Source organism: Epinephelus fuscoguttatus, linkage group LG4 (assembly GCF_011397635.1).
Source record: "Epinephelus fuscoguttatus linkage group LG4, E.fuscoguttatus.final_Chr_v1".
Classification (NCBI taxonomy): domain Eukaryota; kingdom Metazoa; phylum Chordata; class Actinopteri; order Perciformes; family Serranidae; genus Epinephelus; species Epinephelus fuscoguttatus.
This window is the reverse complement of record NC_064755.1, coordinates 31191650-31263029: the sequence shown is the minus strand read 5'-3', so window position 1 is coordinate 31263029 and position 71380 is coordinate 31191650. Positions and strand designations below refer to the sequence as shown.

Genomic DNA, 71380 nt, shown 5'->3' with positions numbered 1-71380 from the left:
TTCTAGAAATGAGTGATTTAGCTTTTCAGAATTGTAATTTAAAGTTTGTTGATGTGTCTGTGATCCTCTTAGAGTCTTTGATGAGATATTAGATTAAAGACTGGCACAAAATCAGTCATCAAATCTTGACTAAAATGTTTTCAGAAAAGCGCTGCACTTGGTTTGAGTGATTTGAGCACAGAAAGAGGAGCACTCAGCAGGTTCCATTTATGCAGAGAAGTTTTATTATTTTTTAAAGCAGGTTTCTTATTAGTTTTTTGGTTGCCTGTGTGTGTGTGTGTGTGTGTGTGTGTGTGTGTGTGTGTGTGTGTGTGTGTGTGTGTTTTCAGCTCTGTAAAGAGCGAAGTAATTAGCATTAAACCAAAAAATCTCAACAAATGTATTGTGCCATAATAAGGTAAATCAAAGTTCTAAAGATGGAAATTGACTTACAGGACACAGAACTTCTCATTAAGTGAAAGTAATTACATCTGAAGGAGGCGGTTCCTTTTTTAAGCAGGTGTGTTTGATTTATCCTCCCTGCCACAGGAGACATCATGTGAGTCACTTATGTGCACAAATGCAGTGAAGTGGTGGGGGAAAAAAGACAACAAACAGTCCCCAGCTCTGGAATTTGGGTGCTAGTTTCTAAATGTGGCCCCAAAAGAGGGGGAAGGGCAGTGGGAATTTGTCCCAACTAACTGGAGCAAAGAAAATCCTCACAATGGCTGAATTGGACTTGAGCCTTGTAGTGACAGAGAACACACTGCAGGGTGTGATGCAACTGGGGAGCCTGTTGGATTTTGTTCTTCAGAGGCAGAGGTAATGTTGTTCAGGTTTGATTTTGACAGGGTCTTTGTGTGGGAAGACTGGTCTACAAAATTTAAGTTAGATGCACTGTATATATAGGAAATGTTTCTGAGGCTACAGGGGGGGAATTTAGGAATGAAACCAAGTCCCTATAGTAGTGTGTGGAGGTGTTTCTATCTGCAGAGACTCTGCTCTCCGCCTGTATTTTCTTATTTTCCTCTTATTGTCTGTGTTTGGAATATTTATGGGCGGTCAGGTCATGAGGTCAGGGCTTTGAACAAGGTAGTGACCAGTGCCGAAAGAAGACCACAGCCTTTGGTAAGCTGGGCTGCAGCAGTTATAGAGACTTGAATGGCTCATGTTGGCAGAAGAGAATTTGCTGACGTGTTAAAACCTTTTCATGTTTTCAGGGTTTTCCTTAAAGTCTGGGCAGAATGAGGATGCTGAAGAGAGCGTCTGCACTCATCCTGAGGAGAGGAATCACAACCTATCAGAGCAGACTGGTCAAAAGTGGTAAATGCATCCTCTCATTAGAACTCTAATATTTATAAGTATAATGTGCACACAGTTCATAACAGATAGTAGTAATGATGATCTATGGCTGTAAGTGTCACCTCCTCTTTTAGACAGCCTCTTCAGAGTTCATCCATCTGTATCTCAGGCACTGGCAGAAAACAAACCAGTGGTTGCACTTGAGAGCACCATAATCACACATGGCATGCCTTATCCACACAACTTGAGGTACCCTTCTAAAAGTGTTGGTAAATTCTGATACCAGCAGCTGGGAGTTTTTTTAATCATTGATAATGAAATCCATTAATGCAGCACGGCGAAGGAGGTGGAGGCCATCGTGCGAGCTGAAGGAGCCACTCCAGCCACCGTCGGAGTGATCGATGGTGAAGTGCATGTTGGTTTATCCTCAGAGGAGCTCGACCACCTCGCCCGCTCCAAGAGCTCCCTGAAGGTGTCCCATCGTGATCTGCCCTACGTCATCAGCAAAGTGAGACCGCAACACACTTGACTCGAAGGCCAACCTGGTGCCATCCACTGTGATTACCTGAGTCTGTCACTTATGGTGGTGTTTGGTTTGCTGTCGTGTGTTCTTCTCTTAGGGGCTCTCTGGGGGAACGACAGTGTCAGCCACTATGATTGCAGCACGCCGAGCTGGCATCCCTGTGTTTGTCACAGGAGGCATCGGAGGAGTTCACAGAGACGGAGAGAACAGTAAGAAGACTTATAAACAGCTGACACAAACTGACACCAACTTATTACTCTTAACGAACCATGAAAACAGACTCACTCACTGACTCACTGGTTTTGGCCTCCTTTCACATGGACCATGAACAGTCCTGTCATCAGGTCAATCTGGATATTTTGACAAAGACTATGAACAGAGATGAGGGTGCAAATGTGGTCCAGATTTGATACGAAGGCTTGGTGACAGGACAGTTCACTCTGAGTAAGGCCTCCATTTGTGAGGACACCAAAACTGTCAGGAAGAATAAGTTCATATCACCAGTTAGTCATCAATGAGTAACCAGTGATTATTCCTCCAGCTCTGGACATCAGTGCAGATCTGACAGAGCTCGGCAGGACTCCCATCGCAGTCATCTCTGCTGGTGTAAAGTCTATTCTGGACATCGGTCGCACCCTGGAGTTCCTTGTAAGCATACTCAGATAATCTTGTGCCTGTACAATGAAACTGACACTGTGTTTCCCAATTTGAGTGTGTACTTTAGTTATCCAGATATTTATTAGCAGTCTTTTCCATTTCTTATTGGCTTGTAGTGACTTTTGAGATTTTACATAGATGGGGATGCTTATATCATGACTTCAAGACTTAGATGTAGGGCACTAGCATTAGCATTGTTGCCTCACAGCAAGAGGGTTCCTGGTTCGAACCTCGGGGTGGTTCTTCTGTGCAGAGTTTGCAAGTTCTTTCTGTGTCATCGTGAGTTTTCTCCAGGTACTCCCACTTCCTCCCACAGTCCAATGACATGCAGGTTAATTGGTGACTCTAAATTGGCTGTAGGTGTGAATGTGAATGTGAATGGTTGTCTGTCTCTATGTGTCAGATAGTCTGGAAACATGTCCAGCAGGGACCCCGCCTCTCGCCCAGTGTCAGCTGGGATAGGCTCCAGCCCCCCTGCGACCCCTAACAGGATAGGTGGTTACAGAAAATTAATGAATAGGGCACAAGTGCGAGGTAGGGTGATGCGTAAAACAGACCAGCACTGTGTCATTGCCAAGGCGACGTCCCATCAGCAGAGAAACCGGAGAATGCTGAAAAGCTGTTGTGTAGTGGGTTCACCAAGGCTTTCACACTGAGATTTGGGGCACATGAGATACTGAATATTCACTGTCAGTGAGGTAAATCTCTAAATGGTGCTGGTGACAGTTACTACTGATGAATAGCTGACGTCAGCTTGAGTGGGAGGCTGCAGTACAGTCAGAGTAGAGCAGCATCAGACTGTTCTCTCCAAATAAATCACAGCCTTTAGATCAAACAGTTGGTTATGAAGTGGTTGATTATTGACAGACAACACCTAAAATGATGATACCTGCTGATTCAGTCTAATATTGGGCTACTATGTTGAGTGACTGATCCACTCAGATGGAGGAAGACTGATGGGATGGTGATCAGGCTTCATTTATTTCAGTATCATGTACAGTCAGGCTCAGGCAAAGTCTCAAAACAAATGTGTGTTCAATGATAAATAAATCCATACAGACTTGTAAGAAAAATTGTAATCCAAACACACGTCAGATCTCATTGACATCTATAGGATTTGTGGTTACCTATCCCCAGAAAGGGGCGTGGCCTTGACATTTTGAGAGGTACCTGTATATGCCGGTCTGGTGAGATGTATAGATTGGAACATGCATCAGTTAGTAGTGGGAACATATAGTGAGCGGGTAAAGTTAGCAAGTGCAATAATGTATGGCTGTATCGCTATACAAGTCGACCCATCATTTTAAACTACTTAAATAAAGTCATCAAAATGGGGTAAAATATTACAGAAAAATTATGGTAAAGTTTTGAAAATTCATTGGTAAAAATGTGTGGGATCTTTTCTGAATAGAAGAAAATGTTTTGTCAGGAAAAATTGGATGAATTAATCAATTAAAACACGCATACAGATGTTGGGCAGAGCTGTGTTTAAAGTGGACTCTGGAGACTGTGATGTATTTCTTTTCTTTATATTTGTATCTCTTATTAGGAGACACAGGGTGTCTGTGTGGCCACTTATGGAGGGTCGAGGAATTTTCCAGCCTTCTTCTCTCCACAAAGCGGTTTCAGTTCTCCATACCAAGTCTGCAACCCTGAGGAGGCAGCAAAACTCATCGGTACGTCAACATTTCGTATCTTTGCTGTTAACACACAGGTGTAAAGATTCAACACTTAAACACTTTATGAATGTGATTTTTTTTTTTCATTGTTCAGTGAGCACTCTGTCACTGGGTCTCCAAAGTGGTGTCCTGTTAGCGGTGCCCATCCCAGAGGAGCATGCAGCAGCAGGCCAGATGATTGAGGAAGCCATACAGGCTGCAGTAACGGAGGCAAGGTACAGAGAGTCTCTGCAGCTTTTAATGTGCTGTCCTGTTAATTACTCAGCACTGGAGATACTGGTTCAGTAACATCGCAGGAAGATTTCTGTCTTTGATCTCTTTTAGGCTTTTCACACTGCATTCTCTTCGTTCAGCCTTTAGCTAACTTCGCCCCTTTTCACACATACATTCTTAACCCAGCATTAACCTAAGCCCAGGGCTGTACATTTCAGACTGCACTTCTACTAGCCCTGGGTTAAATGTCAGTTTGAACACCTAACTCACCTTAACATTCTCAAATTATATTGTTTACTTCGCCCTGTTTATTAATGGCAACTTTTAGCCCAGAGTTAAGTCCATTTTCAGGAGATAGCCTTGCAGACTCAAGGCTAACCTTGCTCAAGAGCAGGGTCAACAAGCCTTAGGCTAAAGTTTGGGTTAGCCCACTTTGAATATGTCAGGATTTTCCATCCACATATCCAGGGCCAGGTCGCAGGGGCAGCAGGCTGAGCAAGGCACAACCAGGTGTCCCTCTCCCCAGCAACACTTTCCAGCTCCTCCTGGGGGATCCTAAGGCACCCAGGAGGCATCCTGATCAGATGCCCAAACCACCTCAAACAAACAGGATTGTGCTAGTGTAGCCTGGCCTACTTATGGTCGTATGGTCGACGCTTATCTCTGCTAGAAAAATGATCTCTTTCTGTTCTCTTTTTCATTTACTCAGTGATAAAGGTGTAACAGGAAGAGATGTGACACCATTCATTCTTCAGAAGGTCAGTGAGCTGACTGCAGGAAAGTCCCTTCAGGCCAGTATCCTTTGAAAGTGTGAATCATTGAAGTCAAGAAAACATGATCATATCAAATTCTTTGGAAAGGGAAAACCACAGAGACTGATAAAGTTGTTTCCTTATAGGGCAGACAATGTCACAGTGCAGTGTATTACAACTAAAATATCCTTAACCTGTGATGTTCCGAGACATTGCTCTAATTCATAACAATGCTAAAGTTGGCAGTCAGATAGCCTGCGCACTGTCAAAACAAACGACCGAGAGAAAGACTCGTCGTCATGGACAACACTCATCAGACTCAGAGTCAGATATTGTGAGTATAAACACATATAAGGGACTTGTTTAGTTACATACTGGCACAATACAGAACCCACAGTGCTGTTCTTTTACAGGTCGTCATAGGAGGAATAAATGTTGATTTTATTGCAAAAGGAAGAACCAAAACACTTCATGTAAGTATAGTTTAAAACATATTTATCCACACTACTACAGATCATATAAGGTCATATTATGTAGGTTGCTTCTAAGAAAACTTGTCATCTCTTTCAGTTTGGACAGACAAACCCAGGAAGTGTCTGTCAATCGTTTGGTGGTGTAGGACGGAACATCGCTGGTGTGTTTTTATCTGATTATGTATGTGCATGTTTGCATGAGTACTTCTAATCTGATTGTCTCATACTTCTTTGGTGCTTTTCCTTCCAGACTCTCTGAGTCGATTAGGCCATAAACCCCTGTTCATCTCAGCTACAGGAGCTGATTCTCACAGTGAAGCAGTGTTAAAGTATTGTGAACATATGGTATGTGAACATTAACAGCTGTTTACTACATAAGCATGATTATAATCCCTTTTATTTGAATATGTAAATGTTAAGTTCTTGCCTTTTTTTCTTATTTCTGTAAGAACACAAGTGGTGTGGCCCGACTAGAAGAGCAGCGCACAGCAACTTACTGTGCCGTTATCACTGAGAGTGGAGAGCTGGGTCTTGGACTGGGAGATATGGATGTTCATCAGCAGATCACAGAGCAGTATGTGAGTAAGACTGATGGAGTTATTAATTTTAAGCAAAATTAGCCCACAATTTGTAACTAGCTGTAATCCTTTAAATTTCCATCACATCAAACCCAAATCTTGCAACTATTTATGGTTGGCATTTGTTCTGTTATAGCCAATGAATATATGTTTACACTTATTTCTTATCTCTCAGTATAGTAACTTGCAATGCCACCATTCCCATGCTGGAATGGACAGGAAACCACAAATGAATGTATGGGAGGGAATTTTAAAGATAAGAGCTGCTGCATGCAGACGTCACAGATAATTTGTGGGCATGCTCATATGTATAATGACGTAATGCCTTATGATGATCACGTTCCAGGGGGATCATGCTTTTAGTGTTTTAGCTCCAATGATGTCCAACCCAAAAACATTTTTAAAGTAAAAATACCAAACATTTTCCAGGTGCAGTTCTTAAATGTCAATTTTTCCATTTTTCTTTCACTTCCAAAGATAGTAAACTGGATGTCTCTGGGATTTGCACTGTTGGGCTGACAAAACAAGATATTTGCAGATGACAATTGGGGCTTTTTAATAGTGGGAAATTTTGAAATTTTATAAACCAGAAATGATTAAACAAGAATTAAAAGCCTCAGATTATTTGATAACCAGTATTTATTAGTTGCAGCCCTAATTTATGTCATATTTACCAGACCTAACAACATTGAGATGGCTGTATTGTTTTCACCTTGTAAGTCTGTGTGTGTGTGTGTCTCGCCATGCCAAAATATGGTCCTGATGACACCTATTGTGGCGGGAACCACCACAGAAGCTGTGTCTGTCTGTGGACAGATTTTTGTCAAAGTGATAATTTTGCAACTGTGCAAGATGCAGTCATGAAATTTTAGGTGTGTAGTTGAGACCAAAATGAAGGCCGAGTGTGGTCCACACAAGGGGGGCGGAAGTACGGAGGGGGCCCCTAGCCCCTGACTTTACGCCCCTGGTTACGACACTTTACAAGTGTGTAGATGAGATCACAGTGAAGGCTGAGTTTGAAGATGGGTGTGGTCTAAACAACTGGAAGAAGGGGGATAGGAAGTAGGAAAGGGATTATTGGCCTCCCAACTTTGCACCCCGAGGTCGCGGATCACTGTATTGCAGCTAAAATGGTCCCATAGCATAACAGTCTTTAGTATTTTTCTATATTTGAGCATCCCCTGACATCCTTGTTGCTCTTCTTGTTTTGACAGGTGCTATGAAAATAAAGTTTACTCACTATCCCCTCCCATATTCTGTCTTTGAATATGTTTTAATAGGTGTCACGGTTTGAGAAGCAGCTATCATCAGCCACTCTTGTATGTCTCGACGGAAACATCCCCATCTCCACCATCAACTATGTTTGCTCCATTGCCAGAAAACACAACATCAATGGTAAACATGGGAGATGGTCACTATATGATATTAAATGTTCATGGTCATGAGCTTTCATTCATTTTAATACAGTATAATCAATGTGTGTCACAGTTTGGTATGAGCCAACAGATTCAGATAAGGCTTGTAAGCCTTTCCTGTCAGACGCCTGGAAGTCTCTGTCGTATTCATCTCCAAACCTGGCAGAGTTGTGCACCATGAACAAAACACTGGGCATCCCAACACCTGAAGGTAAACTGTATTACTTAACGGGTGTTTATTAGTTAACCCCCTTTTTTTTTTTACTTCCTCGTGCTCTCAAACATGTTCTGATGTACATTTGTTGCTGTTGTGGTTCCTGTGAAAAATGCAAATAGTGTGACTGAGGATGTGGTTTTGTCTTGTGGGGTGGTAGTGCTGCCGAACTCTCTGGAGGAGGTGCTGAGTGTTGCTGTGGCTCTCTCACGCCCCCTACTGGAGCATCTCCACTGTCTGGTGGTGACTCTGGGAGCGAGTGGAGTGCTGCTGTGCGGAGAGCATGATGCAGGCTCGGTCAACCTGCAGCCAAGAAAACAGAAGAGGGTAAGGCCAACTTATATTCAAGCTGATTGTGATGATGATGACAACAGTGAAAGTGAAGATGGTTACTGCGCTGTGTGTTTGCAGAGGAGGAAGCTCTGTGCTGTTCACTACCCAGCACTGACTGTGACAGCAGAGGAGACAATGAATGTGTCAGGAGCCGGAGATAGGTGCTAAAAATTTACTTGACCTACTTTCTCTTCCCTTTTCTTATTTTAATTCCAAACGGCTTCAGTTTTGTCCACTTTTCATTTCCCATGACCTCTTTCTCTTCCTGTCCCTGTCACACTTTCTCTCATTGTGACACAACAACATTCAAGCAAAAAGAAACTCATCCCCACTCTGTCTGCTCTCTGTTTGCAGTCTCGCAGGTGCTTTAATAACTGGTATCCTTCAGCGGCGAGACACAGACAGCTGTGTTCGGATGGGGCTCCTGGCTGCACGGCTGTCGTTGGCATCACCGCACCCCATCGCCCCCACGCTCACCTTAGACTCTGTGGATCCCAACAAAGCCCAGACTCAGTGCTGGCCCAAACCCAGCTTCATGTGGATAGATTAATTATATTTTCCCAAAAAAATGTTGAGGCATTACTGAAGAAATTTGTGAAGATTGGGTCTATCGTGCCTTAGTCTGTTTGTCATTTTTAGCCTTAAAGAGGAACACCACCTACATTAAGAACTCTGATATGTTATTTCTGTAGTCTAGGGAAGTTCAGTCAATATTTGTGAACATGAGAAGTAAGTCTCAAACTTGTGGTGTCATAGGGTATTAAGTCCGGAGCTGCTCAATAGACAATGAATAGGAGTCTGATTTTATGGACCCACAGAATGTTTTGGGGTTTTTTTTATATCCAAATTAGCTTTATTCTGTTGCGGTGATCTCAGCTCTGACACAGAAAAAGTACACATATACTCAGAACATCCCAGTGGGTGCTGTCAGTGTCATCTAAAACATCTTTACCAATTCATTGTTTAAGGAGCAGCTCCAGACTTTATACCCTATGACATCACTAATTTGAGTTTACTCTATTACTCTAGTTTTTGGATTTGGGAGACAGTTGTTCATGTTTACTAATATTTTTGGACTGTCTTAGACCATAGGAATAACATGTCCGAATTTTGAAAATGGGTGTTGTTCTCCTTTAAAATATGTGATTGGATTCTTGAGAAATCAGAATGTAAGATAGTAACTTGAGTAAATGAATGTAAGAAGATGACACGTTTTACTAAAATCATTGAATCTAAATTGTTTTTAATGTTTCATGTTGTTCTTCTATTCTTCAAAATCAAATAAATAAACCTATTTTTCCTAAACTTTGTTTGAATTCATGATTATAAATACTTTTATAACCATTATAACAATGTATTCTGGTGTTTTTATTCCTCTAGTTTATTTTATACTTTTATTTTATCTTTATTTTTTGTTATTTTATCTTTGATTATTATTTATTGTTTTTTTTTTATCTATTTCATTTATATTTTTATCTCATTTTATCTTCATCTTATTTTACCTTTACTGCTGCCTGTGCTTTTATTGCTGAGCTGACCCGTTCTCTTGTCTAATGCATTTCATTGGATGGTTGACCCTGTGTTAAAATACAAATGACTAACAAAGTAAAACTGAAACGAAACTGAAACGAAACTATATGGGAGAAATAAAATATTTAGTATTGTCGAACTTCCTCTTCAACAACACCACCAAGAGGTTGTCACTTGATATTGTTCGTTTTAGCGGCAGAAAGATATTTAGGGACTTTTATTTTTTTTTTTTAATCTATTTAATTTTTACTTTTATCCTATTTCAATTCTTTTTTTAATCTAATTTTATCTTTATTTTTTCTTATTTTATCTTTGTTTTTTATTTATTTTATATTTTTTAAATCTCATTTTATTTTTATTTTTAGCTATTTTATCTTTATTTATTTTTATCTCTGTTATCTTTATTTTATTTTATCTTATTTATATTTTTAGATTTTATCTTTAGATTTTATCTTATTTTATCTTTATTTTTAGCTATCTTAAATTTATTTTTAGCTATTAAATCTTTACTTTTATTGCATCTGTGTAAACTTACAAAACTGATACAGTAAAAAATTGAAAGTTGAAACTTCTCACGTATGCAAAAACGTAGCAGAACTACAGTGGCCAAAGCAACAATGCGAATGACCCCATCTGGAACGAGCTTCGGTTTGTACGTTCTGGACTACTGTAGAAAAATAATGGCTAGCTCTGTGGAAAAGGATCTGCCATGGATGTATAAAGACAACTGGATACAGTGTTGGAGGCGGGCCCCATTTATTCGAATAAAAGTTGCTCATTGAAACATGACGCAAAACTGCTGCATATTAAATTACCAGAATGATCAGCACTGTTTCCACATTGTGTGACCCACAGAGTAGGCGCACTAGAGACCTCCAGCGGCCGAAAACGTCTTAGTTAAGCACTCTGCTAACTTGAAAGGGTATGAAATGATTTGATCTTGCAGCACATCCAGACTTTCCAAATGCTATTGGATAAAATGGATCAAATCCTGATGGTGAAGTGAGTCATTTTGAGGGGGTTTGATTTTCAGTTATCTCTTTCGGAATGTTATCCAGTGGGAAAATGTCTCTTGGGGCCATTGGACATCACATGAAGGTGTAATTACACTGTTTGGCCACAACAATAATTGGCTACAAAGCCTTGTGCACGTCCTAGCAGCCGAGGACTTGCTCCATATGTGGATATAAATGGCTCATCAGCTCAGGTAACAAAAACACAACAGTTCTTAGTTTCAGGTGATTATACACTAGTTAAAACATAGTTATGAATAGTTACATTTATGCCAATAGATTCCCCAAAATCTTACTCACTGGACCTTTAATGCCAGAGGTGGAGGAAGTACGCAGGTCCTTTTCTAATGTAAAATACTCCTAGTAAAAAAAAGAGAGAGAGAGAGAGAGAAAAAGTGATGAACATGTGTTGAAAATTTTATAATGTTGCTGCTGGTCAAGCTGGAGCTCATTTTAACTACTTATTGTACTGTTGTGTAGTTTAACTACTAACAAAACTTTGCATTTTGTAACTTTTTAATAACTGAGTTAGTGACTAATAACTAAAGCTCTTAATGAATACATTAGCTAGAGTTAAAAAAAAAAAAAAAAGATACACTACTTCCCTCTTAAATGCTGTGGAGCTGAACTAATATAGAAAATAAATTGGCAAATGTCTGTACAGTTAATGATGTGTCCCTTCCGATTTTAAGTCGTCGAAACTTCATTTCCCACGAAGCATTCGTCCATCTGCGCAGACTCAGTCGCACTGAACACTTGCCCCACTCCCTCCTCCCTACTTTAATGCTAGCTAAGATGGTGGTTTGAGCGTAAATTGTCTCCACAATACCAAGAAAAGAAAGGGGCAAAACATCTTTGTAGCCTTTTAATCACAACAGAACAACACAACTACGGTTATCTTAAGTGACCGGCTATAGAAATTTTGACATTTCAGACACATTGGCTCGCAGTCCCCGCCCAATTTGGTGTGACTCCCTTGGAGAGGAATCCTAAGCTAAATACGGACAGGGTAAGTAACGCTAACGTTAGCAGAGCTGCTAGTCGGGCTAGCCAGCTTCCATTCTCCCTTTATAAATAAAGGACAGCTGTGTCTGTCACGATTTTACAGACTGACACCAGAGTATTTTGGAGCTCATTGGATCACTGACCAGGTAATCTTAGTGTCGTGAGAGCAATGTCAGTTGTTTATAGTGCCAACAACTTGCTCCCAGTCCAGCGTTAGCTTGTGTAGGCCGCGTCGTTAGCTTGTCTCCAAGCCCCGTACATTTTGATGATAATGTAGCATGCTAGCTACGCCGATGCTAGCGGTTAGCATAAAGCAAGCTGTCAGTTAATATGTAGGAGAAGGCGTACCGTGGTGTCATACGTATTTTAAAACGGTTAATGGCAGGCATATCAAGTCAATATTCACCCCTGTGTGTTTTAGTTTTGTGATTGGCTTTACTATTGCTCCTAGATACTTGATACTAGTCAGACCGGCTTCTTTTACCAATTCGCGGCTAATGTTAGCTTAGCCTAACGTTAGTCGAATAACATCTGTCATAATGTACGATCCAGAAGACAGAGCAGCTAAAGTTACCAGCCTGGCTAACTAACCATGTATTCCAGCTTCATACACGACTTTACCATTCAGCTGATATGTTGGAGCGAAGCAGCAAAACTGTGACACCCCTGTACATGTACATTTACCATCAAAATGCTGCCAAGAATATGAAACGTTGGCGTTTCTCTGTTATCGTGTTATTCAAGTTTACACTGTCATGTATTATCAATCTGTGTTTGTCATGAGCTCGCCTGCTGGCAGCAGTGTTGTCACGTAGAAACCAGGCTGGTGTCTTACTGCTAACATCATAAAGTTTCATTTGTATGTCAGTCCACTTCGTTGCGTTTCCCTCTAACGTCCATCATGACGATGTGTCTGCTGCTGTCATCCACTGTCAGATACCACAACATCCGCATTATCAAGTTAATGTGATGACAGCTGTTTTTGACGTGTTTTCCAAGATGCTCAGTGAGTTGTCTTTAATTAGGCACATCTGTGATACAGTGTAATACAGTCCTGCAATAACTCAAGCCTTTATGGAGGTTATAATGGTTCCTTTCTATTGAAACTGTTCCAGAGAGGTGTTGATTTGACTTCATGATCATTTTTGGAGGCTGTAGTTTGTGACCTGTTGCAGTTTCCCAAAGCCCAAGGTGACTTCTTCAGATTTCATGTTTTGTTTGAGAATTTGAAAGATATTCAGTTTAATATCAAACAGGACCAAATATTCACATTTAGGAATGTCATTTTTTGGTTTAAAATGACTCATAAATTGATTGTCAACATACTCTCTGTTGATCATCCCATTGTTTCACCTCTGAAATGTATTGACAGCAATTTACAATATTTATTCTACCCTCAGTGGTCTAAATGTAGCACCCACACCATTACAAACATCTCTGCCTACAGCTAGAGCTGGGTATTGATACCTTTCATCTATCAACCGAAATAACCCAGTACCAAGGAGTTTCGAAGCATCTCCAGTCAAATAGTACCTGCGCTCAATCCTTTCTGTATGCAGATCTGGAAATAATGACTATTTGCACAGTATGGTTTTGCTTGCAGTTAATCACCGCAAGCGTTTTAATGGGATGTATAATTGGCCCACTACTGCAGCAGCCATGACCCATACTTTCTGTTGTGTAATGAAATTGAGCGCTGTGTATTGACAGAGTTGGCAGTTAAGCGTGTTGAGATGCCATTTAAACGTTAAAAAGTATGTCTCATCTTCACGCCTGTGTTGTCTGAAGGCAAACTGAATGCTTCCAATCAAATGAAGTATGCAGTCAAAAAAAAGTACTCTATTGGTGTCACTTTAAGGGTACCACTATTTTTAAAGAATGCCCAGCCCTACCTATAGCACAGTGCAGTTCACCAGCATCACAAACTACAGCCTCCAGAGGGACCATACATTTGAATCAAGACCTCCCTGAAGACTCTCATCAAAGAACTAAACATTAAATCCATCATTAATGTAAGATGCATTGCATTAGACTGCAGTAGGTTAGCTGCATCGACCTTATAACCTGGCATCTCAGTATTGTGTTTCATTTGCTGTTGAAAAGAATGGCATAAATACATTCTGGTGTGTTTGGTCTCGGTTTCAGAAGCTGTAAGTGCGGGGACAAGTTCAGTTGATAAAATTTGTAATCATGTCGTGATGGAGCTTTTAAACTAAGCCTCTGTATGTTTTCTTAGCCCTGTGCTCTGTGACAAGCTTAAACACTCACCCTCGCCGCGCCATAGGATGTCCCACAGCCCTGAAATGAAGGACGACCCCATGGAGTGCCCTCTGTGCATGGAGCCGCTGGAGATTGACGACGTCAACTTCTTCCCTTGCACCTGCGGCTATCAGATCTGCCGCTTCTGTTGGCATCGCATCCGCACAGACGAGAACGGTCTCTGCCCCGCCTGCAGAAAGGTGAGGAGATGCCGAGATGGACACAATAGCAGAGGAACTCCTCAAAACTGAGGGGTGATTTGTCTGCTGTGACATAGGAGGGATGATGACATTGAGTGTCCAACACTCAAAGGAGGGAGATAAACTTTTGATCCCACCGCTAAAGTAGCTTGTTCCTCATTTGCTATTTACATCCTCAGCGGTTTGGCTAGCGATGCCTGTTGAACTACCATGTTGACAGCAAAAGGGCTCAGTTACCCACGATCCTTTACAAAGCCACATCATTTAAACTAGGAGCGTATTTGCAAATGTTGGATCATAATTTTTTTTGTGTTTTTGTGTAGCCGTACCCAGAGGACCCCGCCGTGTACAAGCCTCTGTCACAGGAGGAGATCCAAAGGATAAAGAACGAAAAGAAGCAGAAACAGAACGAGAAAAAGCAGAAGGTGACAGAAAACCGAAAGCATCTGGCCAGCGTCAGAGTGGTCCAGAGAAACCTGGTGTTTGTGGTGGGGCTCTCACAGCGACTCGCCGACCCGGAGGTGAGTACAGTTTCACCAGCAGAAATCTCAGTGACTCTTGGAATCTATGACATTGGAGCATGGGAACTGTTTTAGCTTGATGTGAATAAGGCTGTGACACAGATTTATTTTGAAGTTTTCTGTCAGAAAAACATAAATACTTTTGATAGGGAATTATTGTAGTGCAAATTTTAAATCTCTGTCAGTAAAACCTCCCTCTGAAGCCTCAAGTGTAATGTTTGTGTTGAGTATTGTGTATAAGAGTTCACAGTGTACCCAAAACTTTGTGATAAGTCATATATGTTATTTGCTTTGTGCCCACAGGTCCTAAAACGACCAGAGTATTTTGGGAGGTTTGGGAAAATCCATAAAGTGGTCATCAACAATAGCACATCCTACGCAGGTTCACAGGTGAGAGGATCAAATAGACAGGATATACTTGAAATTAATACAGTTATAAACAGTATCATAAATTAATTGATATTTTTTGGAATAGAGAAATTATTTGTCTTCTACCAAGCATACATTTGAAACCCTTGAAATACCAAGATTTGTTGTCTTTTCAGTTACATGTTATTTGGTTGTTTTTCCCCCACTACATATATTATTTTCTTAGTCATCACACTTGCAATGTAAGCAGTAACTAATGCAAATGATTTTTCATTGCTGCCCTGGAACAACACTGTTAACAGAATTAAACTGCCACAGTAGATGTGTTTGACTTGTGTGTTTACTCTAATGTTCTGGTTTTTCAGGGGCCCAGTGCCAGCGCTTATGTCACTTACATCCGCTCTGAAGACGCTCTAAGAGCAATACAGTGTGTGAACAATGTGGTTGTTGATGGCAGAACACTCAAGGTGAGACGTGAACAACTGCTGATCTCATATATGGCTATGCTAATACGTTTTATTTGCATAAAAGCCACATGATAGCATTACTGTATATTTTCTTTCTATCCTTTTATTAAACAACCCGCAGTGTCAGCCACTGCATTTAGACTAAAAGTGCTTGATGTAAGATTCCTAAACTTTGATTTACTTTCATTTACAGATGTTGTTGTCTCATTTCTCCTCTTTCCGTCTCTCTGTTACAGGCTTCTTTAGGCACAACAAAGTACTGCAGTTACTTTCTTAAAAGTATGCAGTGTCCCAAACCTGATTGTATGTATCTACATGAGCTGGGGGATGAAGCAGCTAGCTTTACTAAAGAGGAGATGCAGGTAAAATAGTTGTTTCTCCTTCTGAAATGTAAATTAAACACTCACTCTTTGCTTTGTGTGCTGATTGTGGTTCGTGCTTATAACAAAAAGATAAATGTTGACTCATGTCATCTGTTTTTAGGCGGGAAAACATCAAGAGTATGAGCAGAAACTCCTCCAAGACCTCTATAAAATTAACCCTAGCTTTCTACAACCTCCAGCATGTGGAACAGAGAAGTCAAAGAGTAAATCCAACTCCACACAGAGGTTGGTTTGTTATTTATTTTCCTCTGTGTGCTTCCTTTTATTTCTTCCACTTGTGCTAAGCTTTATGTATTTTTCTGCTGCTTTGCAACAGAACCAACAGTAGCAATGGTAAAGATGGGTGGCCGACGCTGTCAGGACACAACAAACTGGCCAACGGGCTTTCAGAGGACCGCAAGTCCCCTCCGCTGCTAGACTATCTAGACCAAGAAGTTATTACTTCAGATGGGCTAGAAACAGACCTGGGTCCTGGTCAGCGTACAGCCCTGTCGCCCTTCTCCTCTAACTGTGACAGTAACAGGTAATATAATTTACTCCTCAACAATATGTGTCCTTAAAGAAAATTATTTTATTTATTTCTTAATAAGCATATTTTTGTCTTTTTAGTCATCATTTTATTACTACATTTATTGGTATTAATATACAGTATATTTTTTAAAATTATTATTATTATTATGCATTTATTTCTACTTGTTTTCATATTTATAACAACATTACTAATGTACTTAATTTATTTTGTTTGTATCAGTTTTTTATTTTGTTTACTGCCATTTTTACAAATTAAAGAAAACATTGTTCAAAAATAGTTCACTTGTTTATCTGCAGTCCCAGCGACAAACCTCCAGAGTCAATCGGTATGGTGAATGGAGAGACTTTACAACAGGTAAGAAGCCTCAACACTCGTTACATGTAAATGAAGGTGAATCAGGTGTGACAATGACAGTCTCATGAGTGTTTGCCCCTCCCTCTCTCTGTCTCCAGATACCCACCAGTGACTCCCCCTCTCCTCCCCCGGGTTTAACCAAGCCCAGCCTGGTGGTGCCCATCAGCGTGTCAGACCTCACAGCCCGTTCACCCTTTGAGGGAGCGGCAGCTGAGTCCCAGTCACTCTTCTCAGACAACAGTAACTTCAGACATCCTAACCCTCTCCCCGCTGGCCTGCCCCCCTTCCCCAGCTCCCCCCGTGGCAACTCTGACTGGCCCATGACCCCTGAACCACAGAGCCTCTTCACATCAGGTACAGTGGAGATTTAATCAGTTTGTGCTTGAGTGCTTGTGTTTGTGACCCACTGTGTTTTCATGATATCATGACCATCAGAAATATTGACTGTTACAGTGGTGTCTTGGTAATTTAGGTATTTTCTGCTGTTTCAAGTCATCAGTTATTACTAAGTGGTGCATCTCTGGCATCTATGTGGCATTGACAGCTATGTGTTTATGAGCTTTGGATTTCAAAAGATCCTTTTGCATCATAGCATTCATCAGAGGAAGCACAGTGTTGTCAGAGAGACGGTTTGAGTGTTCATTTAAATCAATAATATGATAAACTTTTATTGCATAGCACTTGTCTTGGCAGAGCTACAAAGTGCCTGACATAAGAAAGAATAAAACAATATTAAATCACAAGAATAGAAAGGTAAAACCATAAGAAATTAAGTATTTACAAATGCTTTCATAGTGAATAATGATTGAAAGGATGTCACAGATATAGCCTGTCTGATCTCAATGAATGAAGTGTTTTAAAGGCCCTTTGTCACCAGCTAATCACCTGACCAATTAGTCAAAGAAATCCTACGGCTACTCGACGAAGGCCTCGCCCACAGGAACACGGGTGTTTTTGGAAAAAGGAATTTCCCCTCTTTCATTCTCAAGAAAAATCCTGTTTACAAAAGCACCCATAGAAAAAATCTCTGTCACGACACAACTAAAATGCTGTCAAGAGCACGCCAAACCGACAGAGGGCAATATAACCGTAACCCTAAAGCCACGCAAAGAAGAATGTTGGCCAATCAGAAGCGTGAAACAAGCTATAGCGGAAGGCTACCTGGAGCAGTGACCTCTTTATGCCTCTGTTCCTAAATGTAGTGGAAGATTTACTGTACAATTGTGTGTAAACATGACAAAAGTCCTGTTGGATATGTTAGAAGCAGCACTATTTTGGCCACGTCCACCATTGCACAAAATGTCGGATCATTTGCGATGCCTCACAAAAGCAGATAAGGACATGCACACTGATATTACGAGGCAAAAACTCAGTTTTATCTGTCTACACATCAACATGGCGTGGGTATGAAGGGTCAAAACGCATAGAAAAAGCTACATTTTCAAATATAGACGTGACCATGACAACAAGGCCGAAGAGTTGCTCAGATTGACGACAGCTGCATTAACTTGTCTCTCTTCTTTCCTCACAGACACAATACCAGTGTCTTCCTCCACAGATTGGCAGGCGGCCTTTGGCTTCGGCTCGTCCAGCAAACAACAGGACGACGACCTCGGCTTCGATCCTTTCGACGTCACTCGCAAGGCCTTGGCCGACCTGATAGAGAAGGAGCTGTCGGTGCAGGATCAGAGCCCCTTGTCCCCGGGGCTCTTCCCCCACGGTGGGAGCAATCACGGTCCCAGCCTGCCTCCTCTCAACCCAAACCCCGGCGCCTCACACCACTTCCCCAGCGGCTTACCACGCCTCCCCCAGCTCCACCACAGAGCCGTCTACAGCTCCTTCAGTTTCCCCGGCAGTCAGAACAGCCAGGCCAGTCAGCAGCAGCAGCCAGCCGCAGCCAGACACCCCTGGATGGGCGTCCCGACACGAAATAACCTCACACACTTGAACCACTCAGCCAGTGCTGCCTCACACAGTAATTTCCTGGACCTGAATCTGCCCCCTCAGCACAACACAGGGCTGGGAGGGATCCCCATCTCAGGTACCAGACACCTGGGTCACTGTGGCACCTTTCTGTGTCCTATAGAAGCAGCGCATGTTAACACAGAGATGTGTTGCATAATGAAGTTATTTAATATCACACCATATGTACACAGTCACGCAGCATATTGATATGTGTTTTAATTAGCTTTTATTGACCCTACAGAGGGAACGCAGGTAGATGCAGTTCTGCTACTGACCACTAGTGTGTGATCAAAACACCTGATGAGCTGACATGCCTGCTCTCCTCTCCTCTCCTGCAGAAAACAGTGGCTCTATAGACGGCTTAAATGTGAAAGAGTGGCAGGACGGACTGAGAGCTCTCCTGCCCAACATCAATATCAACTTCGGGGGCCTCCCAAACTCCTCTTCCTCTTCATCCTCCTCATCCTCCAACAGTGTTAACCACATCGGTGGGCCGGCGGGGCCTGCGGGCATCTCACACAGCCTGAGCTGGGACGGCACAGCCAGTTGGATGGACCCTGCTATCATCACAGGTAGAAATTGTTAGTTAATTTCATAATTATTGTTTCTCAGTCACCTTATTGATCTCTTAAGTTGTTGATAAAGCAATAATGCCAAACACTTACTAGTTCCAGCGACTGTTTTATAACATTTTAAAAAGAATAAGAGCTGAAACTAGTTTTTGTTTTCCCTGTTTATTGCCTTGGTTTTTAAAAATGGAAGACAGAAGTCAAAAATGGCCACAGTTTCTTAAAGGGCTTCAAATCTGGACAAATGGAAACTAATTCTCACACTGGAGAAGCATCAAATGTTTTGCATCTGTGAGGAATGACTTAAACATTTGTCATTTATTTAAAATAGTCATCAATTAATCAACTTGTCCTTTCAGCTGTGAATATAATTTGTGTTTTGGATTTGATCTGACAAGACAAATAATTTAAAAAGATGTCACTGTGGCCTGGGTGTAGTTGTGATGGATTATATTTCTTTCTTTTTTTCCTGACCCTTTTTATTGACTTGTAAAGAACAATAAATCTCAATAATGAACAGCAGTGGAATCACTGCTAAAAATATTTATTAGTTGCAGCCTCATTTACATGACAAGAGTGAGTTATTTATTCATGAGGATATTAGAGACAGTGAAAGTGAAACTTAACCGTTCATTAATTGATACAGAAATAGAACAGTGGATTTCTCTTAAAACAGCAGCGCTCTCATTTTAGTGATGATCATTTTTCCGACCCGCTTTAGAGTCCAGCGTTAGGTGTAAAGGTTTGCTTGCACACACCTTTACAGAGGCTGCTCCTCTAATCCATCGATCTGATCTGATCAGCTGAGAGATAAAAAAAACTTATGAAGAGTTAGGGGCCGTACACATGCTGCGTCTTTAACCGCCTGGAAAACGCCTTTTGAGCCAGAATTCAAGAGCACTAAGCAACATTAACAAGCACCGCATCAAAATCTATTTACCTGAAATCCTGAGTGCAGAGCTGATCCTCTAGTTGCTGTTTATAAGTGTGTCAGTCAGTTGTTTATGCATTAGTTGACATAAAGTAACTTACAGTACCAGGTATCCTCACAGTGTCTGTATTGTGTTGTTGTGTTGAAACATGTTTATTTGTCTCCCCCCTGTGTTTGTTATCACTCATGTGTTCTGTGACCTCTCTCTGCCCCCCCCCCCTCAGGCATCCCGGCCTCAGCAGGCAACAGTTTAGACTGTCTCCAGGACGACAACCCACCACACTGGCTCAAGTCCCTGCAGGCGCTCACAGAGATGGACGGTCCGGCCAGCTCAGCAGTGCCCACTCCCCCCCAGCCCCTCCACAGCGGCCTCCTGGACGCCCACCTCCCCCTCCACCACAGAGCCGCCGGCGGCTGGGCTCCTTACCTGCCCCCTCCCACAGCCAACCCTGCCAGCCAGTTCCACTCCCCTCCCCCCGGCTTCCAGACCGCCTTCAGACCCCCGGGACAGCCCGCCACAGAGCTGCTACAGAGTGCCGCTGTGGACCGCCACTGAACACAGACTACAGCAGACACCCATCCATTCCCCCACTACCACTTTATACCCACTCATCCTGTACCCCGCTCCCCCCTCCCCCCCAACGCAATACACACCAATCTGCAGAGTATGAAAAATTATTAACAAAGTAACAAACATGCTTTCTTCTTTTTCTCTTCCTCCTTCCTTTTTGTCTACTCCGAAGGCCTATTTGTTTTTTGTTTGTGGCACACAGGTTATCAGTACCCTTTATCTGCTACCATCACCACTCCTTAGACCTAGTTCTGGGCGCCACGCGGGATTCATTGTGTAGCTCGTTGTTAACGGAGAGCACAAGAAACAGTCTAGCATCGAGCGCCCAGTGGTGACACAAGAGTTAACTCCACAAACTGGCGACGAAACAAATTAGCTGAAGGGAGATCTTTTTTAAGAGTAACTAATGATTAAGCATGAACAACATTTGTGTTTTTTGAAAGTTGAAGTCACGATTAGTTTTCGAGGAATGAAGCAAGCTGTGAATCTGCTCATGAAGCTTTGCCCCAAAGACCCTCATCCTCCCCACTTTAACAGGAGACTGTGAAGCGGTTAACCCTTACAGCTAAGTTGTGAATACGGCGAGGTGAGAGAGAGAGAGAAAAGGGGTTGGCACTTAGCTTTTTTTGAGAGTGGTTTTTAAAAAAAATGTTAAAAAAAAAAAAGAAGCTGAGATTTGGTGATTAGAGAGTGAATGCAGATGACACAGGGGAGTTGAGGGCACAGGCTATGCATGGGCTCCCTGTTAGGTAGGGACACAGATGGCCTGCTTGAGAGGCCACTTGGCCCACATTCCCTTTAGTGGAGAACTCCCACTGGCCCCGTCCTGCTGGAGGGAAAAATTTTGCTGAACCTCTGTATCAGAGGATAGAGCACTGCCTAACCGCAGGGCGCCAGGGCTTTGGGAGATCGTGGCACACATCCTGAGCACTAGGGTTAGACTCTTACTCACAGTGCCACTGTGTGGTACCTACAGTAGCTAGCCCTAACATGGACAGCCACCAAGCTGATAGAACAATGACTGGATGGATGAGGATACGTCAGAAATACTAAAGAGGGTAGCACAGGGTTAACAGGTCCCTTTGTTCGACCCACGAGGGCTTAAACGAGGCCTTAACATGGACAGATGAGAGAAAGGAGCTCGAGTGATTGGAGGGGGGAGTCTAGCGTCAGTATGCAATATTGTATGTGACTTCAGCAGCTGTATGTGAGTGTGTGTCCCCAAAGGAGGGTGCTGCAAGACAATACCAAGTACTGTAGTAGTGATTTAAGGAGCTCTCAGCCTTTTAGGATTTGAGATCCACCTCTCCGACCACCGCCTTTTTTCTTTTTTGAAGTCTTAATTCTGATCCATGTTCGCTCTGTCTCTTTCTCTCTCTCTTACCCACCCACCCCATCCCCAACCCCGCCCCCCCCCCTCCTGCTGTTACCTATTTAACAGTATTCACAAAAATGAACAAACTCATCCAGGAGGAACCAACACAGAGTCATACCGTGGGTTTTAACGTGATGTTGCGCGAGAAAAAAAAAAAAAGAAAACTAAATTGAGGCGCTTAAAAGGAAGTGAACTGTCCTCTGCAGGTCTGGAAAAATGAACCTTAAATAAAACTGAAAACTCAGAGCTGGTGTTTGTCTGCTGTTGTGTTCTCGGCACCCTGATTCAAACATGTGCACTTATAAATATTTAAGCTTTGAAGAACTCACCATCACACTGTGTAGATCTCATTAGGAAGGTCACTATAAATTACTCCTACCTGTTGTTCCAATGTCGTCCACTAGGGGGCAGAACACTTTCTGTCAGTGATGAAGCTCTGCAGTCAAACTTCAGTCGAGCACACACACAAGGTTACACAGAAAGACTCATACTACTGTTATTTAAAATACACCATCTTTATTCTCCACAGGCAATTTAAACATTTCTAAGTGACTTTTAGGGAAAGTAAAAGATCAAAGTATGATGCAGAGGTATTAATCACATTCTTCAGTGCTATATATATCTATATGTCTTCAGTGTGAGCAGAGCATGCGTGCATAGCGCAGCCCTTCAGTTTGCAGCTCTGCACTCTCCCTGGCCAATGCAGCAGTAGATACCTGCAGCAGAGACTGCTTCTTTTTTGTCCTGTGTGTCTTCTGACAGACACAGGGAGGAGCACAGTCGATACTCAGCGGCTTCACCATCTGTATCGCTAGATACCTGAATCAGATAACCAACTATACACCTGATCTGAAAACTAATTAGTCTGGTTGTTGCAGTGCCCAGGAAGCCCATCCAAAGTAAATCCTGGTCAGAGCTTCATTACTGATTAATGTGAAGGGTTTTTTTCTGATTAATTATTTTGTCAGACTTGACAATGTGCTCCACCAAATACAGTTCCCATGATTTTGGGGGCATGGGGGTGTAAACAGTAAGTGCAATGTTGCCATGGAGTCAGTTAATTAGCTGCAGACTGTATTTATTTACATTCTGATAAATTGGCACCATTAAAAGTACACAGGATCACTTCCTATTTGCAGTACCCCCATCCTATTTAGCATCTATAAGCAGTATAAATACAAATGTAGTTGTAGGTAGTAGCTATATGCAGAGATAAGGACATACATTTCTATTGTTTGTTAATATACAATGTTTGACAACAATCTTAACTTCTCCATTGAAGACTCATTTTATATTATTGCTTGTCACAACAAGATAATATCTGTTCACACATCAGCCTCCACCCATGGGTGTTGACAGAAGGTGTTACAACTTTTGAGAAATACATTTATAAACATATCTGCTGAACTGTAAACCATTTATTAACAGTTACACCAGTTATAAATGCTAAATAAGAGGGCCTAAGGTCCAGTTAACCAGCAATCAAAATATGAAACAGAGATAAGACGCACATCCTCACACTGGAGAAACTGAACCTGATATTTAGGGCAATTTCTAAAACTATTTTTGCTTATTAAGGGACTGAAACAATTATTCAGTTATCAAAAAAGATGAAAAAATAGTTCATTATTTCGTCTGTCAATCGACTTAATTAGTTAATTGGGGTATTTTACCGCTGGAAAATTTGTCTTTTCATAAAACTGGGCTTTCTATGTAGAAGAAAAACGCACATACTTTTAAAACTGGTGCAACATGACCAGAGAAACAGAGGAAAACAGCTGTGGCATTTGCTTTTGCTCAAGAGGTGGAAAACCTACAACTACCAGAATGCACTGCTGGACCAATAAACACTCCCTCTGGTGGGTGACATAGTATACGAAACAAATATTTAAAAGTTGCCACTAAAAAATTAGAAGTAAATATGATAGTAAAGTGTAGTAAGGCTGAAGTTAAAAGTATTATTAAATCTGAAATGATCAAGAAATGGGAGGAAGAATGAAACAGGGAAACTAAGGTAGGCATTACTACAGTATCTAAATGAAAGAAGAAGAAATGAGAAAAACTAGCAGAACAAAAGAAGAAGATATAATTTCGAGGAGACAATATTTACACGTATGGAAAAGACAGGGATAAGCAGAAGAATATAATGAAGGCATGAGACCGTCACGATCCATACTCTATGTCACGAGGTGGCGGTAGTGCGCCTAAAAGCTGTTTGCCAACCGCCATTAAACATCCTTAGAAGAAGAAGAGCCTGATACCAACTGACAGAAAACAATATGGCGGCCGGCCGGTAACAAACGTTTTGGAAGTACAGTTAAACGGTAAGTTTTAATGTGTTTCTGTAAACATTTTAGGGAGAAATAGGCAGCACAGTGACAGAATATTGGTTTATATTTGATTAGCGCTGCTTAGTTTTACAGTTTAATTGGAGTTTGGCCTGAGTTTTAGAGACAGAGAGGTGCGAGTCTTTCTCTCAATCTGTTTCTGTACTTTGTCGATGATGGCGGCCATATGAAATGTGGAAGTACAATCTGTAGTTGGAGCAGCAGCCCCAGAGCCAGATACAATTTGAGCCTAAAGATGAGCAGGGGGATCTGGGCCCTGCTAAAATGGAGGGATGTTTAACACAGTTCATTTCAACACACTAGTACCAACACTGTTCTGATACAAGGCTAGTTGAAAACCAGAAGAGTATCCATGGTTATGGTTTCAGGTCTAGTTCTAGTGTGGTGTAACTGGGCATGTGGGATGGCTAGAGTTGCTCCCTCTGGTCTCAGCCCCTCAAGTTTCAGACCCTTCTGGTTTTAGGCCCTCTTGTCTTACCCCCTCAGGTTTCAGGCCCCTGGTTTTAGCCTCTCTAGTTTCAGCCACATCTAGTTTTGGCCCCTCTGATTCCAGGCCCCCTGGTCTCAGACACTTCAGGTTTTAGGCCCTCTCATCTGAGCCCCTCTGGTTTCACCCCCCTCTGGTCTCAGGCCTGTCCAGTCTAAGCCCCTCTGGTTTCACCCCCTCTGGTCTCAGACTCTTCAGGTTTTAGTCCCTCTGCTCTCAAACTCTTCAGGTTTTAGTCCCTCTGGCCTCAAACTCTTTGGGTTTCAGGCCCTCTCGTCTGAGCCCCCTGGTTTCAGCCCCATCTAGTTTCAGGCCCTTCTGGTTTCAGGCCCCTCTGGTTTCAGGCCCCTCTGGTTTCAGTCCCTCTGGTTTCAGGTCCTCTGTTTTCAGCCCTTCTGTTACCGGCCACATCTAGTTTCAGGCCCCTCTAGTTTCAGGCCCCTCTGGTTTCTGCCCCTCTGGTTTCTGCCCCTCTAGTTTCAGCCCCTCTAGTTTCAGCCCCTCTGGTTTCAGACCCCTCTAGTTTCAGGCCCCCTTGGTTTCAGCCGCCCTGGTCTCAGCCCCTCTGGTCTCAGCTCATCTGGTCTCAGCTCCTCCGGTTTCAGCCCCTCTGGTCTCAGCCCCTCTAGTTTCAGCCACATCTAGTTTCAGCCCCTCTGGTTTCAGCCCCCCTATTTTCAGCCACATCTGGTTTCAGCCCCTCTGGTTTCAGCCACATCTAGTTTCAGCCTCTCTGGTCTCAGCCCCTCTAGTTTCAGCTCCTCTGGTCTCAGCCCCCCTATTTTCAGCCACATCTAGTTTCAGCCCCTCTGGTCTCAGCCCCCGTATTTTCAGCCACATCTAGTTTCAGCCCCTCTGGTTTCAGCCCCATCTAGTTTCAGCCCCTCTAGTTTCAGCCTCTCTGGTCTCAGCCCCTCTGGTCTCAGCCCCTCTAGTTTCAGCCTCTCTGGTCTCAGCCCCTCTGGTCTCAGCCCCTCTAGTTTCAGCCTCTCTGGTCTCAGCCCCTCTGGTTTCAGGCTCTGGGTGCTGAGGAGGCTCGAGCAGAGGAAGGTGAGTGTGTGTGAATAATGCAGGCAGGCAGCAGATTCAGGAGCTGTGACAATGAGTCAGCAGCAGTAGCACAGATGGGGGGGAAGCTCTGCTGAGAGTGTTCCCGGACCAACACACACTCATGCAGGCTCGGCACTGAAACATAATGGAGGGATCGTGGTGATGATGCATACCTGACAAGAATAGCATCTGTTTATTTTCTACAGCTATAGAACATAAACCCAGTGTTTGGGGCCTTTTTTACTGCTGTAGTGGAGAAAACACTGGCACAGAATTTGCCTAAAAGCATGCCGGACTTAATTATTAAGTGCTCTGTGACAGACAGTGTTGCCTAAAACGAATGATTAGTTTATTGATTTGCTTGCTTTGCTGAAACTGCATATTCATGCTCATTATCATCAGGGTGAGAGGAGGACTGGGGAGTGAGGATGAATGATGAAGCAAAAGAGGTTAGGGGTAATTCACTGAGACAAATGTCCTTTTAGTCAAATATAAGCAGTGAATTATTCTTTTTTTAATTTTAAAGCACTAAAATTGGGATTTGTACTGCATTAGGATTTAAATTCCTTCCTGTAAATGTCTAGATGAACAATGCTGAGTATTTGCAAATAAATGTCCGCAAACAGCATTTAACCACGGCCAGGTGTTTCATCAGGACAAGCAGAAAAAGCCCTGATATTTCACTCTGTCCTCTGCGGGGGTTCAGGCTGTTAAACTGCTGAAATCTCGCTTTCCTTGAGGACTGCAGCTTTGAGGGCATGTGGAGAGGGCACAGTAGCTGCAGTGGCTGCCATAAAGAGTCAGCTGCTTGTGCTGAGAGGCATGGATAAATCACAAATAATATACAATAATGTGACGTTTTGCCGTTGAACCAGAACTCTCAGGTGTGTGGCTGTATTTAATTCACAGTGGCTCCCTGCCACTACAGATCCACACCGACATTCCTCTGCACACATATTATACTAAATACTGCAGCACAGGTTACCGTGTCTTCTTAGGGGAGTGTGTGAAAATTATTGGTTTGAGGAAGGGGGTGGAAAAAGCAAGCCATCCACATAAAAAAAACTGCCGATACAGCAGCATCGATATCTCCATCAATTACTTTAATTAATTTGACAAGGCCTGACCTGGTGTGCCTCCAAACCCTGTTTTGTATTTGTTTGTTTTAAAGTCCAGTGTCTAGGATTTAAAGGGGCACACTAGCAGAAATTGAATATGATTAGTATGTTTTCTTTAGTGTATAATTACCTGAAAGTAAGAGTGGTTGTGTTTTGTTACCTTAGAATGAGCTGTTTATATCTGCAAAGGGAGCGGACCTTGTCCATGGAGTTTGCCATGTTGCACTGCCATGTTTCTACAGTAGCCCAGAATGGACAAACTAAACGCTGGCTCTAGATATGACCATTCACTTTTTCCGGTCAGCAACCATGATGCACAGCTTCAGAATAATACAGATGTATTAACATGATGAATCTGCTTAATTCTGTGTTTTTAACCTGTGTGAATCACCTGGGCAGTATGTTTTGGAGAGGCAGAGACCTCTGTGGATAATTTGCTCGCTCCCTGTAAAAACTCCTTGAACCTTGGAATTATGACCGGGAGTTTACGCTTGGCCTGACTGCTAGATGCCACTAAATCCTGCACACAGTTACTTTTAAGATATAGACTGTTTAAGGACTTTCCATCTTTCTTATGAATATGGTAAGTGATGCTAGCAACTCTTTAAAGCTCTACAAACAGCGGTGCTATGAGCTAATGCTAACATCAGCATGCTTACACGCTAACAGTGGCAATGCTAATATGCTGATGATAAGCAGATATAATGCTTTCCAGTTTAATTTAGCATGTTAGCATGCTAACATTTGTTCATTTAAACTAAACACAAAGAACAGCGGAGAAGGTAAAGCATCATCAAAGTATTACAGTGTATCCTGAGGCAAACATGAATCTAACTGTCATGGCAATCCAGTTGTTGTTGAGACATTTCACTTATAACTGTAATTGTCAGTCTACTGGTGGCACTAGAGGAAAAGTCAGGGCATCACAAAACTCAAAATGATTCATCCTCTGGGGACCATGAATGTCTGAACAATTTTATGCACCCAAAAATTGTTGAGCTATTTAAAAGCACAGTATGTAATTTTTGGTCTCTTAATCAAAACAGTCACAAAAGAAAGACTTTAAAGATGTCGTGAAGTAGCATAGGATCATTGGAGTAGTTTTAATTGTTAAACAACCACCGCTGCAGATCACAGATGAGAAAATGTATTGAAGTTTTACTCACATCACATTAAGTCACATTTTGTCATTTCTAATAAAATAGCTGCAGGAAACATTTGCTAGCTAAATGTTAACTTGCTAACTTATCATTAGCATTAGACAAGACCACATTACGTCAGTATTGGCCTCCCTCCTCTGGCTTCTTGTACGTTTCAGGATTAATTTTAAGATTTTAATGCTTGTTTTTAAGGTCTAAAATGGTCTGGCGCCACCACGAGCCTCTTGTCATTGTAAGCTCAATCGACATTGAAACATCATGTCAAAAAATTATGTCTCTACTGGATTTTTATTGCAAAATGCCATGCAGTTACTGAAAATTATGGTGCTTTATGCGTTTCCGTGGAAGTTGTAGCAAAAGAAGGGGTAAAGATTAGGATACAAATACTATTCACAGGCGACTGAATGAAATGCAGTTTTAAAAAAAAATAAATTACAGATTTCTCTGTGTTTGAACATTGTTTGAAACATCTGGGAAAACGTAAGTACACAGCTCAACAGCATATATAGCCTAACCCAGGTCTATTCGTTTTTAGATATTTTAATGTGGAAATGTTACCATACCTTTAAGTGTGGACCAATATGGTGGACTGACCGACCGACCGACCGACCGACCGACTGACCAGTGTTGCGTCCTTGGAGCCAGACCACTATCATGCCTCAGTACTTTCAACTGTGCTCTGAGACTTTACAACAAGTAATGTTGAACACTCACTGAACAGGGTCAGTCACCCTGACCTCTGGGGCCCCTGGGCCTGTGCCCGTTCAGTATTTCATCCATGAGGAGCTGTGCAGCTTTTATTCTTTATCTTACCCAAACTGGCAGTTTTTTAGGCATATAAGCAACCCCGTGGTTTCACACCAGACTGTCATGTGTGTCACAATCTGAGCTCACACTCTGAGGTTATGTGGTTTTCATATGACAACATTATGATGGTCGATGATATATATAATTTCCTGGCCCTGGCCTGGCTGCCTGCATGGGAACCTGTAGGGACGGCTCTCAGCAGAAAGCACTCTCTCCATTTGTCAGCCTCTGACAGGCTGTCTCACCAGGGGAGCTGCATGCACTGCAAGAAATTACCATTTTGACAAGTTATGTTGTCTCATGTTCACATATTAAGAAAACAGGTGAAACGATTGATCACTCAGTTGATTAACTGGTCAACAGAAAATTTATCTGCATCTCTTTCTGCCATTTTTCGAGTCATTTTAAAAGCAAAAGCTGAGATTATTCTCTGGTTTCAGCTTCTACAGAGAGAGAATGCGTTTCCTTTGACACTCTTGAGCTCTTTTTCACTTTTTTTTATGTTTTATAAACCCAAATATGAATTGATTAATAGTCAGTAGCTTGATAAATAATTAGAATATGTAAGTAAGATCATTAAAACATCGACAACACTAACTGGAAAATGCTGATAAGACTAAATAATTCAACTTCTCTCAAGCTTTACATTTACTTTTTTGACAATAGAGAAACAATAAAGAAAAAGGAAGATTCTTAAGTTAATTGACACTCAAACTGTATTAAATTATTTCACCTTATTTTTCACCTTATTTGTCTTTTTTTTTTTGCTTTCCAAACAATACAGTACATATTTAGAAAGACTCACTCCAAGATTAAATGACTGAGTAAGGTGGATATTTCTTGCAGTGTGCACACGAGCCTTTACAGTAAACTCCACCAGCAGTCCAGTTAATGTGTCCTGGCCAGGAAAACTGACATGCTCCTTCATCATCGTACATTATGTAATGGCGCTGATGTATGGAATCTGTATGAAGTGCAACATGGACAGCGGGTTATGTCCAACGATATTTCTGTGTCCTGACCTATAAAAGTCACATCCAGTGCATGTTTTATTTTCATCTTTGTTTCTGCAGAAGACATAACAGCTATTTATAGGTCATCAATATTTAACCTGAACATGAAAAATGCCTCACTGAGACATATCAGTTTTAGGATCTGTTTTCTAAGGCACTGTGATGTAGAAAAGGATTTTAGGCGTGATAACAAATCGATAGAGCTCAGTAATGTGCTGCAGGAGACAAATGACTTTGAAGCTGTAGGTGAGATGTCCAGTTAAATAAAGGAGGGTAGGTAAGGTAGTGGAGGGATCTGGGCCCAGTGACTTTTAGGTGTAGTTTGACATTTTGGGAAGTTAGAGTAGAAGATCTTTACCAGTCTGTACTTTATAAGTATAAAGCTGGTGTCTGCAGCCAGTTAGCTTAGCTTAGCTTAAAGACTGGAAACATCAGGAAACAGCTAGCCCAGCTTAGATAACACAATCAGCCGAACAGCACCTCCACAGCTCACTAATGAACACATTGTTTATTGTTTCTTTAATCCACGCAAAGACTGTGTAAAGTGTGAAAATGTTTATGCGATTGTTAATTAGTGTTATTTAGATTGTAGACCGAGCAGTCTAGCTGTTATCCTCTGTTTCCAGTCTTTGTGCTAAGCTAGACTAACCAGCCGCTAGCTTTAGCTTCATATTTCACATACACACATACAATATGTTAACTCTACGAAAGTCAAGAACTGCCATAGTTGCATTCTTTAATGCTGTTATCTTGAGATCACAGGTTAATCATTTCATTATCCCCAAAAAACAAGCTTTTTTTGGTACCTTAATACTTACAAAAACCCTTTCTACACAGAGATCCCATGACAGGGTCGCAATGAAGACCTTTCATGATGCTAACTTTGCATATTTTATACACAATCAAACAACACTCACAATGGTGACCCTGTGTGTGATTTTAGACAGCATGCCAGCATTTCGAAAGCTAAAGAGGCATGACGAGCATGACATGTAAACACAGCAACTTTGGCCTCGTGGATGACCTATAACATACGCTTCAGGCAGCGCTTTCCTAACAACAACAATGGCATGACATGGTAATCAAGAAAGGATGGCAGAGGAGATACCTGCACACCAATGTAACTGATCCACTTTGAGCACCTTTTTTGTGCACAGATGTCTTGTGGACCTTTTTGTGGCTCTCTAGCCTGGTTACAGCGGTGTGCGGGAATCTCCTCTGCCATCCTTTCTTGTTTGTCTATTGTTTATTGTTTATTATATGGTCTATTTGCCCCAAGTAGCTGTAGTTTTACAGCAGCTCTAAGACTTTGATAACATGGCAATAACAATCATTTACCGTCCCTGTTATATGGCAGTTGATCTCATCCTCTGCTCGGAGGGTGAGGAGCTCCCAGACCTCAAGTTTGCCAACATTTTCAGCTGCTGTTCTTCTTTAGATTAGCTGCTAACTGCTGCAAGCTCTTTTTTAAACCTCTGATGGTGATGATGTGTTATCGCAGACATAACACATCATCAAAACATCACACCTGTCCCATCCTGCTACACAGCCATTACCTCTGCTGCTTAAAGTTGAGTCAACTCCCCCTCATTCTGCAATCTTAAGTAATAACGATGCAACATTCCGCCTTGAAATGGCAGTGTAAAAGGAACTAGTGTTTATCAGAGATCAGGAATGTCACCAGTATGCATGGATGGCGTCTTGATAACTGTAGCAGCTGATTTAAACTGAAAATACCAGATCAAGGAGTACCCATTAGTGATCAATGAATCAGACTGTACTTTAGTCAAGGTCTAATGCAGGGTGAAATTGAATTGTGTCTTTCTGTCAGAAGTAACACTCAGACCAGTACTTGTCATTTAAGGAGAAGACTGCACTTTCTAAGTTCTCACAGATGGTCATGACAGTGATCTTCGAGGCTGAAATCAAGTGTGAACAAAAACAGACACTCATTTTCAAGTTGTCCATAATTATTCCATAGTCTTGACAAAACAAAAGTAGTTTTCTTGTAATGAATTATCTTGGTATCGCAACAAATCAGCCTTTTGTTTTCTTGGGACTCATAAATTAACTCATTATCACGACAAAACAAGCTTTGTTATCTTGAAATAACGAAATAATAACTTGTGAACTCAAGATAATGGCATTTAAAAATAAATAAATATTAAGTGTGACCGTTCACAGCTGCTGTGTAACTCAAATAACTCTTGGCAAGAAAACAAATCTACCAAAATGTTGAACTATTCCTTTAAAAGACCACTTCCCTCCCCACCGGCGATCCTGAAGGTCTAAACTAATAAACGCTCTTTCCGGCATTGCAGTGACCTTTGTTGGAGGTTCAGACTCTAGTCAGCATGTGTATCCCAGCACGGCCCTCTTGCCTCATGGTGATATCCTTTTGTGGTTTTGTATTTGCCAACCTCCTTGAGCGCTGTGCCGTGATGTAATTGAAGCGGGAAGGTCACAAAGCTGTTTTTCGTTGATGTAAAGTTTTGTATTTTTCTCCCCCAGACAAGCACGCTGACACTGCACACTGGGCAGGAGGAGCATGTAAAGTGAGATCCACATCGCCTGATACCACAAGGACACATCCAGACTGGGAGCATCAATAACAGATTTTACCTCGGCTGGAGAGATGGTACTTGAATCTTAAATTAACCAAACAAATCTACTATTAAGCTGGGCATATACTGAACGATGTGAGCCTATTTTAGAAATGTTGTTGTTTGATTCCAACTCCCACTGTACGAGTAATTCTTCAGCAATGTAAGGGCAAAGCTTACAATCTATGTGCTCACACTGTGCGCTCCGATCATCAAGCCACGACCTGAGTTCTTACAATAGACATGTAAAGTACACAATAAAATAGTCCGTCGACCCCTGCTGACTGTGCTGGCTACGACAATTGTCAATAAAGAATCATTTGAAAGCTCCAGGGCTGCAGGCAGGAGGAAGTTAGTTTGCTAGCGGAGGTACACTTGCACCATTAAAATTGCTGGGAGTCTTTAATACAATGTGCGGATCTCCTGTTTGATTCAACCACTAGCTGCTAAACATCAGCAAGTTAGTTAACATTGTCATTGTGAACATGTTAGCATGCTGATATTAGCATTTAGCATGAAGTCTGAGAATGGAGTTTTGAAGCAGTGAAGATGATCTTGTGGTCCTCTCACCTCTCCAAAGTTGAAAAATGAATCCAGAGCAAGAAGAGTTTTACCTGCTGATAAAGGAGCTGCAGAATTAATTGTGATTAAGTGACTTTTGTGACATCAGTGGTCCAGTTTGGTACACTGCTAGTAATATGGGAATCTCATATGTACAAAAGAAGAACACCAACTTTCATGATCCAGGTGATCCTGAACAGCAGCTGGCAGAATGTCAAGTATAGACACACACGCACGCATAGAGACTGATGTAGGAAAAAAAGCAGAAAATCGAACCAGTTCTGAAAACTTTAATGACAGATTAAAGTTTCAGAGTTAGTGTGTAAGTGTGATTGACACAGCGTGAGGTTGTATCTCTTTTTAAACTTGCAACAATTTAAGACGAAAAATACATACTTGATGTCAGGCCCCTATGAGTGCCACTAGGCACTGCAGCCATTTTTTCCTAATGGCCACTCGCAGTATTGCAGCAAAAAACCTCTTGAGCCCAAAAAAGCATTGTCCCATAGACCACCATTATAAAAGAGACATCTGTAAAACTGTTGACAGGACACCTCTGACTGCAAACAGAGATATGCCTCTTTGTATTCTGAATTTTTGATCCATGGTGGTTTTATATTTGTAAAACTTTCCTTGAGCCGATAAAAGCTATTTTAAAAATCTGTGACATCATCACAATGTAAAGTCTATGAGCCGAGTGGGAACTCATGGGTGGGGCCAGCGCGAGAACCACTATTGCGCATATTCAGTGGGCTGCGTACCACGGAAGTAAACTTGGAACTTGCTATGAACTTTTTTTGTGTGTGTATGTGCCAGGTGAGCAACTCCATTGGAATGAATAGTCGCCATCTTGGCATCCAGTATCTAGGTGTTACTGTAAGTCTATGCTTGGTGTACAAAGGCATGAATCGGTGAAAGCATTCTGGGGTGCAGCCAAAACAACAACAAAAACAAACATTGTATTTTTTGTTGCTTTAGTAAAATATAGCCTGATGAATTATGGAAAAAAACACCCTCTCCTGAAAACAGTATGAATCTGTTTTTTTTGTTTTTTTGTTTGTTTGTTTTTTGTGCACAGTTGTGCAAAAAAGCTCTGGATCTTGTCAGGTGTCCAGTCTTTTCTGTGAGTTGGCCTGAGCAGCGCTGTGTCAAAGTCCAGCCTCACAGAGATTAATCTCTATAAACAGAGCAATAGCCGATGGGTTGTTAGATTGCACAGAGCTGGACTGTAGAGTCTTGTTCCGGCGCTGTTTCTTTTCATGGATGAGTGGATGAATAGATGGACTCATCAGTTTATAGACTGATTGTTTTATGAGCACATGGAGGGACGGTGGACAATCAGACGTATCGATGCTTGTTTATAGTTAATGCACTCTGTCATGCATTATTCCTAGAACACGGTGTGATGGCAGACACTCCACCACAGGATGTGTGAGTGTGTCTACGTCAATGGAAATTGGATAAACGGATCAAAAGATGAGTGGATAATTCATGATGAACTGATTCCTTCTGATCGTCCCGCCACCACCTTCACTTCATCTCCTCCGCTACACTACAGTTATGCAGGGCTGTCAGTGGCCCGAGGTAAAGAGGTACATTTAACTGGCCTGAGTTTCACAGAGACCATTTGTGGACTTCCACAAGGACGAGGAAATTATGGACATGCCCTTAATTATTAAACAAGTGTGTCAGCAGCCCGGCCTGATGGAGGTAATGCAAAGAGGAAGTGGGCCAGAGAGAGGGCCTCAGGGATCGAGGGGGATAAGAGAGAGGCTGGTGGGCTTGGACCTGGGGGTGGGGTGATGTTAGGCCCAAGGGCTTTGGCTCAAGCATGGGAGATCCAATAATGCTGTCAAAGCTATTTTGCACATTGTTAACATTCAGGACCTGCTGTAGCCTGTGCGAGGCTGCGAGAGGTGGACGACTGTGCATTTGGTTTTACACAGCGATAAAGGCGATACCAGAGGACACTTGTGATTTGATATAGAGTAATCATACGATACTGTGCATGCACAGCTGATTGGGCCACAATGAAAAGGCCCTTGAGAAACTTTTTGGATGACGTCAACAGGAATGGCATGGCATTTTTTGTACAAGGGATATGGGATGAGTGTCTGTCTTCAAAGAAATCAATCGGGGAATATCAAGTGAGCCAGAGGCCTGACTCAGGCAAATCGGCCATCCTTTGTGTATACGTGTGTTTGTGTGTGTGTGTGTGTGTGTGTGTGTGTGTGTGTGTGTGTGTGTGTGTGTGTGAGTGAGAAACAGAATGAAAGACAGAGGAAGAAAGACATAAGCTCACACAGCCACAGTGCATTTGCACGCAGGCATGGCTGTAAACGCTCAGTCCTTGATAAGCACACAGCTGACAGACAACTTGTGTTCAGGCAGCTGTAAGATAGAGAGAAGAGGGTGAAGGTGGAGGAAGAGGAGGAGGGGTCGGTAAACTCAATGGAGGCCTACTGCACCGCTGACCGACAGCACCTCAATTAGTTCAACGCGCTGATCAGGGATTACCGAGACAGTGGCTTAAACCACAGTTTCAATTACATGCTTCTCATTTGTATGTGGAGGCTGACACCTGGGTGCACGTGTTGACCTGGAATGTCCAATAAACATCCACCAGGAAGTGTGTGACATCAGCTGTCTAAAGAATGAGTCTGGTGATAATCTGTATCATTTCTTGATGTCAACAAATCCACAAAAAGAATAATAAAAAAAACAACAATGAAGTGTTTACGGTGATCTCACATGTTGATTTATCACCATAAACACAGGAGCTGTAGTTAAATTTGAGCCAGTCCTGCGTACACCACCACTCTGCTGCTGTCAGTACTCACTAGACCACACCATGCACCCAATCCTTAGCTGAAAATAGTCCAACTTTATCTTTGTGACTCATTTAAAGATTTATGTCTTCATTAGGTTTTTGGTCTTTTTGTGGAATTTGTTTACAATAAGAAAAACATAAAATACCACCAACATTGACCTTTAAACCTCACTGACAAACTGCTCTGCAGCCAAACATTGTTGAAAAGTGTCAGCGATAGTAAGTGAATCATTTGTATTTGCAACATGTAGAACAAAACTTAAAGTCAAAGCTGCATTGATACATTTCGTTTTGTTTTGTTTGCTGTTTTTGTTGTTGTTGTTGTTGTTTTTTTGGCCACTTGGGTGCAGCGGAGAAAGCTGTAAACATAATATTGACATATTACTTATGACATCCAGCAGTTATTGAGCAGCATTAGCAGTCAGTTGTAGCTGTGTTTTTGTATACCTGACGAATGTAAGTCCAATATTCACTCTACGTTTAACTCTGCTTTGGTCTCCACCAACTTCAGATGGAAATATGTGAGTATTTAACTGTCAGAGGTCCACTATGTCCTCCAGCTAGATCCTAACTGTTTCTGCTGTTTTGTGCTGGATGAGTAGCGTACAGTGGATTTATATTAGAGATGTTTTGTTGTTGTTGTTGTTGTTTACTAAAAGTAGCTACTGCTTGGGATGGGGTTGATAAGAGTGATGAGACTGAACCAAAACCATTAAGTTTAAATAAAACAACGAGCTGAAAGATGCTAAATTGCTTCTTAGAGCGGAGTCAGGTTATAATTCTTTTTGGGTTCAGCTTTTACATCAGGGGTGGTCATTTATTCCTTTGCTAATATCAAAACACTGCAGAGCCTGGGAAGAGACATGGAGTATAAAAAAAATCTAAGGTTGAAAAAAAAAAAAAGTATGTGAGATCTCGCAAAAAAAAAATTTCTTAAAGGTCAGTGTGCTTCTGGGTCAGTTCAGCACCGTGGACACAACCACAACAATAGAGCACACACACCTGTGCAAGACGTTCATAGAATTTCATTTTGAGATTAGCCTCAAATATAAAGACATTAAATGGCAGTGGGCACAGTAAGAAACATCTTAAGGGGACACTGTCTTCACAAAGCATACTCTGACCGGGTGGTACTGGTTGAATTCATCAACAACCAACTGCGGTACTCTGGACAGCTTCACAGGAACCAGCGGATGTACGCTAATGTAGAAAACATGGACTACTTGTGAGTAAAGAGGATGTGTGCTTGGTGTTGATGGAACCGTGCTCCATACCCACAGTTACGTAGGTTATTTTTGGGCAAGTAAAGTTACGTAGGTTAGGTTTAGGAAAAAAATCATGGTTGGGTGTCATCATGTTTGGTACTAAATGTAAAGTTACACAGGTAAGGTTAAGGCAAGTGAAGTCACTCATTTTAGGTTTAGGACAGTAAAGTTACGTAGGTTAGGTTTAGAAACTAATCATGTTACATACTTAATGCAGTGAAACGTACTTAATGTAATGCGATGATGTTACAACATACCTTAAAATAACTCCTGGTTTCACACAGGACACCAACACCAGACTCCTGGGGGAAAGTCGTGTGTTTATTTAATACATCCACCACCCCAACCTGCGTTCTTCCGCAGACTGTTTCCCTCTTTACTCCCATCGGTGCATTCATCACGTGCAGCCTTCATGATAACATGGTTTACAAATGAATTCTGGTGCGTTACTTTTCTTAGACGAACCCACAAACAGTGCATGAGAACAGCCTGCCCCACGGGTGTAAGCGCTCCACTGTTGTGGTCATAAATTATTGACCTAAATGAAGAGGTTATGCGGGATCTCGCAAAAGTATCTTCCTCCATGTCCCGTGCTCGGCCACCTAAAACACTGATTGCCTAAAAAATACTGCAAATGGTTATGGAGGATATGGAAGCAGTATATATAAGCATGTAGACTGTGGTCTGACAGTCATGTGTATGTGTAGGCATGTAGAAGATCAGTAACATCAGAGAGAGAAAACTGATAAAACCAGGTGTGATCTCCTTTACTATGACTGAGCTCCTCCTTTTCTCCGTATGATGCTGTGTGCTGTTAGAGTCCAGTGGAGCTTTACGGCACTCAGGAGAGGGAGAGAGTGAGAAACAAAGACTGACAGAGGAGAGAAAGAGAGTATGTGTGTGCGAGAAGAGTGGGACCAGCGCCAGCTCACCCCACCCTTACTGCTGCCTGCCTGCAGAGTGAAGAGTGCTGCATTTCCTGAGGGCAATGCAGAGGACAAGGAAGAAGAGGAGGCTCACTTCTGTTAAGGTCACCAAACAGCAAACACAGAGCCAGTCTGCAGACAACAGAGAGCCTGCGGCGGACAGAGACACCGAGAGGGACACCGAGAGAGAGACCGAGAGAGACAGATGGACAGATGGAGAGACAGATGAGCTGCAGCATTCAGCGTGATGCCTCTGCTGTCCAATGTTCTCCACAAATATTCAGCTTCACACCATCACAGCACAGAAGTGGGAATGAATCATTTTTCACACCCCGAAAATTGCGCCCACTTCTTTCAGTTTCATCGCTCGACTGTTCTATGATTGGACGTGTTTGTTCGCTGTTTTAGGGTTATTGCCCTTGACAGCTGCACGTATTTAATATAAAAAAGACCTCATGATGAGGTTTAATCTGACATGTTGTCAAAATCACACTCTTAGAAACAAGATGCTTTTGAGTATGCTTGAAGAGGTTAAATTTTAAGTAAACGGATGGCAAAAGCTTAACTCAGTGTCTCCAATTTACTGTGAGGCAACTATTTTGATACTTGATTTGTATTTAATTAATATTTAAAGCAATATTCTCTTGTAGCAGCTTCTCAAATGTGAGGATTTGTAGTTTTTCTTTGTCGTATGTGATAAGACACTGATCAATCTTTGGGTTGTAGTAGCTTGAAGACGTCACGTTGGGCTTAAGGATATTGCAAAGGGCCTATTTTGCTATTTTTATAGCTCATAAATAACATAATTGTTAGTTTCAGCCTGATGACTCCATAATCCCACACTTAGCAAATGCACAACATCTCAAGAGTCACGCTCTGATGGTTTCAAGTGTCCATGTAACTGCAGGAGGAGGCAGAGAGTGCAGGGGAGCTCCTCAGGCCCCCGAGGTGTGTAACAACTTGCAGGGAATGACAGAGGTAAGCGGGTTTCCCCTGGGACAGGAGGATTAGTGTGGAACCATTACCTTAGCCCTGTGAATCACCGCTAATGGCTTCAGTGAGAGGGTACTGTAGTACAGAAGTAGGACACGTTAGATCGAGACCTTGAGCTCTGCAACAATGCACACTGCAGCACATTTCTGCAGATGATTTATGTTGGTTTTTGTGCAGGTCCGTTGTGCAGCACGTAGCACCAAATTCTGGGCATAAGTAGTCTCTGTGGGCCCCCCTGCCACTCCTCTCTTGATTCACGCACCTATTAATTTTTTTTTTAATAAAGTAAGTTGGCTTTGTTTCCTTTCTGTTCTGAAACCCCAATGTCCCTTTCTTGGGTAAAGACATGACAGTGTACATTGGTGCTCCAGCAGCATAAGCAGTCACTTGGCTCTAGCTGCATTTAGAGACTACTCCTGGTGCAGGGGTGGACTAAACCATCGTGTACCTCAAAGGTCCAATGTGTAGGATTAAGGGGGATATGCTGACTGAAATGGAATATAATATGTATGTTTTCTCTCTTCGACTGTAATTAGCAGCATTTCCACGACAAGCAGCGTCCACAAAACAATGCTTTGTTATGGGAAACTGCTTTATTCTGTGTTTTTACCAGTTTCAATCACCATGTCCATTTGTTTTGAAGAGGAAGAGACCTCTGAGGATAATTCAGCTCCCGCCAAAAATCTTATAAACTTCTGGATCTTCAGTTATCAGAGAAAAAAGGTGAGCACAGATTAGCAGGTGCTGGGCAAGCGACCCATCTCCAAAGAGCCGAACTACGTTGGAGAAACACTGATTCGGAACACGAAACTGCTTCTTTTAGGGTTTTTACCGTTTTTAATCACCTGGGGTCTCATTTATAAAACAATGTGTAGGATCCATACCAAAAATGTACATACGGGCAAAAGCCAAATATGGCGTGCGCCAAAAAATATTTGACGATTTCTACAATCAGGCTTCCACCTCACCATCTGCGTCGCCAATTTCCTGTCTCCAAAATCTTCGTAAGCATGGGTCAAAGTTTCTCTGTTTTAATAGATCACAACTTCTGTGTGGGAAGTGACGTACTCCTCTTTCAGGTCTCTTTTTGTGCGTACGCAATGTTTAAATGAGACCCCTGGTCCGTTTGTTTTGGAAAGGAAGTAGCCTCTGCGGATAATTTTTCTCATGGCAAAAACCTCTGAAACATCTTGATCAGAAATAAGCTGAGTACACATATCAGATGCTAGCAGGTGCTCGTCTGTGATGTGATGGACCGTGCAGAAGAAACACTGATTTGTAACGTGAAACTGTTAATCACCGGGGGTCTCATTTATAAACATTGCGTACGCACAAAACGAGGCCTGAAAGAGGTGTACGCCACTTCCCACGCAAAAGTTGTGATCTATAAAAGCAGATTTGATGGGAGAGACTTTGACCCATGCTTACGAACATTTCAGAGACGGGAAATTGGCGACGTGGATGGTGAGGTGGAAACCTGAAATTGTCAAATATTTTTTGGCGCATGCCATTTTTGGCTTTTGTCTGTACGTACATTTCTAGTATGAATCTTGTGCACTGTTTTTTAAATGAGACCCCAGGTCCCTTTGTTTTAAAGAGAAAGAGACACCTGTGGATAATTTGGCTCCCTGTAACAATCCCCTGAACACTAGATGCCAATAAATCCACCTAAGTCTTACACACTGGACCTTTAAGGGGTGAGATGCGCCTCAGAGAGCTTCCACTAAGTTTAGTCTTTCAGCTGATTTATTAAGCTGATTTTAATTTAGTTATGGAACTAACTACTTAGAAATAAAAATTTGCAAAACCAAACTTTCATTCCAGGGCCCTGAGTGATCAGCCCCACTTTGCGACCCCTGCCATTGTGCAGATACAGCTACACCCCCACCCAGAGCCAAAATGAGCATACACCAGCAGATCCTTAAAAATTTATTGAAGTTAATGTAAGATGAAATCATAAGTGATATAAGAAAAAAAAACAAATAACCCTTGCATAGATCACAGACCATGCCTTTGTCATCATCTGACAAACTGAACACATTGTAGCATAATCCTTGGTAAACACAACATGACAATGACGGCTGGATTAGATAACACAATCAGAGTTTGGTTTGCTTGTGGATGAAAAGAAGAGCAGAAGAGTTCAACAGTCCATTTTTTTGCGCTTTGCTCCAAAACTTCCCTACAAGCAATTAAATGTGCATTCTTGACAGGAAAGACAAACTCATAGCCATCACACTTCTAACACAAACAAGATCTTCTCGTCGACAGTCACCTTTGGCGAGTGAGGTACACAACATCCCGACATTTGATCCTGTTCAGTGCCTCCTCAGCAGGCAGAAAGCAGTCCGACACCTTTAGCAAACAAGAATGCCTTAAAACCAATGTAGTACAGAGGAGGGTGTGTGTGACACAGGCCCTGTTTAGACATGACGGGCACGTTTCCAGCAACACAGTATCACTACAGTCTAGACTGAGATAAGAATGGGCAAAATGTCACTTGAAAGAGCGTTTCAGTCTTAGAATAGAGATAAAGTTTGAGAAACTAGCCCTTTATGTCCTCACTCACATTCAGAGCCTAGCGAGCACAACCTGAAAATCACACGCGGACGCTGAGCACGGCTCGGATACCCAACGCTGTCTTAGTGATGAGGTCAGCGCTAAGGTGCTTTTTAAGAAATCCAGCAGAGGACACGTTTCACGACAGCGTTTCTGAACAGGGCCTTACAGGAAGCCTTGGTGCGGATGAAAGCAAGGGTTTCTTTTTTAAAATGATGCAACTGTATTATAGTTGATCCACAGTTTTGAAAGGCAAAACTCATGCAGTCTTCCATCGACCATGCAGTTTTTTGCGATTAGTAGGTTTTCTGTAGAGATACATTATAGCAGTAGGTTCAGCAGTGGAGATTGGAGAAATGTGAACATGGTGTTTGAATGATTTTTTTTTTTTCTCTTAAAACCAAAAAGACAAACCATAGTTTTTTTTATATAATAGTACACTTCTTGTCCATATCATTTAGTGTATAGCAATTGATCATAATACAGTAGATTCATTTTCATGGCTTGCCAGAGGAACATATTGTCTTTGATATTCCACTATATGGCATGTTCTTCCTAAATCGGTCATGTTACAGTGCCACCAAAACAAAAAAGGAAAATAAAGACACATAAAGTTGTTTTTCATAGGTAATTGTGGTATATAGTGGTTACTTTTCTCTATCTTATTGTAGCTAAATTGCATTTTGTTCTCATTTTTTTCTTATACTTTAATTAGATTAATGTCGTCATATTTTTTTAGATCTTCTCACTCGTGTTTGTTTGCAGAAGCATTAACATCTAAGCTAAACAAATGAATATGTAAAACAATTTAGGCACCTTCTCTGACTTTCTCTCACACGGCTGATCAGTCCGGTCGAACTGCTGATAGATCCTCTGTAAGTGCATTATGGGCCGTTCCTTTGGGACTGTGTTAAAGGTTCGACTGAACCCTTCAGCAGCCTTTTGTTCCTGACTGCACAACAAACTCCAGTCCAGGTGGTCAATGGGGGACTGCCGCTATAACAAAGCCTATATTTGGATATGTCACGGGTTTCTCTCAGTAAAACGTGAGCCTCTACGTCTGACCACACTGACCTTACAAAATCACAGAACAGAGGGTAAAAGGTTGGTACATAAACAGCCCTGTTGTGAGTTATCTGTCAAGTGATCGCAGTTTCTCCAACATTCAAAATAGATTTTTTTGTTTTTTTTGGGTTTTTTTTTGTTACAAAAAAGCATCTAAGAAACAGTTTATCTGTTATTCTATTGCTGTTAAGAATGCATGTTTCTGTTGGGTAAATGCATAGCACCATCCACACATGCCCTCACAGCACTGCTCCTGTGAGGGGTCGTCATTTGTATTTTTCTTCACCTCACTTCCCTGCAGGACATCTTGCACACATCACTACTTTCAAGCATCAGTCGTACAAGAAACTCGTGAACAAAGCGATTTCCTGATAGCTGCATTAATGAGACTACTATAATTTCCTTGTATCTATATATAGTAATATAATATATGGTACTAGGTATTATTGATGTCCTTCTGTATGAGAAACCCTATACAAATTGAAGATCCCTGACACGAATGTGTATCTTTTTTGCTCTCATGATGAGTTACTGACATCTAGCAAGGCTCTTGATTTTTTGTTCTTTACCTCACCTGAGGCAGACACTCTTCAGCGGTACAGTACAAAGATCAGTTCCAAATAAAATGACAAACAGTGCCCTAATCTACCCAACCAGCCACCGATAACAAAACAGGAACTAGAGAATGCGGAGATGTCTTGTTTGAAATAACGTGTGATGGTAACAAGACAACAATGGTAGTCCTGTACTAGCACCACAAAGGATAGCCATTGCACCAACAGAAACAACTGTATGACATTCAAGTAGCACTGCAGTGGAGCTTTTTTAGTTTACAGGAAGTTGTCAGGAGAAAGCTAAATAAAATAAAATAAATACAGTACATTGCAAAGTCTTACTATCATTTGAATTCATGTCAGTACTGAGTGTAGATTGATGTACAGTAGCTGGAGATTTTCAAGTAGTCGTTACAATTTGTCCAAATCTGTCTGCAGTTAGCCTGGCTGGAACAATATGCTGAGAAACAATGCACTACTCATGAGCAAGCACAGTGACAAAGAAAACAAATCAAGCAGCAGAACAAAATGATTGTGCAAAAAGACGGGCTGCACTTCGCCGTGCATCATAATGCCCAAAAATCGCAAGATGACAGACTTAAGAACCATAACTCCACTGTCTCATACACGTGTGTGTGTGTGTGTGTGTGTGTGTGTTCAGACACGTTGAAGTGTGTTTCTGTGACACGACAGTAACGTCTGATACCGTCATCTCAAAGAAACCAACATATAAAACAGTCAATCTCAACTCGTTAGGAGAGCCAAGCAATCTCTACAAACTCTCTACATATGAATGTTTGATTGTGCGTAGCTTTAAGTGAACAAAAGGAGCGGGATTGTGGTACACTATTTGTCCTAAGTGCTTGTGTAAAGGCTATACTTCGGGACTCTCACATTCAATGTTGCATGACTGCAGTTTACACTTAAGGTTCCATTTTGCATTATGGTATAGGAAGCCCTGCATTGAAGCTTGCAGCTCTGCAGCAAGTTTGCAATGACCTCACTGAGGTAGAGACCCTGAAAGGATGCACGGTGCACGAACAGAAACGAGACATAAATAAACTATGTTAAAAACCTATGGATATTCCCTTTTGAATTGGATTGGTAAACATGCAGAGTACAATACATCGCTGCTTAAGGGCATAATTAAGTGCGTGACAGCATGAAAACTGGGTTGTGCAAAACAGCCATGGATTATCTTTTGTTTTTGTTTTTTTTTGTTTTGTTTTGTTTTTTTGACCACAATCACCTGCTGTTTCAACCTTGCTCATCGGGCATCATTAACATCGTAACCAACAGTGTATCAACACGAGAACAGAAGGTAAACCAGCTCTGCTCAACCTCGCAAATCCCATTGTACACAGAGGCACTTTCACTGGTCCTGTTGGTGAAAGGGATAAAGGCACTAGCAACTAATGTCAGAATAATTCTCTCTTAATATGAAGTGAAATTTGGTGTCGATCCTTTTCCGTTGTGGATTTCAAACCAATATGTACTCAAATTTGACGTGGAAATGGAAGCATGACTAATGATATGTTAACTTTTCTTGTTCAAAGAAGGTCCATGCACTGCACTATTGACGTAATACTGTAATTGGTGCTTATTATAATTATATGCATTTTTGATAATATTTATTCAGTTTCTTCGACTACTTTTAAATTAGAAACTCTGCATCCTCAAGGTGGGTTTGGATATATTTGATCGCAATTCAGAAACATCCAGAATTTGATTTCCTTAGTTTCCCTGACAATAGGGCACTGCAGAGTGCCTGAATTGCAACAAGCTGAATACTCATGTCATGCATTAAATATACCAGGATACAAAAGTACCTTAGTCGATAGACCATAATGCAGGTTACTTTTTTCATGCTATGATCTCATTTATGTACTGTTCCCTTAAGTTTTAACATTCAATTTCTATACTTCTAAATGATTAGCATTTCAAATTAAGAAACTCATCCAGTGCACTCGTATGAAAACAGATGACAAGGAGGGGAGGGAGGATGGAGGCAGGTATCCAAAAGAACATCCTTTCCATTATGTGAGATATGTCTCATGCATGCCGATATCAAAATGGAAAGTCTCTAATCATGCTCATGTGAAGCTCACTTTAACGTTGTGCTGTGTTGCATCTAAAGGGCATGGCATTGAATCACTTGGTGATATCACAATTACAGCATCTGCTGGAAAACAGCAGCATTGCGGATGTCCGTGAAGCGAGTAGATCACCATCTGTTTACATCCAAACAAGAGAGATCAGTCTTCCTCCTATAAGGTGCTTTGCTGAATAGTAGATATCCTTTGTAGGGAGGGAGGAGAGAAGAGGAGGAGGAGGAGGAGGAGGAGGGAGCAAGGAGGGGGTCACCTAACTTCTTGGCGCTTACCACTTTGGCTGCAGGTGCTTGCATGTCTCTGCAGACTTTTCTGGTGCATTGTGCAACTTGCTGAAATGTTATCTGTACTCCATGCATAAGATTTTAATTATCACGCCGTCATCTGATTAGACAGTGTGTGCTCCGCGTCCTCCAGGGAGCCGTGTAGATGCGTAATAGTTGATGTTTTCTTTTTGATGTACCTATATATTTGTAGGATCAGAAGAATTAATTATTCTATCTACCTGTCATGTACTCTAAGATCTTTGATTTTCCTTTCTATATAGCTGAGCATAGTTGTAGGCCTAATGCCATAGAGCGCTTTGAGGAGGTAAATGAAGCATTCCTAACTGATGGTCTACTCCACATATGACAGTCCCACAGAGATCCCAAAGTTCTTAACTAGTGTCTAAACATCTGTAAGCAGCTTGCTTTTATTTACACAGTTTTGGTTGGCTATAGTGCAATTGCCAGTTCTGAGGTTTGCCTCCCTAAAGTTGTCGATGCTATTGTTTATGTCTCCATCAATCTCCATGTACTCTGACTTGCTGACGGTGGACGAACTACGGCGGCTGGAGTTGGTTTCAGAGGGGATGTTGGGGTTGCTGACGTTGAGCAGCTGGGCCTGCTCTTCTCCCTCGGTCTCCCTGTGGTAGAAGTAGTTGAAGTTGGACACAATGACAGGCACTGGGAGCGCAATTGTCAACACTCCGGCGATGGCGCACAGAGATCCTACAATCTTGCCTCCTATAGTGACGGGGACCATGTCCCCATAGCCCACAGTTGTCATAGACACAACAGCCCACCAGAATGCATCTGGGATGCTGCCAAAGTAGGAATCTTGCTCCTCTGCCTCAGCAAAGTAGACAGCGCTGGAGAACAAGATGACTCCAATGAACAGAAAGAAGATCAGCAATCCCAGCTCTCGCATGCTGGCCTTGAGGGTCTGCCCCAAAATCTGCAGTCCTTTGGAGTGTCGTGACAGCTTGAAGATCCTAAACACCCTGACCAGACGGATCACCCTGAGGATGGCCAGAGATGTTGCCTGCTCCCCCACTCCCTCCTTTTCTGGGTCTTCGGCCAGCTCGGTGCCGAGTGTGATGAAGTAGGGGATGATAGCCACTATGTCGATCATGTTCATCATGTTCTTGAAGAAGGCCGGTTTGCTCGGGCACGCCAGAAAGCGTACAATCAACTCAAAGGAGAACCAGATTATACAGAGAGTCTCAATGACGAAGAAGGGGTCAGTGAGGATATTTGGCTTATAATAAACAGTAGTGTTACCAACTGTCACCATTCGACCCCTCGGGTCCTCTTTCAGCTGTGGTAAAGTCTCTAAACAAAATATGACTATTGAAATCAGGATTACCATCACAGACACTATGGCGATCCCTCTCGCAGTGCCTGAGCTTTCCGGGTGCTCAAACAGGAGCCATATCTGACGCTGGAACTCCTTCTCAGGTAAAGGACGCTCTTCCTCCCTGATGAAACCCTCGTCCTCACGAAACTTCTCCATGGCATCCACTCCCAGCTCATAAAATTTGATCTCTTCTGAGAACATATCCAAAGGGACATTTACTGGTCTTCTCAGTCGACCCCCACTCTGGTAGTAATAGAGGATGGCGTCAAAGCTGGGGCGGTTCCTGTCGAAGAAGTACTCATTTCTCAGAGGGTCAAAGTACCGCATCCGCTTTTTGGGGTTGCCAAGCAACGTCTCCGGAAACTGGGAGAGAGTTTTCAACTGCGTCTCAAACCGGAGACCGGCTATGTTGATGACCACCCTCTCGCAGCATTCATGGTCGTTGTGGTCAGGGGGGTAGGTGTCCTGAGGGTGGCCTGGGACAGCCGAGGTGTCGTCCATGTTATCTCCTGCTACCACGGTCATTTTGGGAAGGAGGAGGAGGTGGAGGTGGAGGGGGGAGGAGTTGTGTTGGGATCCCGGTTAGTCTAACTTAGCAGGCATTCAGGTTCGGGGCAAATTTTTCCACTCCTCAGCTTCCCACACCCCTTAAATTGTTGGAGATGTCCCCAGATACGAGGGGGCTGGTTGGCTGCTTTGCCTCAGTGCGGCTCCACTGCGGTTCTCGCTGACTTGACCATTGCTGCTCTCCAGTGCATCTGCTGCTGTTGTTACTGCTGCCTCTGTCACCCAGAGAGAGGAGAGGGAGAGGGAGAGGAGAGGGAAAGGAGAAATAATGGGATCAAACAGCCAAGATATTTGCTGGCTCAGCATTTTTTGCAGTTTATTTATTTATTTATCTACTTCTCTCAGCCTGCAATTAGTGCAGTTACACAGTAGTAAAGATAAAAAAACACCACCCCAAGGAAGAATCCTATAAGATAGACACCTGCAATCTGTCTGTAGTACTCAGTCGTGAGTACATGATGATCTTCCTGCACCACATGGTATTTACTACATTCCTATGGTTATTTTTTCTCCTGTTTCTCTTATACACTCATGATATTTCTATAGGGATGTTTACTTTAGTTAAACGTAGAAATGCTGCGGTTCTAGGTCTTAAAGGAGCATGGGAATGATTTATCCTACGCCACTCTAACCAGCCTGAATTACAATGTGACGCATAACATCTGATACTGATATTACACCAACTGATGTTTCTACTTGTACACAGCCCACAGGCCTACAGAAGATGCAGAATGCACCACAGTGTGGTTGTTCTCTTCACGTCAACAGCAGCTGTCGAGAAGCAAAGCATTAACCGATGTCATTATTGTATAAGTCAGCAGTTTGGAGGCTTACCGTGGGCTGATCTTGAAAGGTCTTGAATGCGTCTTATCCTCGAGTAAAATCATCCAACGACAGGGCAGCAGTGGGTGTCATGTGGTAACTTTACATTGCACCTACCACCAAAAAGAGCCTCACTGTGCTCATCGCCATCCTAACTGTGTCCGTCGCAAAGTGTCCTCAAATCTTTAGAAACGAGATGAAAATCAGGAGAGTCTAATGAGGAAAGCCTGAGATGGAAAAAGGAGCGAAAAGAGAGAAAGGCAGAGCTGCAGCGTCGGGAGCTGCTGGCGCGGCGGCACGGTGGTGTGAACAGCTTACAGTATACCGCAGGAGAAAATCTTGCGCTGCAATTCAGGAGGGGGAGATACATTAAGGGGCAATAAGCGAGCCCTTGACATTTCCAGACATCACTGCATCAGCAGAAATCTGCTTGCTTTTTTTGCGAGTAGACAAGATGACGGGCAGAATGTGTTGCAGCGCGGCTCGCAGGGCAGAATAAAAGAAATCAAAAAATGAAACAGATGACAGTCAAGTAGCAGCAGCGACGTCCAACTGTTTTCTCCACAATGTCAAGCAAGTTTTTGCTGTGCATTTTTACATGCAAGTGCAGGGGAGGTGAGGGAGAAGAGAGTAGAGGAGAGGGGAGGGGGAGGGCAGCAGGAGAAGGAGGAGGAGGAGGAGTTGGAGGGTTTCGACGCAATGCAGACCGGCTCTACTAAAGCACGCCGTGAGAAGTTCTCCACACACCACAAAAACAAGAGCGCTTGTGTGCCAGCACTGGCGCAATCAGACTGCAAATGACACTTGGTAACAAAACCTCTGAATTTGCTGTGTTACATTTGTTCAATAATTTAGAAAACTAGCATGTCATTGATGTGGTGAGGGATTAAATGAGCTTTTCATTCCATCACTCCGGGATTTACACGGGCGTTACTTGGATGTGTCAATATCTGAGTCTATGTGGGACCAAATTAGATTTTGCAGTCCTCATCATTTTACAAGTGAGCAATGAGACTAAACCGTCCACAGTGTGTTTGCAGCCCTCGTCGCATCAGTGTGCTTGCATCCAGGATGTGCACGGCACACACCCAGTATCTTACACTTTATGCTGCTAAGTTATAATATGTCCCAGCCTCCACTCGTGGCTGCACACGGCTGCAGGAGTCAAACACATCTGAGACGAAACCAGGAATTTTTAGCATAACGCTCTGCAGAGGACGGAGGATCAGTTTCAGCACCACGGACAGCGCAGATGATTGATTCATCTCATAGAGGACTACTTGTACAAACACCAGAATATATATTACGACACAGTATCATAACAAATAAGCAAATAATTTGTCTATTGATGACTTTTAGGGCCTGTGTGTAGGTGGTTTTGTTTTTCAGGGCCTTAAAGTGAGGATCAAAGCACTGACTTTCTAAAAACACTCATTCAACACAAAATCAGGTCATCAGACTTCTAATTTGTTAAAATGTGCCTCCAGCCAAATAAACCCTGCTACATTTATCACTATGGCGTTTTATTAAGTTAATTGGTTTTGTGGCAAGACAACACAGTGTCTAGTTCTGCGCTTTTTTCTATCATTCAGCACCAAAACTAATATACAATGTATCACACTAATTAATAGGCATGGATTTGTATCTTTAAATGAGTTCTTCTTTGCTTTCTGTGATACTGAGAGTGGAGAAATAACCAGCTGTTTATTTTCTGATTCATAATTTATTTATAAAAAGGTTTAAGTTAAGTTCACATACATGTTTAAATTAGAAAAATAAATATTTAATACATTTAAAGTTCATAATGCATTCGCGTCATGCAGTCATTGCATTGTAACGTCTCGAGCCATGTTGTCAGCGAGCTGCAATGCAATCTGAATGTTTGTAACAACACTGAGGCAAGATGCAACTGCATTCAAAGATGCATAAGAAAGGAGGAAATTGATAATTACAAAAAAAAACGCAGTATAAACAATTTTATACAAAGAAAGCGTGGTCATTAATAAAGCCTACACAAAAGAATGTCGTTTCTTCTACTGATGATACACACAATGTCCATTAAGGCAGACTGAACCTTGTCCAGGCGTCTCCTCCACGAAAGCTACAACACTGGCAATGCACGAATATCGGTGAGAAAATGATCCAATACTTTGGAGAAGAAGAGAATCCCACGCTTGAAATTTGTTGCCACTCTTAGGGAGAAACAAGCTTCTCATGATCGTCTGCCTCCTGCAAGTAAGCAGAAAACAAAACTCACTGTGATTAACATTAGGAGTTGAGAGGAAGCAGTCGGGACTTTGCTGAGCTTAGTTAACCATCACAAGCATCCGGGTGCAGGCAAAGAGCGTGATCTCGGGGGGCTTAAGCGTGAAATCAAGGTCAGCTGCAACAGTGCAGAGGTAAAGTTAAAGTGTTAATTTTGCCACACAGCAGAGCCGAGCAGAAGTGGTGTCTGCAGGGATATCAATCATCCACAGAGTGGCGCTCAGAGCTCATTTGTTCAGTTTAGATTTATCCAAAAGCAAGCTCCAAAGAAAAATGAAGTGGGAGATGTTTTCTGTTTCTCAGATCTATGAAAACTATCCTGTGTTAACGAGATATTGAAAGCTGATCTCGTTACTATGGAAAACCATAGTAGACTGAGGGATAGAGCCAATAATCTTACAGTCCACACAGACGCAAACAAACTACTACGGCTGCTAGTAGAAATTAGAGCAGCGACGTAGGTTACAACACACACACACACACACACACACACACACACACAAGACCTCTATAAACACACAGTCTTGACTAACTCTTGAGTGACAGGGAGATAATTGTCTTGGTGTATGTGTCTGTTTGTCGCCGTGCGCTCCTCTGCGCAGAGCTGGTCGCCTGGTGCGTCATATGCGCTTTTACGCACGGCTTCTACTTTACTCAGAGCGTTGGTACTTTGAGAATAGGCTGCGTGATTTTCTTAACAGTAGAACAGTTAAGTTTGGTTCGTGTGTAATCACCATTTAGAGGCTTTTAAAAAAAAGTTCCTTAACTTAAAAATTAAAGATAAGAAAACGTCTCCGTTTTTTATTTGGTATTTCAGTTTCCCTTCTTAGACTGAGAAGTGTGTTGTCATATGGCTCAACTACTGCTGATGGTATTTCAAATATTCCGTGTGTAACCCAAGGGTTTCAAATGTTTTCATATGAGGGGTCCCATGACACTTTGGTGCACACTTCCCACTTACTGATTTCACCCTCTATGTTCAGGGAATTTAGGCCAGTCCTCACTTTGGTGGAGGTTTTACCATGAATGTGTGAGGCTCCACGTTTGGAAATCACTGCGTGAAACGTGCGTAAAACACCTGCTGCATCCGACACAGAGGAGCCTAAACTGTATGCGCACTGTAAGACGACTCACCAGAAATAAAACCGTCTTCCAGGGGTGTATTTCATACAACTGTCAGTTTCCCCGTGTATGTCTCCGCTTGGCATACGTTTGGATATGTCAACGTTTCCAAGTCGTCGCTTTCCTGGTAGGACTCCGTTTTGGAGAGCGACTGGGTGCTTTTGTTTGAATCACATTCACCCAATGATGGCTGCGGCTGTCCGCATGTCACATGTACATACTGAATATTGTCATCATCCTCATTTTCTCTGTGGTAGAAATAATTGAAGTTTGACACTATGACAGGGACAGGTAAAGCTATGGTTAGCACTCCGGCGATGGCGCACAAAGATCCAACAAACTTCCCCCCAATGGTGGAGGGACACATGTCTCCATATCCAACCGTGGTCATTGTCACTACAGCCCACCAAAACGCATCAGGTATGCTTGAAAATCCAGAGTCGGGGTCTTCTGCTTCTGCAAAATAAACCGAGCTGGAGAATAAAACAACTCCAATGATCAGAAAGAATATGAGCAGTCCCAGCTCCCTGAGGCTTGCGTGAAGCGTTTGGCCGAGAATCTGGAGGCCCTTGGAGTGCCTGGAAAGTTTAAAAATCCTGAAAACACGGACCAGACGGATGACCCTCAGTATGGCCAGAGACGCAGCCTGCTGACTGCTGCCCTGATGCTCCGCGAGATCAAGGCCCAGGGTGATAAAATAAGGAGCTATAGCCACAACATCGATCAGGTTCATGATGTTTTTAAAGAAAGCTGCTTTACTGGGACAGGAGACAAATCTCATGGTGAATTCAAAGGAGAACCACACGATGCAAAGCGTCTCCACCATGAAAAACGGATCTGTGAACGGACTGGGCTCTTGGCCGTGCGCACTTCCATTGACGGGATTGTCCAGTGCGGTGACTTCTCTAAACTCGGGTAAAGTCTCCAAGCAGAATATAATTATGGATATTAAAATAACCATAACCGACACAATGGCGTTTATCCGTGCAGGTCCTGAGCTCTCTGGATACTCAAACAGGAGCCATAACTGGCGTTGATACACATTGCTGGGCAGCGGGCGCTCCTCTTCCCTCATTAAGCCCTCATCTTCTCTGAAAAGGTCTATGACCTCTTCATCAAGTTCGTAAAATTTAATTTCTTCCAGGAAAATATCCACAGGTACACTGACGGGCCTCCGGAGCCGCCCTCCTGACTGGTAATAATAGAGGACGGCATCAAAGCTCGGCCTGTTCCTGTCAAAGAAGTATTCATTTCTCAGCGGGTCAAAGAAACGCATCCGTTTACGCGGATCTCCCAGGAGCGTGGTCGGGAAGCGGGAGAGGGTCTTTAACTGCGTCTCAAAGCGCAGACCTGAGATGTTGATGATCACCCTCTCGCTGCACTCCTGGTCCGCTGGTTCCAGGTCAGCAGCATCTTGTAACAAAGGAGTTACGACCACACTGTCGTCGTGGTTCTCCTGGGACACCACAGTCATTTTTTTTACCCCTCCGTGGGTAAATCGTCACTCACCTCCTTGGTGGCTCCCTCTTGCCCTTTTGCCTGTGCGTCCTCTCAAATCTTTGTCTCATGCAGCCTCCCCAGACTCAGGCAATTTCCCTCTTTACTCCAATAGTTTTGTTTGTTAATATCCAAAATCGTAGTGCAGTTGTTGATTTACACCGTCCCTTTGTCAGATTAGTGCCTCTGAACTGTCAACTTTCAATAGTGCAGACAGATCTCCACTTGCATAAGCTATACCGATGGCTATGGCTATCATATTCACACCATTTTAAACTCCAAAGCCCTCCCCAAGTTGGAAGACCAGATGACACTTGGTGCTGCTGCTGCTGCTGCTGCTGCTGTCCCTCTCACACTTACTCACTGTAGCAGTGCCGTCAGTTCCAAGTAAAGGGGTAGCCTTACAAATGTAATCTTTTTCATTTTAATTGCCAGTTAATCTTCTTTTTAAAGTCCTCTGTCTTGCTTATCTTCAAAACAAAGTCCAGCAAGTTTTCCGGATCCAGAGTTGACAGAGAAATGGCGTCTCTCACCCAGCAGGTCCCTCATTCATGAAATCATGGGGCTATTCTTGTCACAAGGGGAACCTCCAGGACCCGGCCCGTGTTGGGTCACAGCCCACAGTTTTAGAAACCAGGAGTATGGACAAAGGTGACAAATAGATCCAGCTTGTTAAGTGTAGTGAGGTGTTTTTTACCCCCGCAGCTACATATTAAATGTGTCTTGAAATAAAGACGATGAAATAACCTGAATGCTTTGAAGCACGGGGCCTCGTATAACCAGGGGCCCTCCTGGACCCAGCCAGTGGAAACTGCTGGCTTGACTGACACTTGAGTAGACCGGAGAGGATAGGGTCTTCAGGAAGCCGCAGCCAAAATAACATTCACCATTCGTAGCACTTAAAGGGCTCAATTGTACAACTTGGAACATGGGGACCCCCAGAAGACAAGTGACCTGGCGTCAGGGTCACTGAGATACTGAGGTGTAAAAAGAAACAGCTGCATGTATTTAAAATTTTATTGGTTCATTATCAGGACCTGTAAATCCTCTGCAGTCGGGATAAAAGTCACAACACAATCTCACAGAAATACATGAAGTGGACATGACCTCTTAACAACACATTATGTGATGGCAGGCATGAAATGTGTTTAAATTATGTGCTGGCAACACAAAAACAATAAAGTCTATTACAAGCAGTCACAGTTTGCTGAGGCTTAGGGAAGAAACACAGGGTTAGGTTTAGACAACAAAAAAATATTAAGGAAAAATCTTGTGGTGTTGGTCAAAATAACTACATATGGGGCATAAGTGAATAGCCTTACATACGTTGCGTATTTACGTTAAGTAATAGGTATGTCAGCAGTTAACCTCCAGGAATATTTTTGACCAGTTACGCATGTCGGTCTTAATTAATTTTGCTACTGCACTGTGCACCAACCAGGTCTCATGGAAGCCAATTAGTTAGTGGCACCGCTCATTTGGCAATTACCACTAACAACACTGTCCTGACCCAACAGTGTTGCTGTGGAAACATTGTGCCCGCCCCCTGGTCACCCACCAGGTTGCCCTGGTGAGTAAATGACTCAGTTGTGAGCTGTTTATTTTGAGCCGCAACTTTGAGCTTCAGACCCCTTTAGTGTTGTTGTTGTTGTTGTTGTTGTTGGCTCTGTTAGCACAGTTAGCAGTGTTAGCAGAGCTGGTGGTGCTTACATAATTAACAATGCTAAATGGGTTTTGCAGCCAAGAAAGAAGCTGCTTACTCACCGGGGCTACCTGGGTGAAGACCAGAGAGTGGATACAATGCTTCTTCACCAACCACATCCTGCCAGCTGTGAAGTAATCTCCAAATGACCAGTGCTGCTAGCTATCTCACGCCCAACCTGGGTGGTGCGCAGTTCAAAGTGGCCAAGGCTAACGTTAGCTAAACGGTGGAGAATGGAGGGTGGAAAGTGGGCACAATGTTTCCGTATGTTACACTGTCTGTCTGACTGTCTGTCAGCAAAGCCAACAGAAAATAAAATTAAAGGGAAGACATTTACCTCACAAAACATTAAAATTTCAATACCTCTCAGTGGTTAGCGCTTTGAAATGTGACACTAAAGCTCACAGTCAATGGAGCGCCAGACTAACAGGAAAGGCCTTGTGTATTTCATGTCTTTTTTTTTTTTTTTTTTGCCTAGCAAATTAACCGGTTACTTATCGGTTGATGGGTGTTGGGCTATCAAGATCAGACTTAACTGAAACTGATGCCCTTGTACCTACTTAAAGTACTTTGCGTAGTTCTTTTAAGTCTGTAAAGTTACATAACTACATTGACTTTTGTTTTCACACACAGGATCACAAACAGCAGTCTCCTGGTTGAAAGTCCATGTTTGTTTGACCCCTTGACATGGACTTTATCGCTCTTAATACTTAATTCATGTGTCCACTGTGACAAATTGACTTTGCCTTGGCATTGTTCTCCTGTTGCCAGCACTTAATTTTAACACATTTCATGCCCACCCTCACGTAATCCATTGTTGAGACCTCATGTCCATTTCACGTGTTTCTGTGAGACCACAATGACACTTATGTTTGTCCAGCACAAGATAAGGATCCTCTTTCTCTCACGTTACAGGTTAATATTTCTATCACAGGTAAAGTTGATATAATGTTTAGGGTTTACAGTGTGAAGTTATATGTGCACTGCAGCATTGTGATCTATTAATAGCTCAGTTTTTTCCACTTTCATTGCCTTCATAAAGCTGTATCAGGTATGTCACTCACTGCCGTAGGCACAGGAGTGCAGCAATAATAGCCAGAGGGTGCTAATCAGTGTTACTAAAACCAACCTGGACGGTTTACATTATTACGTTGATGCGCGCGTGTGTAACATGCCATCACAAACTTTTATATCAGAGAGGCTTTTTTTGTGGTCAGGTTAAGAAGCACGAGCCCCCAGAGGAGCGCTGTTTTTTTGGCCTTTCCATTACTGAACAAAGGGTTGGATGTCAGAGTCAGATGTCAGTGTCAGGACACAGTGCCGCCTGCTGCTAATGTGTTAGCATATAGCGTTCACCAAATGACTGTCTGGGTCAAGCCAAGGTGTCAGGCCTTGACCGTATCCAAGGAAACAAACAATAACAAACAAGCAGGAATGGACATGTGATTGTTAAATATTGGTCAGACGAAAAAAGAAGAATAGTAAAAGATTTTAAAATCCATAGCAACCTCTCTGTCACCTTTATCCATCATTTCTCATTAGTGATAAATCTTTTCTTTGTGGGATCAAACATACTATCTGTATTATTCATATTATCTGTTTTAATTATTTATAAGAACATATACGGCATGCTCTGCAGCCATGTCTGGGTGATGAGTCTTGCAGTTGTGCCTTCTATAAAAATCCCCACACTTAGATATGCAGATAGATATGCATGTACGTGTGCATACTTTACAGTGACTGCCTGTACAGTAATGAGACGTAGCCTGGGAGACACATGCCGTAAAGCCTGCAGGGCGCATGAATGCTGACAGCGAGGAACCTCCGGTCGTTATTAATGGCTGGACCTATGAGTCCAGGAGACCCCCATGGAAACATGATACTGTGGAGTCACTCACAGCAAGAAAACATCTGCTTTCTCATCATTCCTCAGAAAAATCAATTCCTTTGAGAAAATCTGTGATTTGGACCGACATTTATTTGGAAGCAAATAAGAGACTTAAATATTTTAATTTTAACAGCCACTGAATATTTAATGTTGAATTATTTTACATAGAGAACACAGCATCTGAAGGTATTTTTTCTGAATTCACCTCTTTGAAATTATAATATGAAATGTCTTAATTTAATTTAATTTCTAAAAAAAAAATTCAGTATTTACAAATTCAGATTTAAAAAAATCAAGTTTCATGATTTAAAAAAATACATAGATTCAGGTTGCTCAAATACAACTAGTCAAATTAAAATCTAAAATTTCAATTTCAATTTTAAAAAAAATGAAAATTCAAATAAAATAGTCAAATTCATTTGGTCAAAACATTCAGGCTCGATTGCCTATCCTGTCCTGATGTTGCTATTTGATTTTTTTTCAACTTGACTTTTTAGATCTGAATTTGACTGACTGAATTTAAGCAACCTGAATCAATTTCATTTTTCTTTCTTTGTGAAATTTGGAAAAATTAATTTTTGGATCTGAATTTGACCGATCGAATTTGAGCAATCTGAGTCTATTTTTTCTTTCTTTCTGAAACTTGAATTTTTGGATCACAATTTGTGAACACTGAAACAAACATATTCCATTGATATATTCAATTTCAGCTTTTGAAAGTGCAAATCAAGAGATTTTATATTTTAATTTCAAAGAGATAAATATAGAATGAATAAATTAAATTAAATTAATAATTTTTAGTCAAGTATTTCAATGCCGTAAATTCATCTTCATTCATCTTCTAACCACTTCATCCTCTTGAGGGCCGCGGGGGGGCTGGAGCCTATCCCAGCTGACATCGGGCGAGAGGCAGGGTACACCCTGGACAGGTCGCCAGACTATCGCAGGGCTGACACATAGAGACAAACAACCATTCACGCTCACATTCACACCTATGGACAATTTAGAGTTACCAATTCACCTAGTCACCAATCTGCATGTCTTTGGACTGTGGGAGGAAGCCGGAGTGCCCGGAGAGAACCCACGCTGACACGGGGAGAACATGCAAACTCCGCACAGAAGGGCTCCCACGCCCGGGATCGAACCGGCAACCCTCTTGCTGTGAGGCGAGAGTGCTAACCACCACACCACCGTGCCGCCAGCCGTAAATTCAGTGTTGGTTTTTTTTAATTTTAACTAATCATTCTGTGGCTGTTAGAATTCAAATGATATCATTATGAATTAATAATTGATATGGATAAAAATTAAAGTTAAAAAAAATCAAATAGCAACATCTGGGCTACCCAGGAAAGAACAAGATGGGCATTCGAGCCTGAATGCTTTGACCAATCAAATTTGACTAATTTATTTGAATTTTTTAAACCTGAATTTTTAGATCTAAATTTGATCAATCGAATTTAAGCAACCTGAATCTATTTTTAGAAATTATGAAACTTGGATTTTTTTTTATCTGAGTTTGTGAACACTGAAAAATAAATTAAATATAAAAAATAACATTTCATATTATCATTTCTAAGAGGTGAATTCAGAACAAAGAACTCAAGATGCATGTTTTTTCTACGATTTTTTTTTTAATGCTATTAATTCAGGGGTGTTTAAATTTCAAATATTTGGCTCTTATTTGCTTCCATACATTTATATCATCATGATTTAATAATTGAGACAGCATGATGATAAAAACATTCAAAATGACTGAAAAATTAGTTTACAGCATAACTTTCAGTTATAAAGTGAAAATTAATATTAATTCTATATAAAAGTTCTTCTAATAGAGCAATGATATAGATTCTGAAACACAATAATTACATTTCTTTAAAATCTGATGTTTGTTGGCATATTTATCAATTGCAAGTCCTTCTCTGAAGCTTGTCTTTGTCTAAATATAGACAGAATGAGTTTCCTGCCTCGCCCATTACAGACGTGAGGTAATCACCGAAGCAACTTGTGTCAGTGACTCCTCTTGGCTTTCCTCCTCCCGAAACCCCAGGCCAAGTATTTACAAAGTGTGTGTGTGTGTGTGTATTTCTGTAAGTGTGTATCCGGCCTCGCCATTAGTACGATTGGTGAATGAACACATGTGCGTATAATGTTTGTGTGTGTGTGTGTGTGTGTGTGAGAGAGAGAGAGGGAGTGTGTGTGTGTGAGTGGGTGAGAGAGTGTGTGTTATAAATTGAAAGAGGGGTTTTTAGGAGGTCAGCCTTGCTAGTCAACAGCTCCTTCGGATCACATCGTTCTGGTGCCAACTACTCTGCTGGAAATGAAATAGGGGGCGTTTGACCCAGTGTGACGTGCTCTGTAGGGCGGGTGATGACAGCGTCTCAGACACTGGAATGAGTCTATAAAGGTAGAGCTATATCTGGGAAGCCTCGGATTCAAGCTGCTTTACCTACTTACAACTTTAACAACATATTACCAAAAGCGGAACTCAAGACTGGGATGGAAAACATTCTCAGTGAGCAGGTCTGCCGGGTTAAAAATAGGGTTGCACAATATGACGTTATATACCATGACACCATATAAATCTGTCTAGAGCTGTCACTTAAATATCTGTGGGTGTATTATGACGCTATGGGCATGTGTGCTGCAAGTCACTGGGAAGGACAGTATTGAATTTTACATGATTTTTGCTTCAGTGTGACGAAGTGCTTTGATTTGTCAGGAATTCACGTGTGTTCCTGTCTGGTTACTCCACTATATCATGATATACAGTAGGTAGATTAGGGCCGCAACTAATGATTATTTTCATTGCTGATTATTTTCTCGATTTCTTGATAGTTGTTTTGTCTATAAAATGTCAGAAAATGTTGATCAGTGTTTCCCAAAGCCCAAGAAGACGTTCTCTAATATCTTGTTTTGTCTACAACCCAAAGATATTCAGTTTACTGTCATAGAGGAGAAACGAAACCAGAAAATATTCATGTTTAAGAAGCTGGAATCAGAGAATTTGGGCTTTTCTTTTTATTACTCGGATTAACGGATTAATCGATTATCAGATTAGTTGCCGACTAGTTCAATAGTTGACAACTAATCAATTAATCATTGCAGCTTTTTTTCACTTAAATCTTTATTAAAACCGTTTTCGTGACATTGACATGTTGGTTACAACAGCATAATAAAATGATAAAATAATTGAAAAATAATAAAAGCTAATGAAACAAAAACTGCTTGGGTAAAGACAGATTTTTACAGCCTTAAGGAGTAGTGTATATCAGTCCAGTCCAGTGTCGCCATTTTCAGTCTTGTATAGAGTAAATTTTTCCCATTTTCTCCCTGGTTGTGCTTCTTGTTGTCTCAGTATGTGTGTTAATTTCTCCATTCTGTCATAATTGTTAGCCATAGGTCCTTTGTCAGTGGTGTTTCTTTACCCCAATACCTGGTAATAGCTTTCTCTATCCCTCTTTGCTGTGACGCGACAATGCTAACATGAGACATGAGACAACAGTGGTCTACATCAAAAGACCTGCACTCTCGCCAACATTTCTGGCAACTAAAGGGATGCTTACTTGTCAGTTTTGTGTAATAAAGAAACATCAGATTTCAGGTTTGCAAATTCATGGTTGAATTGTGTATCTTCCACATATTATGGCAGTCATTGCAGCTTTAATATGGAAATTGTGATATAAAATTACATATACTATGATCACATTTTGTACCCAGATTATTCACCCCTAGTTAAACATGGGCTAAATTTGGTTGATGAGTACAAGCTTGTATTTATCTTACTATATAATGACGAAAACTCTCTCTTTAAACTGTCTGTGGGTGTGTTTGTTCCACGTTTTTCTCCTCACTGACTTGGTCAATCCATGTGAAATTTGGCACAGTCGTAGAGGGTCTTGGGAGGATGCCAATGAAGCAATATTACATCAGTTGGCCAAAAGGGGGCGCTGTAGCAACCGATTGAAATTGCAAACTTTGAATGGGCATATCTCATGCCCCGTATGTCGTAGAGACGTGAAACTTTGCACAGAGATGCCTCTCCTCATGAGGAACAAATTTGCCACAAGAACCCTTAACTTCTGGTTATGTAGATTTTCCGCCATTTTGAATTTTTTGAAAAACACTTAAAATAGATCTCTTCCTAGGAAGTTTGAGCGATCTGCATGAAACTCGGTGAACATAAGGGACCAATATCTAAAGTTCCCTCTTGGCAAAAGTTGGAAAACTTACTAAAACTGAGCTTCTATAAGGCAATGAATATTGCAGAGGGCGTGGCTCATCACATAAAGGTGTATAACATCTCAAGGGTTTCACCCATCACCACGCAATTTTGTAGGCATATGACCACACATAATCTGAGGGGACCCCTCCATTATTGACCCCATCAAACAAAATGGGGACGCTAGAGAGCTAATTTCTTATCTAGGCCTAACTGCCATATCGATTTTTACTAAACTTGGTAGATATGTGGAACAGGACGCCTCAAAGTGACTGGAGAAATTTAACTTTTATTGGCAACTGGGTGGCGCTATAACAACAGAAAAATGCTTAAAAATGGCTAAAATGCGACCGATCGCTGTGGCTCCCCCTGTGGCCCAATGTTTGTTTGTTTTTTTTCTTCTAATTTTTGGTATGATTAAGTCATGGCATGGTATGCTGTACATAATCACGGAAACTGTCAGTGTGTCATTCTGTCAGTCAGTCATTCTGTCTGTCCCACGTTTTTCTACTCACTGACGTGGTCAATCTGTGAAACTGCACATAGGCATTGAGGATTGGCATAGGTAGAAGGTGACAAAGCTACCAATGGATATGGACTAGTCTATTTTATATTTATTCTTTATTTGGCCAGGAAGGTCCCACTGAGATATACGCTCTCTTCTTCCAGAGAGTCCTGGTCAGTTAACTGTGATGTCAACAGACTTTATATTTTAATGTGAAGCAGGTCCTTACTGCATGTTGAAATACAGTAACTGAAATGCTGTCAAAACAATGATTATAAGTAACCTAGTCGTCCAAAAGTATTATATTTTGAACAAAATTCAACCCAGCTTTATCTTACACAATATAGACCAGCCAGTACTGAGTTTACAGATACAGATGTCTGTTACCTACATTTTAAAAAAGTGTCTGTTTGCAACCAAGTACGAATGGTCACACTGCAGCTTTTCGGCTTTTTACACCAAACCCTATGACCCTATGACACATTATTATTGAGTCCACTGTGTGCTGTGATTGGCCAGTAATCGTCATGTTGACACGTCAATATCAGAAGCATTTAGGATTTGGGGAAAGAAGTCATGGTTAGGGGGAATACTAGCCCATCTAGAATATTCTCTGAGATTAAAGCAGTAAACGTACAAGAAAGAAAGCACAAATGTACAGCCAGAGAGTCAGTTTATGTCGTATAAAGACTCACAGACCATGGAGGGAGTAAGATGTGGTGGATGAATGAGTCAAGTACAGGATTTCACACAGGGGACCAGGGTGTGAGTCAATGTTGGCCTGTTATTTTTAGACTTAGTTGACTTGTTATTTTCAGATTTTAGGATGTTTAAAGCTGCTGAATGCACACCATGTACATAAATGTAAGCAGAATAGCTGAATAGACCCGTTTGTGTCATAGTCGTCATATTTCAGTGTTGCTAAGACACCCAGGTGTAAATAGCATTATTGGCTACAGACACCTGGGTGCTAATAGCATCTGCCTTTAAAAAAAAAAAAATCAATACGGAGATCAGCTGATTGTAATTTTGTTTATGAATGCATAAATATTTTTTTAAAGGAGCCCTTACATTTGTCTTGTTAGAGAATTGTCACCTTGAATATGGACTGTATGGGACATTATGCAGTTGGGAAAAAAACTTGTCACTGCCCTCTAGTTAACAAACAATGTAATAGTGATGCTTTCTAAAATTCATAAAGCATTTCTTGGTAATTTCTGTACTGTAATTTATTGCTTGACGTATTCAAAAATACGATATAACAGCTATAAGATAAAACAGGCCGATAAATCAGCCCCGGCCACATTACTAGAGTTCTACTACCTAGACACGAAGATGTTTTCTGACCTGCAAACTACCAACACCACAGTTGCTGGGTTAGATTTGCTTTTTAAAAAAGATTTATGTTCTGCTGTTGCAGTATAGGAATGTGACAATGGCCGTGCTGAGTCAATAACATAGTGACAATGAATACATCTTATCATAGATCTTAAACTCATACAGTGAACTTCATATGGGTCACACCATACACTTTTGTCTTCCCTCATCAGCTGGTGCATATGGCCAAGACGTGAGGAACATGTGCAGCTGCATCTAATTAATAGTGTGAAAGTTTTTTGCCTAATAGAGCTTAAGCTGTGTTTATGCCGTCCCCATTGCCCGCAGTGCGAGCGAGCAGCGCACACAGCCTCCGCACCCTGAGGTGTCTGAACCCAGGGCTTCCTCTCTAGAAAGTGGATACTCCAGCCAAGCTCCTTGCCAGTTCCTGGGTTTTGATATCCACCAATTTTAGCCTGCTGTCATCTGAAGTTGATGTTCATGTTTTTGCTGATAGGTAACAGGGCCTGCAGCAAGAGATGAAACTGGATACCTCAGATCCGGAGGGCAGGGTTCTTTGGAATTACCTCTGCATGTCTCATCCCACGCCTACTTCGGATTACCGTTTCACTCCGTGATCGAGCCTTTCCCTTTTTTAGTAGACAGTGTCGTCCAAAATCTCGGCCGGAGGCAACTGCAGGGGGATCAGTTCACAGGAGAGCCACACATGGGTTATTAATCAAGGATGACTTCAAAGGTCTCAAAGTTTAATCTTTATTGCGAACTTTATGTTTATATGATTCCATTCTCACACTCTACACTCTTGGCATTTAGTTGCACAGCCACCACCAGGCGGACTGAGTTCCTGTCGTCTTTTCTCTGTATCAGTTTATGTGTGTAAGCCCTCTTCATTCTCAGTGTGCTGAGCCCCAACCGGAATTAATCTGCTACTATTTCGACTGCCTCTTAATCCTTTAAGACATTTAAAAGGCGGAAATGTCAAACATTCTCTGGTTCCACTTCCTCAAATGTCAGGATTTGCTGCTTTTTGTTGTTTAATATGAGTGTAAATAGAATAAGTTTGGGTTTAGAATGACTGGATAAAGCAAGACATGTGAAGGGATTACTTTGGGGCTCTCGGAGGTTGTGTTGGCCTTTTCTTTTCTTTTTTTAACTAATATCTGACATTTATATCAATATAGAAGACTAAATGATTAATAAAAGAATACAGCTAAATTGATCGTTATAATAAAAATAATTAATTGCTGCCTGAATGCCCAACATGCAGTTTAGTTAATTGGTGACTCTAGATTGGCTGTAGGTGTGAATGTGAGCGTGAATGGTTGTCTGTCTCTATGTGTCAGCCCTGTGACAGACTGGCGACCTAACCAAGGTGTACCCTGCCTCTTGCCCAGTGTCAGCTGGGCTCCAGCCCCTCTGTGCGACCCCTAACAGGATAGGTGGTTACAGAAAATGAATGAGTGAATGAGGATGCTGTGCGAATCCCCAACCCCCTGCGCTGCTTTAGGTCAGCACTTTGATGACTGCGTCCACGACACTGAGCAATAGAGAGGTGAAGTTCCTCCCCTTCCGGTTTCCCCCATGGGACCTTATTTCTGGAAAAATATGTAGTAGCCAACGACGAGAGACAAATATTTTGATCCCGTTTAAGTTTTATCATGAATTACATAAAAGTATGATGTTTGTCAATTTAGAAGGCAAGAAAGTTGCAGTTTGTTGTAAGTTTGTAAAAGTAATATTTAGTTTAGTGTGAAACCGCTCAGTGAGCTATACCTCTTCTGCTAGCTATCTTGCTAGCAAGCTATTGTTGTTGCATAGACAAGACTTGAAAAAAGAGAGGCTCAAACATGGAGTTGCACATTTGAGGGTCTTTAAATCTCGAAAGAAAAACCAAAGATTTGGTACATCATGCCAATTTATAGTGTGTCACAAACAAGCATTGTAGGTACTGTAGGTACTTTCTGAGTGTTATTTTTCTGCCATTCAGACACCCGGCTCAGAGAACAATTGGTTCTCCCAATATAGCCAGAACCACGACTGAAGTCACATAGGCCATTTCGCCACAGTCATGTCAGAATAACAACAACAGCTAGCCAGGTAACTTAGCTATGTTCCACATACCAATGTAATGTTATCTCACCTGATGTGTGCTACCCATCGATGCCTGGTCTTGTCATCGGCCAGGGGTCGAAAGAACAATCAAGACCCGTTGTTCATGTGAAAATATCCTGGAATTAAACATACAGGCATTGGAGCTTTAGCAAGAGAGGAAGGTATGACGTCACTTACGCGACTTGTGTAGTCACTATAATTATGTATTTTCACAGTCTTAAGCTTCAGGATGCGGCAGTAACTCAGTCTATAGGGACTTGGGTTGGGTCCAAGTCCCTGTTTGTGGATGACATGCAGCAAAGGGCTGCTGGTTGGAATCAAACCCATAATCGCTGTGGTGAAGACATAACCTTTAGTCATGGGATGGGACACACACTACGCAGTGAGCTTGTTGGCGCCTAGCTGTGACTTTATATCCTTGCGATATTATGTTTCGAATTGACAAACATCACGTGTAATTCAGGTGTAATTTAAATGGGATCAAAAATTGTTTGTCTCTTCCCACCAACTACCCTAAGGTGTAATTTCTACTGGGGATGGTGGGGACATGTTCTCCTCCTTTCAAAATCCTTTTTGTGTCGTCGTCCCCCCCCCCAACTTTAAAAAATGCATTTTTTTTAACCACAAATATCATGTGTAATACACTTCTGTTTGGCCAGCCGTCAGACTCTGGCTGAGGAGTATATTTAGTACTGTTCTGGCGGAATTAAGTATAATGACCGACTTAATTAAGTTATGCCCTTGTGGATACCGTACACATTGTTTCTGAAATAAGGCCTTGTGATGGTTTACTGGCAGGAGAAGAACTTCACCTCTTTATAGTCAAAATCATCCTCCATCTGCTTTAATCCATCAGTGTTTCACTTACACCACCCTTCCTTAAGTAGTGATGTTGGTGACTTTTACACCAGCTCAGAAGGCTGATTTCTGCTGACATGTCTCTGCCATTACTGTCACACACAGTAACTCCTCTTCTCCAGATAGATGAAATGGATTTCCATCCTCCACTATACATCCTGACTGGTTTATTTTCTTGGCAGGCTGCTGAGGACTCTACAGCCAAATCATCAAAAAACATTCTGCCTGTACAAATAATTCCATCTAAAGTAAGTGCAGGTTTTCCTTTTTCTGATTATTTTCTTTATAGGAAGAACCGTATTTACACTGGCACTCACAAGGCCTCACTTGTTCAGAAGCTCGGAGGTTTACTCGGCATTAAATCAAACATTTTCTTTTTTTGTACCTCACCTGCCATGTCGGTACATGTTACAGTGAGCTCTACAATGTAAACAGACTGCTAAACTGATATTAGGTCAGGCCGAGGCTGCTGCTGACCATCTGGACTGCAGGTTGTTGCCATGTGTCTGATAGCATTTCTCAATACATAACTTCCGTGACATCCGCTTACTTGTGCCTGCTCATTAATAAATCTTTCATTACGTCCTCGTGATCTCAAACATGGCCAGTTCAAAGCACGAGGGCAGATTTCCCTCCATGTTTTTCTTTAACTTTATAATTATAACTACTATTTTTTTACTCTCACGTGTTCATTATTTTTGGTTGTTTTCCTATTGTGTATCTCTCTTAAAATTCACACATGACAATTTTGTTTAGAGCGCAGAGGACTCCTCACAGAGCTCCTAATGCAGCCACTGTTAACTGGTTTCTGGCTGATGACAGCACATGCTGAGTTGAGGTGATTATGGGGGATACTATTTCCTTCATAGTTATTTATATATTACCTTTCCACATCCACAACCTATTTTCATTCAACAGTTATCTTACTTAAGTCCCTCACATTTCAATCAGCATACAAAGAAGAGAAATTAAAAGTCATGAGAGCTCAAAATGCAGCCTCAGCCCTAGTGTTTAATATTGCATTATCAACCCGTATTTCTCTTTCTCTCTGCTTCAACTACTGTAAACACAGCACAATAAACCAGGCCTATAGATTCACATTAAGAATTTATACTCGTGTTTGTGTCTGTATAGATGCTGTATTTTCAGCTTCCACCAGAGCTGTAATTGAATCCAGCTCAAAGAGCAACCCTCTGCTGTGGAACCTTAGAGACTCCTATAAATAAACAGGCAACACTCCTTCAACACTTGCCTATATGGCACATGGAATGATTAGCTCATGGCAAGAGCCCTCTGATCTTACAGTGTGTAGCCACAACTATTTTCTGTCAGCTATGTGCATTGCTTAATTCATAGAGTGTGTCAAGAATGTGGTCTCTGAAGAATTCACAAAATTTAGTTAGCCTATACCGCATTGGCTTTACATACATTTGTTAATGAACATTACTGTATGATGTTGTTGTAACAGGATGATTTGTAAAGAAAACACCTGTATGTGAAGGGAATATGAGGGTAGACCAATATGGACGGTAGCGCAAATTACTATAAAATGCGAGTTCAGCTCAACCTGTGTGAGCGTGTACTTAAAAGTCTAGTGTTTAAAATTTAGGGGAATTTTGTGGCATCTACCCACAAGAACTGCAGACTGCAACCAGCCGTAGCTTCTCCCGCTCAAATTTCCTTCATTGTTCATTGTTTGAGAGGTTTTTACTGGAAGCTGAATTATCTGTGGAGATCAAAACAAAGGAACACAATGACTTAAATAGGTAAAAACAAATCCGTTTCACGTTTAAAAAATCAGTGATTTTCTAACATTGATTGTCACAGAGGGGCAGCTAACTACAGTGGCTGACGCAAAAACACGATTGGCCCTATTTAGTGGCATCTAATGGTGAGAATTTCAGATTGCAACCAGCTGAAACCTCTAGTGTGTGCCAAGCATGAACTCCTGGTTAGGATTCCTTCAGTGTTAATTGCTCAGTAGGTTTTTTACCAGGAGCCAAATTATGTGCAGAGGTGTCTTCGTCTCTTAACAAATGGACCAGGTGATTTAAACTAGTAAAAACTCTGACTAATGAAAAAAAAATCAGTGTTTTTTCGTCTATCGCGGAGGGGCTACTAGCTACAAAGGGTGATACAAAAACGTGAATGTGCGAATGGCCAAATCTTATGGGGTGCCGTTTGTAAAGTGTCTCACGCTGAAAATAACATCAACATTTTGCCACATTTAGCTTCAAACAATGTTTAAAAAAGTATTGTGATTGTTTTAACGTCACCTTTTACCACATTTACAGCAATATTTGTTAACTTAGAAATATATTAAATAGTTAAATCTAAATATTAAATGTGGCACCTAAATGTTAAATGTTAAATCTAAATATTAAATCTAAATCTAAATGTTAAATCTAAATATTAAATCTAAATCTAAATCTAAATATTAAATCTAAATCTAAATGCTAAATATAAATATAAATATAAATATAAATGTTAAATCTAAATATTAAATCTAAATCTAAATCTAAATGTTAAATCTAAATGTTTTGGGTGAAACTAAATATTTAGCTAATATGCAAATTCACACTGCCGGTCACCGGAAGTACCAAAATAAAAGCTTGAGATGGTCAGACTGTTTATAGAATCAAATAACGAATTAAAACCAACTTATCGGGGGAAATGGACACTTGAACATACATTAGCGTGATAATAACTACCTAAAATAACAAGAAACGTGTTTGGAGAAATTTTATTTGATGTGTACTTTGAGCTGTTAGTGTCCCTTCTGAGGGAATCACCTTGTTGTTTACAAATACTTCCAGGTAGAAAACCAGCGGAGTTTAGCAACATATATATATGCACATCTCATGTTTTTCACATCACTGTATCACCGTTTAGACTAATCTGGTGTTTGTAAAGCCTGTAAACACTATGACTGAACAAACATTACTATCACGGTCTGAAATTAATAACATGGTTATCGTAGATTAGCGAGGCTAACTGTTAGCTGTTAGCCCCGTTAGCGGTGTCTGTAATGACTCATTAACTCTAAACGGTCCGTGAAGAAAATATTTTTTCCAGCGGATGTCTTAGTTACAACATGATTGAGCTAACTGGAGTAGTTTAATGTCGTATCCGACAACGGAGACATTTAACAGATGACGCCCTGATAGCTTTGCTGCTGCGTCACTGATGCTTTCTAGACATCGTGATTTCCCAAAACTGAATAAATACCACACATCGCAACACAAAACTGCTTTGCTAGCTCAATCATGTTGTAACTAAGACATCCGCTGGAAAAAATATTTTTTTCACGGACCGTTTAAGAGTTAATGAGTCATTACAGACACTGCTAACGGGGCTAAGAACTGACGGTTGTTAGCTTAGCTTAGGTTGTTAATCCCTCCGAAGGGACACTAACAGCTCAAAGTACACGTCAAATAAAATTTCTCCAAACACGTTTCTTGTTATTTTAGGTAGTTATTATCACGCTAATGTATGTTCAAGTGTCCATTTCCCCCGATAAGTTGGTTTTAATTCGTTATTTGATTCTATAAACACAGTCTGACCATCTCGAGCTTTTATTTTGGTACTTCCGGTGACCGGCAGTGTGAATTTGCATATTAGCTAAATATTTAGTTTCACCCAAAACATTTAGATTTAACATTTAGATTTAGATTTAGATTTAATATTTATATTTATATTTATATTTAGCATTTAGATTTAACATTTAGATTTAGATTTAGATTTAATATTTAGATTTAGATTTAGCATTTAGATTTAGATTTAATATTTAGATTTAACATTTAACATTTAGGTGCCACATTTAATATTTAGATTTAACTATTTAATATATTTCTAAGTTAACAAATATTGCTGTAAATGTAAAAGGTGACGTGAAAAAAATCACAATACTTTTTTAAACATTGTTTGAAGCTAAATGTGGCAAAATGTTGATGTTATTTTCAGCGTGAGACACTTTACAAACGGCACCCCATAAAATCTAGAGCCAGTGCTTGGTTTGTCTGTTCTGGGTTTCTGTAGAAACATGGCGGTGCAACATGATTATCTCCCTGGAAGAGGACCCGCTCCCTATGTAGATATAAACGGCTCATTGTAAGGTAACAAAAACACAACAATTCTTATTTTTAGGTGATTATACTCTAAGTAAAACATACGTATTCTGCCAATATATTCCTCTAAATCAGTGGTTCCCAACTGGTCCAGCCACGGGGTCTGGATTTCTCCTTACTCATTAGTTCAAGATCCACACAGTTTAATACATTCAGCGTCATACTTGGGTCTGCCCATGTCGTTGAGCTATTTTGCTGTCTCTGTCAAGTAGCTGTCCATCAGTCACTCACTCTACAGCAGGAAATGGCACTTCAAAGCGAAAGCTTTGTGCCGGAAATTCACTGTACTCAAAAATAATGTGGGTTTTTTACAAACTTGACACATTTGCGAACCATTCAGGATGGAAACACAGCCCACTTTTGGACTGGGACGCACCAGCTGGGAACCACTGCCCTAAATCTTGCAAGTTAGAAAATGATTATCTAATCAAACTAAATGAAATATATTTACTCTACTTTGCATTATATTCTGGTTAAATGGTGCTTCATAGAGTGTGCCAATAAACCAGGAACTCTGTTAGCGCTTTTAGCACTTCTGGTTCTCTTGTCTAAAAGTCAATACGTTTTTTGAATGGGATTTTGGTAAAATGCCTCAGATAAGGTCTGTGGTTAACAAAAGCTTAAGCGAGTTTCAGGTTTTGTTCTAAGACATAAAACATGTCGGTAAATACCCTACTTGTGAATTTTGAAGCTTTTACGTGTCGTAAAAAAGGCGGTTGCTAACAAGTTGCTCAATACGACTATAAACCCTGTCGGCACATTAAACGTCATCACCCCCAAACAGGCGAGAGCGCTGGCAGTCCACCATTACAGCTTGTTATTTAGTTTAAACAGTCCGATTTCCCCATTATACAATGTTTTTAAAATAAAGCAGCCAAAATCAGTTGAAAGCTTAGTGGCGGTGACATCAAGAGTCATGCGACAGTGGAGTAGTCATGTAGTCCGTTAAAGCCTAACATTAGCTTTTTACTTCTGGCAATCGCATTTAAGCTTCAAATGCGGTATTAAAAGTGTTCATGTGTTAAGATTATCTCGCTGAACAAAACCTGTAAGTATCATAAACTTGTGTTAGCCACAGAGCTTATTTTCTGACATAATTCAAAACACAATGCAAAAATCACATTCA

The 71380-nt window shown here is 41.5% G+C and overlaps 4 protein-coding genes across 7 annotated transcripts in view; 2 read left to right on the top strand and 2 right to left on the bottom strand.

Annotated features, from left to right (window-relative positions):
- zgc:136858 (uncharacterized protein LOC678543 homolog) overlaps positions 1 to 9394 on the top strand; it is a 9508-nt gene extending 114 nt beyond the window's left edge. Inside the window, exons 1-19 of one of the 4 annotated variants that reach the window (XM_049574015.1) lie at positions 1050 to 1107; positions 1200 to 1302; positions 1416 to 1530; positions 1615 to 1789; positions 1902 to 2013; positions 2346 to 2452; positions 4011 to 4137; positions 4235 to 4355; positions 5063 to 5148; positions 5315 to 5439; positions 5519 to 5578; positions 5676 to 5739; positions 5829 to 5923; positions 6028 to 6156; positions 7437 to 7551; positions 7645 to 7782; positions 7946 to 8112; positions 8197 to 8279; positions 8473 to 9394. In XM_049574015.1, the coding sequence (XP_049429972.1) occupies positions 1224 to 1302; positions 1416 to 1530; positions 1615 to 1789; positions 1902 to 2013; positions 2346 to 2452; positions 4011 to 4137; positions 4235 to 4355; positions 5063 to 5148; positions 5315 to 5439; positions 5519 to 5578; positions 5676 to 5739; positions 5829 to 5923; positions 6028 to 6156; positions 7437 to 7551; positions 7645 to 7782; positions 7946 to 8112; positions 8197 to 8279; positions 8473 to 8668 (2094 nt within the window). In that variant the 5' untranslated portion in view covers positions 1050 to 1107; positions 1200 to 1223 and the 3' untranslated portion in view covers positions 8669 to 9394. Of the gene's footprint in view, positions 1 to 1049; positions 1108 to 1159; positions 1303 to 1415; positions 1531 to 1614; positions 1790 to 1901; positions 2014 to 2345; positions 2453 to 4010; positions 4138 to 4234; positions 4356 to 5062; positions 5149 to 5314; positions 5440 to 5518; positions 5579 to 5675; positions 5740 to 5828; positions 5924 to 6027; positions 6157 to 7436; positions 7552 to 7644; positions 7783 to 7945; positions 8113 to 8196; positions 8280 to 8472 lie in introns of those variants that run through there. The other 3 variants (XM_049574016.1, XM_049574014.1, XM_049574017.1) reach the window with 3 other exon arrangements.
- Positions 9395 to 11425: 2031 nt separating this feature from the next.
- Positions 11426 to 22408, top strand: cnot4a (CCR4-NOT transcription complex, subunit 4a). The gene is made up of 13 exons (XM_049574590.1): positions 11426 to 11670; positions 13903 to 14125; positions 14449 to 14646; positions 14950 to 15036; positions 15381 to 15482; positions 15719 to 15844; positions 15966 to 16090; positions 16182 to 16388; positions 16694 to 16751; positions 16850 to 17105; positions 18283 to 18792; positions 19055 to 19288; positions 20441 to 22408. The coding sequence occupies exons 2-13, from the start codon at positions 13952 to 13954 to the stop codon at positions 20770 to 20772; spliced, it is 2409 nt and encodes an 802-aa protein (XP_049430547.1). The 5' UTR covers positions 11426 to 11670; positions 13903 to 13951; the 3' UTR covers positions 20773 to 22408.
- Positions 22409 to 41245: 18837 nt separating this feature from the next.
- On the bottom strand, positions 41246 to 49428 carry kcna1a (potassium voltage-gated channel, shaker-related subfamily, member 1a). Its single transcript, XM_049574666.1, has 2 exons — positions 48634 to 49428; positions 41246 to 48014 (listed from the first exon to the last, which is right to left on the bottom strand). Exon 2 carries the CDS (start codon positions 47755 to 47757, stop codon positions 46282 to 46284), a length of 1476 nt encoding a protein of 491 aa, XP_049430623.1. The 5' UTR covers positions 47758 to 48014; positions 48634 to 49428; the 3' UTR covers positions 41246 to 46281.
- A 909-nt stretch (positions 49429 to 50337) lies between these two features.
- LOC125887676 (shaker-related potassium channel tsha2-like) lies at positions 50338 to 54019 on the bottom strand. The gene is made up of 2 exons (XM_049574667.1): positions 52021 to 54019; positions 50338 to 50850 (listed from the first exon to the last, which is right to left on the bottom strand). The coding sequence occupies exon 1, from the start codon at positions 53480 to 53482 to the stop codon at positions 52052 to 52054; it is 1431 nt and encodes a 476-aa protein (XP_049430624.1). The 5' UTR covers positions 53483 to 54019; the 3' UTR covers positions 50338 to 50850; positions 52021 to 52051.
- Positions 54020 to 71380: the final 17361 nt, after the last annotated feature.

What these genes read in the sequence shown, in the direction of transcription:
- LOC125887676 (XM_049574667.1), bottom strand. Translation starts at nt 53,482, where the DNA reads ATGACTGTGGTGTCCCAGGAGAACCACGACGACAGTGTGGTCGTAACT.
- cnot4a (XM_049574590.1), top strand. Translation starts at nt 13,952, where the DNA reads ATGTCCCACAGCCCTGAAATGAAGGACGACCCCATGGAGTGCCCTCTG. An exon ending in TCTAACTGTGACAGTAACAG is followed by an intron (nt 16,389 to 16,693) that starts GTAATATAATTT and finishes GTTTATCTGCAG; the next exon opens with TCCCAGCGACAAACCTCCAG. An exon ending in GGACCCTGCTATCATCACAG is followed by an intron (nt 19,289 to 20,440) that starts GTAGAAATTGTT and finishes CCCCCCCCTCAG; the next exon opens with GCATCCCGGCCTCAGCAGGC.
- kcna1a (XM_049574666.1), bottom strand. Translation starts at nt 47,757, where the DNA reads ATGACCGTGGTAGCAGGAGATAACATGGACGACACCTCGGCTGTCCCA.